The 62,191-nt window shown below is 40.6% G+C and overlaps 1 protein-coding gene across 1 annotated transcript; it reads right to left on the minus strand.

The window, feature by feature from the left end:
* Positions 1-8,040: 8,040 nt before the first annotated feature.
* On the minus strand, positions 8,041-55,370 carry LOC131920852 (ATP-binding cassette sub-family G member 3-like). The gene is made up of 15 exons (XM_059275313.1): positions 55,168-55,370; positions 52,618-52,677; positions 51,297-51,411; positions 50,204-50,356; positions 45,666-45,802; positions 41,545-41,696; positions 40,205-40,306; positions 38,722-38,972; positions 36,016-36,098; positions 30,962-31,051; positions 29,401-29,525; positions 17,793-17,947; positions 11,259-11,348; positions 10,363-10,448; positions 8,041-8,194 (listed from the first exon to the last, which is right to left on the minus strand). Exons 1-15 carry the CDS (start codon positions 55,368-55,370, stop codon positions 8,041-8,043), a joined length of 1,956 nt encoding a protein of 651 aa, XP_059131296.1.
* Between the last annotated feature and the right edge of the window lie 6,821 nt (positions 55,371-62,191).

Here is a 62,191-nt window from a genome sequence, read left to right on the forward strand (position 1 = left end):
TGGACTGTTGGGCATTTTTTTGTCTACTTTCTTGAGTTCTTTATATATTCTGGATATCAGCCCTCTGTCAGATGTGGGGTTGGTGAAGATCTTTTTCCATTCTGTAGGCTGTCGCTTTGCCTTGTTGACTGCATCCTTTGCTCTACAAAAGCTTCTCAGTTTCAAGAGGTCCCATTGATTGATTGTTTCTCTCAGTGTCTGTGCTACTGGTGTTATATATAGGAAGTGATCGCCTATGCCAATGCATTCAAGACTACTTCCTACTTTCTCTTCTATCAGGTTCAGAGTAACTGGATTTATGTTGAGGTCTTTGATCCACTTGGACTTAAGTTTTGTGCACAGTGACAGATATGGATCTATTTGCAGCTTTCTACATGTTGATATCCAGTTATGCCAGCACCATTTGTTGAAGATGCTTTCTTTTTTCCATTGTACAGTTTTGGCTTCTTTGTCAAAAATTATATGTTCATAGGTGTGCGGATTAATGTCAGGGTCTTCAATTCGATTCCATTGGTCCACATATCAGTTTTTATGCCAGTACCAAGCTGTTTTTATTACTGTAGCTCTACAGCAGAGCTTGAAATCAGGGATCGTGATGCCTCCAGAGGTTGTTTTATTGTACAGCATTCTTTTGGCTATCCTAGGTTTTTTGTTTTTCCATATGAAGTTGAGTATTATTCTTTCCAGGTCTGTGAAGAATTGTGTTGGTATTTTGATGGGGATTGCATTGAATCTGTAGATTGCTTTTGGTAAGATTGCCATTTTTACTCTGTTAATCTTGCCTATCCATGAGCACGGGAGATCTTTCCATTTTCTGACATCTTCTTCAATTTCTTTTTTTAGGGACTTAAACTTCTTGTCATATAGATCCTTCACTTGCTTTGTTAGTGTTACCCCAAGGTATTTTATATCATTTGTGGTTATTGTAAAGATGTATCTCTGATTTTCTTCTCAGCCTGCTTGTCAATTGTATATAGAAGGGCTACTGATTTTTTTGAGTTGATATTGTATCCTGCTATGTTGCTGAAGGTGTTTATAAGCTGTATCAGTTCCTTGGTTGAATCTTTGGGGTCACTCAAGTATGCTATCATGTCATCTGCAAATAGGGAAAGCTTGACTTCTTCCTTTCCAATTTGTGTCCCCTTAATCTCCTTATGTTGTCTTATTCTCTGGCTAGAACTTCAAGTACTATATTGAATAAGTATGAGGGGAGTGGACAGCCTTGCCTCATTCCTGATTTTAGTGGAATCGCTTTGAGTTTCTCTCCATTTAATTTGATGTTGGCTGTTGGCTTGCTGTAAATTGCCTTTAATATGTTTGGGTATGTTCCCTGTATTCCTGATCGCTCCAAGACCTTTATCATGAAGGAGTGTTGGATTTTGTCAAATGCCTTTTCTGCATCTAGTGAGATGTTCACGTGGTTTTTTCTTTGAGTTTGTTTATATGGTGTATTACATTGATGGACTTTTGTATGTTGAATTACCCTTGCATCCCTGGGATGAAGCCTACTTCATCATCTATGTCATCAGAAGTCACTGTATGCTACGTTTCTTTGGACAAATAATAATAGCAGGTTTTCCCCTAAGCCCAGGACCTGTCTAGTCTCAGGTTCTTGTCCACTTCACAGTGTCAGAGATAAGCTTCATCTCATGTAGTGACCTTCAACCTGTTTTTAAGGTGGTTGGTTACAACCATCACATCTGTACCATTATTGTACTGTCTATCTTGCAGGCATGTTTCTGCTGGAAGTCACAGAGTTTGTAGCTGGTAACACTGGTTACTCTTCTCCTCTAGAGCATGCAAAGTGCCTTCAGGTACCATGGATGTTAGCAGTTGGGGTGTGGATTCTAACTGGGTACCTGCTTGATTTCTCTGTGTTCAATGACATAGGCAAGTGGGATTTTCAGCAGCAGGGTCCTACTATCGGGTTATGGATAGCAACCAACAGCCTGTAAAATAATCTGTGATGTTTGAGGAGATCTATAGGAATTCTTTTGACCAATGACTCACCATGATGTCATCCATTCCTGGCACTCAAGGTGACATGTTACTTGGTGACATAAAATGTCTTGTTGGGGCATTGTCTCCCTCATTATATTGTGACTCCATTTAAATTCCTCTCATGTGGGTATATATTTTAGGGTGCTTCCATGGTAGTAAGTTTGTGTATGGCTTTTCAAAAGGCCTTTAGTACTAGGTGTCCCTCCCCCTTATTTCCTCCCTTACCTTGTCCTCCCATTCCCCTCCACATTAAATTCTCCCACTCTAGTTTTCCATTTACCTTTTTAGAACACTATACTCTTATTTCTCCTTCCTTGAAAGGTCCTCTCATCACCTCTGGTCCCTTACTAACTGCCTAATGTCTGTTGTTGTTCAGATTGAGTACTCATGACTAAAGCTTAAAGCCAACCTCCCCATGTAGAAGAAAGCATGCACCGTCTTTTGTTGTTTGGGTTAACTCAGTCAGAATAATTGCTTCTACATGCGTTCATTTACCTGAAAATTTATTTTTTTTCTTAACAGCTGAATAATGTTCCATTGTAAATGTAACAAAGTTCCAGTATCTCTTTACCAGATGATGGTCATAGAGGCTGTTTTCAATTTCTGGTGTTATGAACAGAGAAGCAGTGAACGTGGGTCACCAAGTGTCTCTGTAGTAATATGTAGAGCTCTTTGGGTCTATAACCAAGAGCATTCTAGCTGGATCTTATAGTAGATAAATTTTCAGAGTTTTGATATGGTGCTGGATTCTGACAGAGGCAAAATGTCTTAGTTGGTCATGTTCTCATTTTCTGCACTGGGATAAGGCACATGGAATAATGATATCTGAAAAGTTTCCTGGTGTAAATATGTGGTCTTGTCTTCATTGAGTGGGTGTTCTGTTTTGTTGTTGTTGTTTGTTTGTTTGATTTTGGCTGCTGTTGCCAACTCTGATCCTAGCCACTTGTGGCTGATGTGTGGGCCCTGAGTTCCAGCCTATTGTGAGAGCTGTTCTGAAGGTCAGCAGATACTCACACAGGAACAGAGGTTGGCTAGAAGGAAATACTGACAGTGTGGTAGAAAGTTCTGAGTTCTCAGGGTCATTAACAAAAAACGGAGTCCCTATGGGGTGGAGATAGGCTTGGTGAGTGGGGTGGCACATGTGACAGGCTGCAGCAGGACTGAGGGTAAGTCTAGAGAGACCAGAATGGAGGACAGGAAGGAAGATGAAGGTCCCCTACCTGAGTACTAGCCTAGTGTGTCAACTGTGGTGCTGAGGACAATTTTAAGAGCCATGCCATAATGCCGGCCTGAGTTAAGTTTCTGTTGTCCAGTATTGAGCCACTCACCAGAAACTTTTGACATGCCTGGACAAGTCCTAAGTTATTAGAAAATAACTTAACATTTCCTTATCTTTCTGCTACACTGACCATTAGTAACAATGTTTTGTGGTTAGGTTGCTTGGTTGGGTTGCTTGGCAGTTCAACAGTCCCCTGATCTTTTCCCAAAGAAAGTTTCCTGGTCTGCTTACTATAAAAACCACCTGAGAAAAATAAAATTTTGCAGCTTGATCAGAATACTGTCTTGCTGTCAATTCTTTGTGTCTCTTGTCCCTTTGATTCACCATTCCCCCTTCTAGGGTCTCTGCTGAAGATCCCACTGGTTGGGACACTGTGGGTCCCTGCTAGAGAGAGTCTGGGGGTCATCAGAGTCCCAAAGGAATGAAGATGGGTTAGAATGAACCATGGAAAAGGCCAACAGGTAGAACTAGGGGCACACTGAGTCTGTATCAAGAACCAAACTGGATTTTTTGTTACATTATGCATTACTTTGTAAGATGTTTAAAAACAACCATATTGCTGATGAGTACTATCCTGTTATGAAATAAGACTAAATGAAGAACTTATGAATATAAATTATAGAAACACAATGGGAATAAAGACCTGTGATAGTGCAGATACAGCAACTACTAAACACAGCCTATTATCTCTAGGGCTGTAAAGGATCTTGGAACCTAGCTGATTAGGAATAGGCAAGTATTCCAAGAGGCAGTTTTTATAGATACTGGTGCACAAGGCTGAGCCCCAACATCTGTATCTCAGCAGTGTTCCTAAGGACAGCCTCTTGCTAAATTCTATGCTATTGAGTTAACCCATAGCTTAAGTGACTTTTCAGATCAGAGTCCCCCTGAAATGTTACAAAAGTCATTTCATATTACAAGAACCCTGTTGTTTTACTGCAGTTATATCCAATCCCCGCCCTCACCCCAGTCAAGATTCCTGAGCCATTACATCACCATACAGAAGTATCCACCTGTCCTGGATGGTTTTATGACAAGTTGACACAAGCAAGAGTCATCAGACAAGAAAGAGCCTCAGTTGAGGAAATCCCTTCATAAGATCCAGCTGTAAGGCATTTTCTTAGTTAGTGATCAATGTGAGAGAGCCCAGGAACTATGAGTGGGACTAAGCCTGGGCTGATGATCCTGGCTTCTATAAGAAAGAGTCTGAGTAAGCTATGATGAGCAAGTCAATAAACAGTACCCCTCCATGGCCTCTGCATCAGATCATGCCTCCAGGCTCCTGCCCTGTTTGAGTTCCTGTTCTAACTTCCTTCAGTGATCAACAGTGATGTAGAAGTACAAGCCAATTAAACACTTTCCTCCCCAACTTGCTTGTTGGTCATGGTGTTTCTTCATAGTAACAGACACCAAAAGACACTATCCATAAATCTTATTTAATGAGCTCATCAAAGATGTTTTTGTGGTCATTCATTATGTGTAGTTTTTTTGTTCATTCATTTTTCTTTTGTTTTGAGGTAGTCTTTGTAGCCCAGGGTAACCTCAAACATACTATCTACCTGATGATGACCTTGAACTACTGATGTTTCCACCTCTCAAGAGATGACACTGTAAACATGCACCACCACAACAAGTTCATTGATTTGTTTTAACCTTAGAAGTAACAAAGATTTTTATAACATATTTTAGAACCATGCTTTTTAAATTAGAATCAGTACTTATCTTATGTACCAGATTTGGCCAATGATGGATTCATTTGGTGGATGATAAGTTATGTTGTCAATGTAAATATGAAGATGTAAAAACATAAAGAATACAAGGTTTTCTAAGACAAATTCTCCTTTTTAGGTAAAAGGAATTTGATTAATTGCCTCTCATAATTATTATCGATGAGATGAACTAAGATGCAGTACTTAATAACATTACCTTGGAGCTTAGACCCTTTTACTTACAATTTGGTTTGTTGCTATGTTGTGGACTTCAAAAGAAAATTAACCATTGCTTATTTACAGCAAAACAGAAACCAAATAGAAAAAAAGTCTTCATTAGATACTGTACACAAGAAGTTCCTTTCTTATATTTGTAATTTTATTTTAAAAATGTGACAATTCTATATATGTATACAATGCATTTCAATCATTCTCCCTCCTTCCCACCTTTCTGTTTTCCCTTCCAACCCCTTCAAATGCCCCTCTTTACAAGTCCCTTTCTCACATTCATATCTTTGCATTTTGTCTTGTGACCCAAAGAGTTTAACAAGAGCTGTCTGTGTGACACTGGGTTTTAGTATATCCTCTGGAGTCTAGCTGGCTCTCCTGTGAGTATATATGTGAAATCAATGACTGCCTCTCTCTCATAATCTCCCAGTAGCAATAGTTCAGCAGAATTGAGTATGGTCCTGTTGAGTCCCTCTCTGAACCTTGCTGTGCTGATGAGGGACCCAGTCTTGTGCAGGCAGCTGTAGATGTTGTGAGACAGACAAGGGTAGCAATGACTGTGTGTGTCCTGCTGTAAATATAGCATTTACAGCACTTCTTCTCATCTTCCGTCTCCTGTTCTCTTTCCACACTGTCCTAAGCTTCAGAGGAGATGGTATACGTGTCCTGTTTAGGGTTAAGTGCTCAAGTGTCACTTACTCTGGTACCTTGAATAGCCGTGAGTCTCTGTATTCACCACAGTTCATTACAGTGGGAATCTTTTCTGGGTAAAGATGGCTGTAGCATTTGTCCATGAATATAAATATAAATACTTAGAAGACAGTTTGTAATCACATATCTTTAAACAACTGTAGAATATTTCCACCATAGAAACTAAAACTCTAGTTGCTGGGTTTTTGACTGGATTTACAGGGAAAAAAAAATTTTTGATGCTATAGAAACCAGCCTTTAGCATGAGAGGAATTGAAAGCGAGCCACGGAGTAGGAGGACTAATCACCCCATTGACTTTTCTGTCTGGAGGAGTAGAAGTTAACACACACACACACACACACACACACACACACACACACACACACGCATACACACACACATCTCCAACATGTCAGGTTCTCACCAAGGATGTTGATGGGTGGCAAGTCTTCAGCAGGACAGAGAAACTGAAGAGGAGATGCAGAGCAGGTGAATACTGGACAGACAAACAGACACATTAGGACTTTTCTGAGGGTCAAAGCTTAGTTCTTCATTTTATTATTGTTTCCATTGCTTGTTCTACTCTATCCTTTTTCTGTTCTGTTCTTCTACCCTGACGTTTCTCTTCTTTCTTTTTCCTGATGACTTCCTTCTCACTCCTTCCTGATGACTTCCTTCTCACTCCTTCCTGATGACTTCCTTCTCACTCCTTCCTGATGACTTCCTTCTCACTCCTTCCTGATGACTTCCTTCTCACTCCTTCCTGATGACTTCCTTCTCACTCCTTCCTGATGACTTCCTTCTCACTCCTTCCTGATGACTTCCTTCTCACTACTTCCTGATGACTTCCTTCTCACTCCTTCCTGATGACTTCCTCCTCACTCCTTCCTGATGACTTCCTCCTCACTCCTTCCTGATGACTTCCTTCTCACTGCTTCCTGATGACTTCCTTCTCACTACTTCCTGATGACTTCCTCCTCACTACTTCCTGATGTCTTCCTTCTAACTTCATTATTTCTTTCCTTACAGCTTATACACCCCAGAAGAATCTTTCAAGCAATATAAAAATTAAGATGTGGTTACATTCTATGTTTTAAGTGAATAATTACAATGAATACAAGTAAAAAAAAAAAAAAGCATGTTTCCCATTTCCCTTACATGAATAAACATTTTATGTATTATGACTGAAAAGCAAATTATCCCCAAGCACCCACATACAGTTAAACATTTATCTTCTAGAATTCTCATAGATCAGGGGCCTTTCAGCCATCACTGTTAACAGAGACAGTAGTTTTTCTAATTGCCAGAAAAACAGATAACTAGTTTCACTTTTCACATTTTAGAGTTTGCAGAATCATCTTAACTAACCATAAAATTCTTTGTTTTCTATTTACATGAAGTATTATTTAAAGCTTTGTTTTAGCTATGATGCACACCAAAATCCATAAACACATTTCCCAATATTGAAAAGATCTTGAGCTAATTCCTCCAACTCGATTGTTTTCCTTAATCATTAATTAACCTAAATGACAGTCTATAGGCTCCTCAAGAGAAACTCATAAGTCCCAGCTGATGACACTTCCTTGTCCTATTTTCTATCCTATGCAGCCCCTGCTTTATCAGGGGCGGGGACAACACTATATCCTTGTTTACCTATATTAATTTTCCCACTAAAATAACCTCTATCATAACCCCTTACTACATGTGTTAAAAACTCTTAATCATCAAAATTCTATTTAAACTACCATTATTGTTGCATAAAATCATTACTTCAGTTAAACAGTACAGCTTAATTAGAAATCAACTTCATAATAATCCACATTTGAAATGCCCAGTAGAACAGGATGTTTCGAAGAGATAATCACATTACATTAAAGGCAGTGGGGATCCCGCACCCCCATTCACATCATGCCAGATACAAGAGTAAGATGCAAAGGCACAGCAATAGCAAGATCCATGCTGGAGCCCAAGTTCTGGGGCCTTGTCTATCTAAGATGCACCCATAATTGCCTTATATTCTGGTGGGCCAAATCCTGAATTCAATTGCTCCCTGATGCTCCATTGACATGGCCACCAGAAAAGTTTTGACTTTTTTAAATGTCAGATTAATTCAAAGAAAGTGGAAGAGAGATTTAAAAATGCCTCTTTTTCTTAAGAATTAATAACCGCACATAGGTAATTGATAAGAAGATAATCATTATACAAGCTAAGGCCACATGATTCTTCCAGAAGCCCCATGATGAGCGATCGATGCCCTGGATCATCAAGAATTCTTCACCAGTACATCTGTAATTCAACACACACAAAAATAATGTCAAAGTTTATTCAGTACATTCACTGTTGCTTCCTTTTAAAACCTCATAGTTTCAACACATCATTAAAAATTTCTTCTTTATATTTAATTGGTAGTACTAATGATGTACTTACAATTTTGTTATATATTATGTCAATCTAACTTACTTGTATCAGGTCACTTTGTTAATTTCAAAAAATCATACAAAGAAGCATAGCTATCACATCTTTTTAAAAGCATAGAGGAAGTAGGCTCAGTAAACTAGGCCCAGTTTAGAGAGTCACACTAAGATCCAACTTTGTAGTCTTCACTATGTCATCCATTTCTAAATCTACAATGCTGCCCTCTCCTCAAAGGGCAAAGGCGTGGATAAAGGACTTCTTTCTCCTGAAGTGGAAAACCTCAGCTTTCTAATGACACACAGACACTCTAAGAGATCAAAGCTTTGTGCAGTTCTGCTGACTCAGTAGACAGTCATGCAAAAAACACAGCATCGAATTCTAGACCGAGGACCAGAGGAGACTAAGGGTTTCTGACAGGAGTCAGCCAATTCCTGTCAGCTCTTCTACTAAGGGAGCATGACAACCAAGGATGCTCAGCTATGGAACATCCACAGCAGCCCATGGCTACAGACACCCTGGGTAGCAGTTGGAGACAGCAGGGTCCTTGACACAAGTTAGAAAAGCAGCTGCTGCTAAAAGTTCTGAATACACGATAATTACCACCTGTGTATCTCCATCCCTAAGTTTCTCCATCCCTGTGTGTCTCCATCTCTGTGTGTCTCCATCCCTGTGTCTCCATCCCTGTGTGTCTCCATCCCTGTGTCTCCATCTCTGTGTGTCGCCATCTCTGTGTGTCTCCATATTTGTGTGTCTCCATCCCTGTGTCTCCATCTCTGTGTGTCTCCATCTCTGTGTGTCTCCATCTCTGTTTCTCCATCCCTGTGTGTCTCCATCCCTGTGTATCTCTATCCCTGTGTGTCTCCATCTCTGTGTGTCTCCATCCCTGTGTATCTCTATCCCTGTGTGTCTCCATCTCTGTGTGTCTCCATCCCTGTGTGTCTCCATCCCTGTGTGTCTCCATCCCTGTGTGTCTCCATCTCTGTGTGTCTCCATCCCTGTGTCTCTATCCCTGTGTCTGCATCCCAGTGTATATCCGTTTTCTTGTATCTCTTAGGATGTAACAGGGGCATATTTCTTCTTCCTCTTTTTGTGAAGACAATCCTTTTGTGAGTATGAGGTCCGTTTTTGGCCTGTCCCTGGTTTCATTTACCTATCCCCATCCTTCTGACAAGAAACTGCTAAGGAATTTTTTTAGAAGGATGACACACTACACCAGGAGAGAGGAGATATCAGAAATGGGATATCCCCCCATAGTTGTTTTCTTATCAGTAATTCAAACATAATTTCGGTTACTACTATTCATTATCATTTTGTACATCCATGGGAGATTTAACACATCAGCATGTTCCTATCTCATTTATAGATCAAAATCAGATCAATGAGAGCAATCGTAGAAAGGGAAGATATTGTAACTTTAAAATAACACACTTTAATTTTATTAAAAATTTTTTGTTTCTATTTTAATGGTATTAAACAAAAATGACATTTCCTTCTCAATATACTGAAATATGTGTTTTTTTCATTGTAGGACATATCCTCTGGTAGGACATTTTACACACACACACACACACACACACACACACACACACACACACACACACACCTTTGATTTCTTGAAGTCCTCTAGAGTGTGAGGCATAGGGAAGACCCTGCATGCTGGCAGGCAAAGCTCAATTTTTTTGGTCCTTGCTGCCCTGATGTTCTCGGGTTCTGCTCACAGGTACCATAGTCTATACATATAGAAACTATATGCCCTTGTTAACTATCAGAGCAGCCTAGGTCAAACTCAAATGTTCTGAAACAAGGAACTCAAATCCACAATCAAGACACCAAAACCATTTTTAAAAGTCCCAAAGAACCCTTTCTGCACATTCTAAACCATAGAGCAGTAGGATCAAAACACATCCATGTGTGCATTGATTACAATGATTCTCTCTGGGGAACCAGGAGAGGACAGAGTGCTAATCCTGAAAGTATGGGTTTTCCTTCTAAGTGTAGCAGCATCTCTGTTCCCATTCTGACACTGAACTCAAGCTTACATTACATAGTTCTGACATCTACTGACTTCTGCTGTATTATGTTCTGTACAGAAGTTTTGTCCCAGGAATTCATTGTGCAGCAAAGCCTGTAACACAAACAGGAACAGAGAAAGGCAAATAGTTTAAAATTCCCAAAAGTTTCCAAAAAAATAAATACAACTATAAATTGAAATTCAATCTTGACTGTAATTTGCAAAAAAAAAAAATTAAATGAACAAACTCTTATCAAGTTCAGTCTGCCCAGCAAAGCAGTGCCCCTCCCTCACACTCAGGAGGCTTAGGATTGAAATGATGGTGCTTCCCAACTACTAAGAGGTGGACTCTCTAACTAGATTACTTCAGGCACCTCCTTCTCTGCCCAGTCCATAACCATATATACACTGTAATTGAAACAATACTATTGATTTATAGTAACAATATTTCTTGCTTCTTTTCATCAAAACCGGTTGAGATTATGGAGGTAAGAAAGTCTGTTAAGATACAATTTACTGCAGAGGAAGCTGGACAAAGCCAATATGGCTATGGGTATCACATGGCTTCTATTTCTTTTAATTTCCTGATATAAATTATATATCTTTATCCCTGATCCTTCATTATTTTCTTATTGAGTAGAATCACAACTGTATGCTTTTCATCATACCATCTATCTTTCCTCTTTACTCTGGGATTTTTCTCACTCTTTATTTCCCTTAAATAACATGTGACTGGGGAAAACCCCAGATGACTCACTGACCTTTGGCTAGAATTAACAGGAAAGTTCTCATCTTTTGCTCCTGGAAGGAAAATCCTGGGCAGCCGCTGGTTAGAGATTACAGCTGGGGAAAGGACTTGGCTGGGATTCATTTCAGTTGCTACAGCTGGAGACCCCAAGTACAGTGACAGACAGGACAACTTACTGTAAATCCATAATGAGGAATGTTGAGGTACTGAATCCACGAAAGTTCAGGTAGTGAGATTCCTGAATATAGTGACATACCTGAGAAAAACTATGAAGAACAAAACCATGAATTAGAACCAGTCTATTGACTAAGAATTCTAGATAAGATCCTCACTCTTCAAGACCCCTTCATCCTTCTGACCATTTCTCATCAGACTAGCTCTTTGAAACATTCTTTCAGTAAACTCTAAGCATAATTCTTCATTTTTTTTTCCAATCCAAGGCTCTTCATGGTTTTTAAAAGAAGGGCCTGCCACCCAACTCTGCAGGAGCCAGACCCTACAGATATTAAATTATCTTTAAAATGGCATACAACCTATGAACATAACTTCAAATACAGCCATACTACATATTTAAAATCCTCTTTCGATTCCTTATAATATCTAATTTAGGTAGCAATATAGTTTATACTGTATAATTCATGGGATGGCGACATTCAGAGCACAAGAATCATTTGTTTCATATATTTTCAATATATGATTGGTTGAATCTTTGACAATATAACAGGCCAACTGTAGTGACTATTCTAATAAAACTGCTGCCATCTAAGAACACATGCTAGAAGAACACTGTCTTGGCTCATTTATATCAACTTGACACAAGCTAAATTCACTGGATAGTGGGGAACCTCAAGAATCAAGAAATGTCTCTAGGGAGGAGCTTGGCCCTACCTCAACTTGATATGCCATGCTTTCTTCAAGCCCGTGGGAGAAGTGGATGGGGAGGGGGTAGATGGGAGTCAGGGGAAGGGGACACTCATCAAATTGAACTTTTAACAGAAAAACTGTTTTAGTTACATTAACAAGTTTTTATTATTATTAAAAAATAATAAATGAGACTTTCAAATCTTAATTTTAATGATTTTCCTTGTGCTGAGCTTGTCCATTTCCCCTGGGCAATGATGTCAGCAGCCTTTCTCTTGGGTGTAAAGTGTCCCACCTCTTCAACCTTCTGGACTGTGGTCTCAGTTAATGTCACAGGAAGGGGCCTCCCAGGTCTCTTTCAATTTGCTTTCTGTTTTGTTTTGTTTTTCAGATTTTTAGCAGCATGTGGTCTCCAAGCAGGAAACCATGGGCTGGAAAATTTGGCAGAGGAGTCTGGTGAAAACTTTGTAACCTAAGAGAAAGTAAAGTGGAGGAGAGATCCTCAACACAATTGATGAGAAACTGATTTTAGTTTCCCTGGTTGGAATGCCTGTGGACTCCCTAAGACAGGAGACACATGTAACATTCATGTGGAGAGAGGCCCCCAGCCCTTTCTGAAAGCTATTTTAATCTTAAATAAATCTCTTTAGTTCTGAGTTACTCTAAGATAGTCTTCATTATACCAGCAGCAGCATGGGGAAGGGAGGAGGCCTTTATATGTCTGAGGAGGTATGTATTCCTGCCAGTGTATATTAAAGTTTTCTTTTATTTGTTTACTTGTTTCTCTGGTATTTGTGGAATTTCATCTGGATTCCTAACCCAACAAAGGCCATCTATTTCACAGAATGTAGGGAGACTTCCAGGAGACAGTTTATCATGATAATATCTCATGCACTCCCTTTGAAATTTCCAGCTTTATACTCTCTAGGATAAACTTACTGTGTTGTGAATGTATATTCTCCCCCTTAAATATATAATCACAGGTGAGAAGGGAAAAGAGTAAGAGTCACACAGGCTTTGTCCACCTTATTTATACATACACATTCAATCCTCTTTAACCCTCCACCCAATGCACTGGAGTCACTGTAAACTGCATTTCATTTTCTAAAATCTTCTAAAACAATGCTCAGGTAATTCTGGGCTCTGGAAGGTGACTAGACTTCCCTTCTACCCCCTGAGCTAGAAGAACCAGAACCAACAATGGGCAGAACTCCTTGACATGGTTCCTTGGCCTTGTTCTTTCCGCTGTGCTGTGGGATCCTTGTTCTGGGATGGCAACAGAGCCAATCTCCTACAGAATGACTCGTCCACAAGTGCCACGACTGTCTACTGGTCCATGCCCTCAGAGTCCAGCACCCCAGCAATGAGGGAAGTGGAAATACCACCATACCCCAACAGGAGCACCCAAGAATGTTACAGGTTTTTAGGTCTAAAAACCAGATTGCTACTCAGGATAATTTCGAGATGACTAGCTGAGATGATCCAGCCTGACAGACTACTTGAACAAGGACTTGAAACAAGCCCTACACTTTCTCATTTTGCAGCGATTGGACAGGATAAATGATACAAGACTTGACAATTAACCCAAATATTTTCTTTTCAGGATTCCCTAAAGATGTCTTCACCCCCAGAAAGCAGGAAGTAATTTTAAGAAAAAGACACCCACATTCCCAAGAGGTGGGGTGGGTAGTTTTTGGTCGTTTAATGAGTTATGGATATTGTCATTGTTTACAATGGTTGGTTACAAGTTGTTGATTGTTAATGGTCAAGAAAAAAGATGAACAAGGAGATTAGATTCAGAGGTTTTGTTTAAAAAAAAAAGAAAGAAAGAAAAAGAAAAAAGAGAATATAGGTATGAAGTAGATCGAATCTACTCTGAGAAAAAAGATAAAGAAATAATAGGATAAATGGGTATATCACTGAATCTACACTAAAAAGAAAAAGAGGAAGATATAAAAATGACAAAAGGTAGAGTACTGAATCTATTATGAGAAGAAAAATACTTTTAAAAAGGAATTACTTGTTTTAAATAGGATAAGTAAGGAAAAATTTTTTGTCTGAGTTTATCAAATGTTACTGGACTGGACATTCTTAATATATATAATGGAGTTTTTTGTCTGAATCTGTCAAATGTTAATGGACTAGACATCATTAATGTAATCTTGACTGTGTATATTGTATATACTTATAGGATATAATTTTTCTTGTATCAGTTATAAGCTTTTTTTAAATTTTAGACAAAAAAGAGGAAATGTGGTGGTATTGTGTTCCCCAAAATATTGTGTACCCTAATAAACCTATCTGGGGTCAGAGAACAGGAACAGCCACTAGATACAAAGGCTAGAAAATGGTGGCACTCACACCTTTAATCCTAACATTCCAGAGGCAGAAGTCCATCTGGGCTCTCTGTGAGTTCAAGGCCACATTGGAAACAGCCAGGCATGGTGACATATGCCTTTAATCCCAAGAAGTGAGCCTTTAATCTCTTTAATCTGGCAGATAGCAGAAAGATATATAAGGCATGAAGACCAGGAACTAGAAGCATTTGGCTAGTTAAGCATTTGGCCTGGTTAAGCATTCAGGCTTTTGAGCAGCAGTTCATCTGAGACTCATTCTGGATGAGGACTCAGAGGCCTCCAGTCTGAGGAAACAAGACCAGCTGGGGATCTGGCGAGGTGAGGTAGCTGTGGCTTGTTCTGGTTCTCTGATCTTCCAGTTCACCCCAATACCTGGCTCAGGTTTGATTTTACTAATAAGAACTTTTAAGATTCCTGCTACACCAGGCCAGCAAACCATGTGGAGGACTGAGTCCAATCCTGAATATGATGGGGCAGAACTCCCATCAGTTTTTCTTTGTCTCCTGTCTGTGGTGACTTATATCTTGATTGGGTGTTGTCACTATGGGCAGTGAGCTAGAAATGCTGAAATATGGAGGAGGGTTCCAGGAGACATGGGCTGAAGTTACAAGTGTGCTCAAGGACAGTGACCACACCACCTGGCTCTTTTTTGCTTTTCTTTCCTTGGGGGAAGGAAGTACACAGGGGACACTGGACAGAAAACTACAATGGCAGTGACCGACCATTCATTTCTGATGGTATTTATGGCCTGCTCTATGAGATGGAAATATGTCTGACACTGTGTCTAGTGGGGTCCCAGGGCCCAGAGAAGAATCTACTGTTGTTCTTCTGAATGGATGTGGTATTAAACTGACTTCTAATGAGTTGTGACACCTATAGATTAGTACATCTCAGACCTTTATCAAAGAAGCTTCCTTTTGTAGGAGACGGTGATTAACACAGACCCACCACAGGTCAACATACAGAGAAGAGAGACTACAGAGGATCCAGCCCTGAATGGGACATCTGTGTATCACACCCCTCCTCCCAAGGATCAAGGATCAGGATGTAAGAGGGTAGAGGGATGGTAAGAGCCAGAGGTTGTGGACAACTACAACAAAACAGGGTTCTCCTGTCACTATTGGACAGTGACACATAGGAATGCAGTGCAGTGTGACAACATGGGAACACCTGTACAAGATCAAGTCAGAGAAGATCCCTGCATGGAGGGGAGAGGCGGACATGACCTCTGACACCCACCTGAGGAGCTACTGGCAGTTGATGGCTGCTGGAAGGGGGAACTGGTTTTCTTTAAGGATGTGGCCCCTGAGAGCCTACCCATGCTGCAGTAGATGGCCCTATACACCAGCACACATGGGCAGTGCTAAGTAGACTCAGTGGTTTACAGAAAGCAGAACAAAGAATGAGTCAGGGAAGGGAGAATGGAGAGAGTGACAGGAAATGCAGCTGTTACTTTCCTGTTGCTGTGACACAACACCATGATCAGGGAACTTGTAGAAGAGAGAGTTCCTTTGGCCTAAGTTTTCCAGAGTGACAAGAGGCCATCTTGGCAGGCAGGCATGGCAGCAGGCAGCGGGCTAGGAAGTGGGAGAGGAAGCTGAATGCTCACACCTTCATGTGACAGTGCAAAGGAGAGAAGGAAGAGGAAGGGGACAGGACTATAAACACCCAAGCCCCTCCCTCTTCCAAGGACAGACTTTCTCCATCAAATCTCTACCTCCCAATGGTTCCAGAACCTCTCCAACAGCACCACCAACTGAGAACCAAGTGTTCAAGTCCCTGAGTCTTAGGGAATATTTCTTATTCAAAAGTCCATAGGGAAGGATTTTGGAGGGAGAAAGTGGCATGGCCTTCATCAAAACACTTTATGTGTATTGAAGAATCTCTCAAACAAAAGTTAATTATAACATATTTATTGAAGATTTACATTACTGGATGGCATACATATATGGCCACATATATAGGAAAAGAAAACAAAACAGTACTTTCTCAATGACATACATCTGCCATTGCCAAGCTACAGTATGCTCTTGCACTAGCAGAAACGGTATGAATATTAACACACTAAATCAATTATTCTTCTTGCTTGATATGCTTTTTGGGGAAATGTGGGATCTGGCTCCATTTATCAGTTGAGTTATTCCACATTAAGCGTATAATTTATGAGTATGAAAGACTAAGTCTTGGTAACCAGTTACGGATAGAGAGTATAAGTATTCTAATTCAGGAGACTGATTAGTACTTAGGAGTCCAGAATCTTCCACTATCTCCAACACTTTTCAGAATATAAGTGAGTCCTGAGATAGACTCCTCATGCTAAACTCTTATATTGATCATTGTGTTAGAATATTACTTTGTTTGGGTTTTTTGTTTTGTTTTGTTTTTTTGTTTTTTTGAGACAGGGTCTCTTTTGTCTCTCTTCATAGCTTTGCACCTTTCCTGGATCTTGTTCTGTAGACCAGGCTGGCCTCGAACTCACAAAGATCTGCCTGCCTCTGCCTCCCCAGTTCTGGGATTAAAGGCATGCGCCACCCCCGCCCAGCTTAGAATATTATTTTAAGATGTATTACATTTGTTTATGTTGTGGAATATTTGTCTAATGATGCAAAGATGTGTTGCATTCTTCTATAATGCATTTATTCAACTCCGTGAAGCTATGATACTTTGCTTGTCTGAAACACCTGATTGGTCTAATTAAGAGCTTAATGACCAGTAGCCTACCAGGAAAGGATATGCAGGATTGGTAGGCGGAGAGCATAAATGAGAGGAGAAATCTGAGAGGATGGAGCTGCAAGAAAAGGAGAAGAGGTGGACACTAGGGGCCAGCTATCCAGCCACACAGCCACACAGCCAACCATGCAGTAAGAGTGAAAATAAGATACACAGAACTAAGAAAAGTAAGAAGCTCAGAGGCAACAGGTAGATAGGATAATTTAAGTGAAGAAAAGCTGGCTAGAAATGAGCCAAGAAAGGCTGGGCATTTATAAGTAATAATTAGATTCAGTGTGATTTATATGGGAGCTGGGTTATGGGTGCCCAAAAGAGCAAAGAGTAAAGAGTAAAATACAACCAACTATAGATCACGCCCTATGCTTTCCCATTAGAGACTACTGAATAAATCAAATTAAAACAGCAGGCAAGTCTCTCGCAACAGCATGAAAGGAAGGCTGCAATCTGTCTTGTTGTGGGGGAATCAGCCAATCATACCACTTTCTTAAAGTTTCAATTTCTTATGGTTTTATAATATGATCCCAATAAATGTCTGGTAAGAGCTCACTAGAAAGGGCATGTTAATTACATCATAGTATTGACATCAGAGTAGTAGCTGCAAAGCCTTGGAGAAAAGCAGGATCCTTCGCCTTTTCTCCTACAGACCATAATAAGCTTTAGTGTAAGACCTCATGTCCCAAGTACTGATGTGTCAAGCATGTACATGTTTAAGAAGGAACACAAGGAAAATTTTCCTCTTAGGGAAACACAATTGACACTCACCAGCATGAACATAAAGTAGATGATCACAAGTACTGTTGATACATCTGCTGCAATCTCCCCTGCCCCTATTGACAGTGACAGGGAACTGGCAGAATAAGCCAACATCATGATGGTAGATAACATAGTGAAGAAACCCTTCACATCTGTTTTCACTCCTTAGAAAGAAAAGAGTAGGGTCAGTTGATCTGCTAAGTCAAGAGAACTGTACATATTTCAAATAATACTTTAATAACAATTGAGACTAGTAACAGTTTCAAAACCACCCACTTCTCTGGGTCTCCAACTGCTACCTGATCATGTGGGTGCTGGGAAACAAATTTGGAGACTTTGAAGGAGAAGCAAGTGCTCTTAACAAATGAGCCTCTCTCTAACTCCATCATGTGGCTTGTTTTTTATACTTGCTACAAAAATAACTTTCCATATAATACCTATTCTCCTCTATACATAATTATGGGCAATTTATGGGATCCTGACATAGAGAGCCACAGGCAACACAAATGGCCAAAATTTTACTGCATTCTCTCACAGGAGAATCATCAACAGAACACGTTCATGTCCACATTTCCCTGTGTTTATTACAATTGCATTAGTAATGAAATTGGAATTAGGACTATGCCGGTTAGTTTTTTTGTAAATTTAACGTAAGTGATGGTCATATGGGAAGTGGTAACCTCAACTTAGAAAATACTTCCATTAGATTGGTGTGGTGGTAATGTGTTCCCCAAAATATTGTGCACCCTAATAAATTTATCTGGGATCAGAGACAGAACAGCCACTAGATACAAAGGCTAGAAAATGGTGGCACTCACACCTTTAATCCTAACATTCCAGAGGCAGAAATCCATCTGGGATCTCTGTGAGTTCAAGGCCACATTGGAAACAGCCAGGCATGGTGACTCACGCCTTTAATCCCAGAAAGTGAGCCTTTAATCCCAGGGAGTGGTGGTAGAAAGCAGAGAGGTATATAAGGCATGAGGACCAGAAACTAGAAGCATTTGGCTGGTTAAGCTTTTGGCTGATTAAGCTTTTAGGCTTCGAGAGGCAGTTCAGCTGAGATTCATTTTGGATGAGGACTCAGAGGCTTCCAGTCTGAGGAAACAAGATCAGCTGAGAAGTTGGCCAGGTGAGGTTAGCTGTGGCTTGTTTGGTCTCTCTGATCTTCTAGCATTCACCCCAATAACTGGCTTCAGGTTTGATTTTATTAATAAGAACTTTTAAAATTCATGCTACAGATTGGCCTGTAGACAAGCCTGTGGGGGCATTTTCTTGATGAGTGATTTATGTAAGAGGTCTTAGACAAATGTAGATCCCTAGGCAGATGGTCTTAGGTTCTACAAGAAAGCAGGCTGAGGAAGCCATTAGGAGCAAAGCAGTAAGCAGCACTCCTCCATAGCCTCTGCTTTACTTCCTGCCTCCATGTTCCTGCCCTGACTTCCTGCCAGTGGCCATGTCAGAGGAGCAGCAGGTAGCAATCAAAGTCCAAGGTGTCAGTCACCAGGAGGCAACTCCTTGGTGGGTGAATCTCAGATAGTCAAGTCCCCAAGACCACAGACTCCAGAATGCTGTGGGATGTATGGCAAATGTGTTGCTAATTAATCAATAAAACACTGATTGGCCGTTGGCTAGGCAGGAAGTATAGGCGGGGCAAGGAGGAGAATAAAGCTGGGAAGTGGAAGGCTGAGTCAGAGAGACACTGCCAGCCACCACGATGAGGAACAGCTTGTGAAGATGCCGGTAAGCCACGAGCCATGTGGCAAGGCATAGATTAATGGAAATGGATTAATTTAAGCTATAGGAACAGTTAGCAAGAAGCCTGCCACGGCCATACAGTTTGAAAGCAACATAAGTCTCTGTGTTTACTTGGTCGGGTCTGAGAGGCTGTGGGACTGGCAGGTGAAAGAGATTTGCCCTGACTGTGGTGTGGGCCAGGCAGGAAAACTCAAGCTACAAATGGCGTCCAACGTGGTGGCAAGAGTTTCCACCTAAAACCTGAAAAAAGATTCTAAAACGGAGCTAAAAACAGCTTCCTAATTGTCTCTCTCAAATGAGCGGCAGCTGCTGGTTTGAGCTATTGGCGGGTTCCTAGTGCGCGTGCTTGATCTGCAGTAGGGCGGAAATGAGGCCTCTGCAAGTGGCACATTAAGCTGCATGGTGGATTTAGACATTGCTAGTATAAAACAAAAAAAGAAGTTTCTGGACTACATGCTGCTTGGATAAAAGCATAGACCCATGATAGCTCCCAGAGCTGGTGGTAAACGTAGCCATGTTGAGAAGCTGTGGGCAGAGCCAGCAGCCACAGCTGCTGCAGTTTAAAGCAAGAGATTCACAATAAGACAGATTCAGATGTAATAGTTTACAATGTGTGTAAAATATACGTAGGCTTGAAAGAGACAAAAAAGGTGATATATACAGTTATAGAAACAAATACATAGTTTTAAAAAATAAAGTCTTTAAAGAGACAGTAAAATTAATATAGAAAATAAGCCACGTAAAGATGAATATTACACAGAGAATCTGCATTGTGTTGTCTTTGGGATTCTTAACTTCAGAGAGATATTTGATTGTAAAGGAAGTTGAGTTAAACCAATATGCATATTTTAAAGATATCTTGACTTCAAAATTTAGATGTAAGAATATGTTACTTTGGAAAAGAGTCTCTGTTTTTGTTCCCACAGAATGCCAGAGGCTATGGATTTGTTTAAGATTAAGATACATCAGGTTTGACCAGCCAAGACCCCCTGAAAGGTCTCCGATGACACCATGGCCCAGATGATTCAACATCCAGAATGGTTTCAAGGCAACTGGCTCAGATGATACAGCCTCATGGACTACTCCATGATCCTAAAATTTTCTTTGTATCCCCATAAGATACAGCGCCCCCTCCAGCAGGAAGTAGTAAGAGAAGCTACGCCCAAATTCCCAAATTATATGTAATTTTACTTTGTTAAGGTTAAAACCTTCCTTTTTGAAAAAAAAAAAGGGGGAAGTGCTGTGGGATGTATGGCAAATGTGTTGCTAATTAATCAATAAAACACTGATTGGCCATTGGCTAGGCAGGAAGTATAGGCGGGGCAAGGAGGAGAATAAAGCTGGGAAGTGGAAGGCTGAGTCAGAGAGACACTGCCAGCCAACACGATGAGAAACAGCACGTGAAGATGCCAGTAAGCCACGAGCCATGTGGCAAGGTATAGATTAATGGAAATGGATTAATTTAAGCTATAAGAACAGTTAGCAAGAAGCCTGCCACGGCCATACAGTTTGAAAGCAATATAAGTCTCTGTGTTTACTTGGTCAGGTCTGAGTGGCTGTGGGACTGGCAGGTGAAAGAGATTTGTCCTGACTGTGGGCCGGGCAGAAAAACTCTAGCTACACCAGAATGTCTTTTCTTCTGCTGTGCCTTTACATGTTTGCTGCTGCTATCTTTCTCTGGTATCTGGCATGGTCGGAATGGGTGTGGGGAGATCCCCACTGCCTGTAATGTAGTGTGTTTATCTCATGGAAACATCCTATTCTACTGGCCATTTTTACCTGTTGATTATTATGAAGATGATTTCTTCCCAATCTGTACTGTCTAATTGATAGTAATAATGTTAGTGTATACAGAGTTTTGATGAATAAAAATAAATACAAGAAAATATAACATTGCTAGGGCCTAAAAGTTTCACCTAAGGAGCTGCATAGATCACAGTTCAGGTTAATGATTAAGAAAACCTATTGAGTCCCCAGAAGCCAGGCTGGCTCTAATTCTCTTAAGGCTGAACAATGAAGTCACAGGTTTGGGTATGCATCATTAGCTGAAACAAAGCCTTAAAATAACCTCAGGTTAGATCCAGATATTTTGATAATAGCTTTGAGATGAAAAAACCAGAAAACAATCTAAAGTTTAGAAGGACACTTAGCTGAGTTATAGATTCACTGGCTTAGGGTCAAAAATACAAAGCAGACTGATTGTTGCTAGATGATGTATTTTCCTTGCTAGGTTTGGTTGTATGAGTGAGAATTGTTAAGACCAAGGTTGGAAAAAGCACAGGGACAAATAGCCAAACAAGTGGAAACACATGAACTATGAACCAATGGCTGAGGAGCCCCCAACTGGATCAGGCCCTCTGGATAAGTGAGATAGTTGATTAGCTTGATCTGTTTGGGAGACATCCAGGCAGTGGGACCAGGACCTGTCCTCAGTGCATGAGCTGGCTGTTTGGAACCTGGGGCTTATGCAGGGACACTTGGCTCAGCCTGGGAGGAGGGAACTGGACCTGCTTGGACTGAATCTACCAAGCTGAACTCAATCCTCAGGGGAGTCTTTGCCCTTGAGGAGATGGGAATGGGGCATGGTTGGGGGGAAGGCGGAGGGGGGAGGGGGAGGGGGGAGAACAAGGGAATCCATGGCTGATATGTAAAATTAAATTATAAAATAAAATAAAAAAGGAACTATTGATGAGTGGGAATGCAACCCAAAGTTTTAAAGTAGAGCTAGCTGACTGATTCTTTTTCTTATATAAAAGTTTAGGTTTGTGATTCCTTTAAGATTCCTTATAAGATTACCTTTTATGATAAGTAATAGAGTAATTGGTCCTTTCTTTGTAACTGCAAAACTCAGCCTGTCAGTAAAAGACCTGGCTGAGAAAAATATCTTGCTTACCTATATGGTTAATCTATAACAAGTTGCTTGAGTATGAATATACATGGATTCTTGGGATAACTTGTTTTTTCACCTATAATACATAAAATGTTTAACTATGTAAGGGATATGGAAAACATGCTGTTTTTTACTACTTTGTATTCATTGTAATCATGCACTTGAAAAAATAGAATGTAACCACATTGTAACTTTTATAATGCCTGAGAGATTTTACTGGGGTATATAAGCTGTAAGAAAAAGAATAAAAATAGAGTTAAATGGGCTAAAAGGAAAACATCAAGAATGAGAGAGTTGATTTTTTCCAAATTTTTGTCTTTTCCTCCATTTCTTTCTGGGAATTTATCATTTTTTCTTTAAGGGCCTCTATCATCTTCAAAAAGTTATTTTCAAGATCATTTTCTTCTGCTTCTTCTGTGTTGGGATGTTCAGCTCTTGCTCTTGTAGAACCACTGGGATCTGGTGGTGCCATATTGCTCTTTATGTTGTTGAATGTATTCTTACACTGCCATCTACCCATCTTGCTTTGGGGTAATTATAGATATATGTTGATTTTTCCACCAATTAGTGCAGGTGGAGCCTGTGCCACCAGGGGGGCCTCTGATGCCTCTGAAACTGGTGGTGGAGTGGCCTGGCTGCAGTAGTCTTGTCTGATGACTGACTATTGAGGTTTTTCCTCCAACCAGTGCAACAATTGAGGACAAGACAAGCAAAAAATTGGAAGAAATCAATAAATCCCTTAAAGAAAGCTAAGAAAGCCAAGAAAAAAACCAATCAAACAGGTAAAGGAAACAGCTCAAGACTTCAAAACTGAAATAGAGGCAATAAAAAAACACAAACTAAGGGAATTCTGGAAATAGAAAATCTGGGTAAACCAACAGAAACCACAAATGCAAGCATAATCAACAAAATACAAGAGATGGAAGAGAGAATCTCAGATGTTAAAGATAGGATAGATAGAGGAAATAGATTCATTGGTCAAAGAAAATGGCAAATCCAACAAAATCTTAAAACAAAATATCCAGGAAATCTGGGACACCATGAAAAGGCCAAACCTAAGAATAATAGGGAGAGAAGAAGGGGAAGAACTCCAGCTCAAAGGCAGAGAAAATATATTCAACAAAATCACAGAGGAAAACTTTCCAAACCTAAAGAAGGACATGCCTATGAAGGTACAAGAAGCTTACAGAACACCAAATAGACTGGACCAAAAGAAAAGAAAAAAGTCCCCTTGCCACATAATAATCAAAACACTAAACATATATGCTGTGGGATGTTCTGTATGGCAAATGTTGCTAATTAGTTAATAAATAAAATGCTGATTGGCCATTGGCTAGGCAAGAAGTGTAGGCGGGACAAGGAGGAGAATAAAGCTGGGAAGTGGAAGGCTGAGTCAGAGAGACACTGCCAGCCGCCACGATGACAAACAGCATGTGAAGATACCAGTAAGCCACGAGCCACGTGGCAAGGTATAGATTTATAGAAATGGATTAATTTAAGCTGTAAGAACAGTCAGCAAGAAGCCTGACAAGGCCACACAGTTTGTAACCAATATAAGTCTCTGTGTTTACTTGGTTGGGTCTGAGCGGCTGTGGGACTGGCAGGTGAGAGAGATTTGTGCTGACTGTGGGCCAGGCAGGAAAACTCAAGCTACACATATAGAATAAAAAAAGAATATTAAGAGATGCAAAAGAAAAAAGCCAGATAAACATACAAAGGCAGACCTGTCAAAATTATACCTGACCTCTCAATGGAAACTCGGAAAGCCAGAAGGTCCCAGACATATGTTTTGCAGACACTAAGAGACCATAGATGCCAGCCCAGACTACTATACCCAGCAAAGCTTTCAATCACCATAGACAGAGAAAACAAGATATTCCATGACAAAACCAGATTTAAACAATTCCTAACCACAAATCCTGCCCTACAGAAAGTACTAGAAGGAAAACTCCAACACAAGGAAGTTTGCTACATCCACAAAAACACAGGCAATAGATAATCTCACACCAGCAAATCCCACACAAACACACTGCTAACATAAAAAAAAAAAATAACCAACACATTACTACCATCAACAAAATATAATAGTAATTAACAATCACTGATCATTAATACCCCTTAATATCAATGGACTCAACTTGCCCATAAAAAGACACAGGCTAACAGAATGGATACAAAAACAGGACCTGTCCTTCTGCTGCATACAAGAAATATACCTCAACTTCAAAGACAGACATTTCCTCAGAGCAAAGGGTTGGGAAAGATTTTGTAATCAAATAGACCTAAAAAACAGGCTGGTATAGCTATCCTAATATCTAACAAAAATAGGCTTCAAACTAAAATTAATCAAAAGAGCTGGAGGACATTTCATGTTCATCACAGGAAAAATCCATCAAGATGAAGTCTCAATTTTGAATATTTATGCCCCAAATACAAAGGTACCCACATATGTAAAAGAAACATTACTAAAGCTTAAATCACACATTCAAACTCCACACACTAATAGTGGGAGACTTCAACACCCCACTCTCACTAACGGACAGATTTGCCAGACAGAAAATTAACAGAGATATAAGGGAACTAACAGATGTTATAACTCAAATGGACTTAATAGATATCTATAGAATATTTCACTCAAACACAAAAGAATGTACCTTCTTCTCAGCACCTCATGGAACCTTATCTAAATTGACTACATTCTTGGTCACAAAGCAAATCTCAACAGATACAATAACCCCCTGTATCTTATCAGACCACCATGGGTTAAAGCTAGATTTCAACAACAACACAAACTACGGAAAGTCTAGAAACTCATGCAAACTGATCAATGCCCTACTGAATCACCACTGGGTCAAGGAAGAAATAAAGAAAGAAATTAAAGATTTCCTACAATTCAGTGAAAATGAATGTACAACATACCCAAACTTATGGACACTATGAAAGCAGTGCTAAGAAGAAAGTTCATAGCTCTAAATGCCCACATAAAGAAGTTGGAGAAATCTCATACTAGTGACTTAACAGCACAACTGAAAGCTCTAGAACAAAAAGAAACAAACTCACCCAGAAGAAACAGATGCCAGGAAATAATCAAATTGAGAGCCGAAATCAATAAAATAGAAACAAAGAGAATAGAATAGTACAAAGAATCAACGAAACACAGAGTTGGTTCTTTGAGAAAATCAACAAGATAGACAAACCCTTATCCAAACTAACCAAAAGGCAGAGAGAGAATATCCAAACTAACAAAATCAGAAATGAAAAAAGGGGCATAACAAGAGACACTGAGGAAATCCAGAGAATCATTAGGTCATACTTCAAACACCTGTACTCCACAAAACTGGAAAACCTAAAAGAAATCCACAGTTAAGCACTGGACCGAGCTCCTGGAGTCCAGTTGAAGGGAGGGGGCAGGGATTATATGAGCAAAAGGGTAAAGATCACGATGGGGAAACCCACAGAGAAAGTTGACCCTAGCTAGTGGGAGATCATTTATTCTGTACTGACAGCTGGGGAACCTGCATAGGGCAGAACTAGGCCCTCTGAATGTATGTGTGACAGTTGTGTGGCTTGGGCAGTTTGTGGGGCCACTGGCAGAGGGACCAGTATTATCCCTAGTGTATGAACTGGCTTTTTGGAGTCCATTCCCTATGGAGGGATACCTTGCTGAGGCTTGCTACAGGGGGGAGGGGCTTGGTCCTGCCTCAATTGATATGCCAGACTTGTTGATTCCCCATGGTAGGCCTAACCCTCTGTGAGGAGTTGGGGTGGGAGGGAGGTGGAGTGGAGCAGAAGGAGGGGGGTGGGAACTGTGGTTGGTATATAAAATGAAAAAAATACTTTTAAATAAAAAAATAATGAAAAAGAAAGGAGAGAGAGAGAGAGAGAGAGATTTTCAAATACATGGTTTAGTGTGACCCCAACTGCACATCTCAAGCCTTGACCTTCTCTGAAAAGCAACTCAGTCCCTTTCCCACTATGTTTCTCTTGACTAACCTCACAGTTTCTCGTTTACTGTGTCCAAAGTTGAATCCTCAAGCTCAGCTTAATGGTACAGATCTGAGATGCCAGCCAGAGCTACATGGCAAGAGACAGTCTACAAACAAACAAAGAAACAAACAAAACAAGACAAAACAAAAGAATTAGAGAGTTAGCAGTAAGTACTCACTCCTAAGCAGATACTAGATGAAAAGCAAAGGATAACCAGACTACAAACCACAGATCCAGAGAAGCTAGGAAACAAGGAGTACCCTAAGAGGGACGCATGGATTGCACTGAGAAGGTACAATAGATGAGATCTCCATGAGTAAACTGGGGGGGGGGTAATAAAGGGTAGGGGATTGGAGATGAGAACATAAGAGAATAGGATGGTCGAGCTGGAACAGGGAAGGAGTGGGAGAGCAATGAAAGAGAAACCATGAGAGAGGGAGACATCTTGGGGATAGGGAGAAACTGGGTGCTAGGGAAGTTCCCAGAATCCACAAGGACGACTCCTCCTTAGACTACTAGCAATAGTGGAGAGGGTGTCTGAACTAGTCTACCCAAGTAATCAGATTAGTGAATACCCTGTCATCATAGAGCCTTCATCTAGTAACTGACGGAAGCAGATGCAGAGACCCACAGCCTGGCACCAGGCCGAGCTCCAGGAGTCCAGTCGAAGCGAGATAAGAGGGACTCTATGAGCAAGAGGCATCAAGATCATGATGGAGAAACTTACAGAGACAACCAAACCAAACCAGTGGGAACTCATGAACTGTGGACCGATAGCTGTGTAGCTTCCATGGGACTGGACTAGGCCGTCTGCATAGGCAAGACAGTTGTGAAGTTTGATCTACTTAAGGGGCCTCCTAGAAGTAGGATCAGAACCCATCCCTGGTGCATGATTAGGTTCTTTGGAGCCCACTGCCTATGGTGGGACACCTTACACAGCCTTGGTGCAGGGGGAGGGGCTTAGTCCTGCCTCAACTGAGTGTATCAGGTTCTTCTGACTCCCATGGGAGGTGTTGCCTTGGAGGGGGTGGAAATAGGGGGTAGGGGTGGGGAAGAAGGCTGGGGGCTGGGAGGAGGGAGAGAGGGGGGATCTATGGTTGGTATGTAAAATGAATAAAAAAATTTCTTAATAATTAAAATAAGAAAAAAAGAATGATAGAAGGAAAACATCAAGAATAAGAGAGTTAGAAGGAACTAGAAGGAAGCATCAAGAATAAAGATAGAGTTAGAAGGAAAATATCAAGAATGAGAGAAGGAAATCTCCAGGAAAATGAAGAATAGAAAACGCCAAAGTAGAACAAATAAAAGGTCTGAAGGAAACCAGCAAGAGACTGTGTGAGTGTCTTTTTCCCTAACCCCCTCAGAGAAAAAAGTCTAGTATGCCCTAACTCTGGATTTCCCTTTGAGCCCTGTTCTGATGGAGGCTGGCACCACAGGCAGAGGAACTTCCCTTCTTGAAGTACATTGAACTGTAAGATGAAATAAACCCTTTCCTCCCCAAGTTGGTTCTTGTCATGGTGTTTGTCACAGCATTAGAAACCTAAGGCAAGGATTAAACAGCCAGGCAGTTGTTTTAATATCTAGAGGATGGGAGGGTTCCTCCAACTTTAGTGTCCCCTAGGAAATCACCATGTAACTGCTATGCAGGAAGGTGATGGGTTCTACAAGCTAATGTTCATAATTACATGTTCTACATGTAATTATGGAGCTAATGCTATGAGTCATGCACAGTCCTGTGTTATGACAGTCACAATGGCACAGTTACATCCTGGGGGAGCTGACTTCCATGCCTAACCTTTTTTAATGTTATTGTTATGATTATCATGGTATGTATAATGCATGTATAGATATGGGTGTGCATGTATCATGGTATACATGTGCCATGATGTGCAATTGCCATGGTGTGCATGTATCATAAAGGGCATGTGCGATGGTGTACATGTGGATTTGAAGGAAAAATTTCTCCAGTGATTCTCTCTTCCACTGTGGATCCCAAGGATCAAATTCAGGTTGTCAGTCCTGCAGGAGAAGTACATTTCCCATAACCATCCCATGGCCTAATGACTGGTTCTGAATGAGAATTGTCTTATAAAACAAAGTCTAAGCTTTATCAGTGCTTATCTTGTGTGTGTGTGTGTGTGTGTGTGTGTGTGTGTGTGTGTGTGTGTGTGTGTTTGAGAACTATGGGAATTCTGAACAATTAATCTAGGGTGAAGCATAAGCAAAATTTACAAATGAATCTGTGCGCATATTTCAAATAACTATTTATATTATATAATTTCAACAAACATCAAACTCAGTATCTTCTCTCTTTGTCAGATTAGGTAGCATAAGACACTGTATACATTTAAGTTCTTTTACACACATACATATGTGTGAGATATTATCTACTTTTCTATATTTTATTTACATATAGAGGCACTTATACAGAAACACAGAAAAATATACAGCTGGGCTGGAGAAATGGCTCACTGATTAAAAGCATGTGCTGTTATTGCAGAAGCCCTGGATTCCATTCCCAGCACCCACATGGTGGCTCACATCCTGTAACTCCAGTTCATGGGGATCTGATATCCTCTTCTGGCCTCCCCAGGCACTGCATTCACTTAGTTCACACACACACACACACACACACACACACACACACACACACACACACACGTAAACCCACAAAGGAAAAATACAACGTTTACAATATGTATTAATAGATATCTAATAATTGATCTTACTCCATTGACACTGTCCCAAATGGGTACATTATGTCTACATTCATTACAATACACAGAATCTCTAGTAAAAAGTTTCATAAACAGCTCTTGTAGTATTTTGTGAACAAGTCTTGGAGACTTTCCTCACACTGAACACCTGTTTTAGATGGCACACAGTGGAGACGTGCTTTTCTACTTAAGACTTGCCTCAGTTGTACAAAGCAAAACACGTTCCTCCAAGAGTAAAGACACACTCTCTTGCTTTGTCACTTACCTGCTATGCTGAATAATACAACAGTAAATATAATACTTGGTAATAACCTCCTGGGTACCAGCTCAGCCAGCAATTTCCCAAGGAAATATGGTGACACTCTGTAGTATCCACTGGTATGCTCATGTCTGCAGAGACAAAGATCATGTTAAACATCCTTAGATTAGTCCAGAAGACACAGGTGAGATGCTAGCTAAGCTGACTTCTGCCACCACAGGGAGCCTAACAGGACAGTGTCTTCTATGCTCCAGGCTGACTCCCATGCACATCCTCATCTTAGGGACCAGCATCCCTAGGCCAGCATCCTGATGACATTCTCACTAGGATTCTCCCCATCAGAAACTCTACCTTGTTTTGTCCACTCTGGTCACACAACAGCCCCTCCAGGGAAGCAGCCCAATGTGCCTCTCCTCAGAGTCTCTGCCCTCTGAAGCTGGTTCCCTGAGGAGCAGCTCATTCCTACCTCACCTCAGACAGTGGTCATGGAGACTTCTCTCCTTCCAGTTCTCATGAAGAGGTGACACTGTCACTCTGAGGTCACAGTGCAGCCTCAGGACACTACATCCTTCTCTCCAGCTACTCTCACTTTAGGACAGATGTACTCCTCAGTAATCTCTCTGTACAACTGTGAATCTTTACCAGATACCAAACCTGATCCTTTCCCTTCCAGCCCTTCCAGATCCTAAGTTCTTCCCCTCCCAGTGTCTTCTTTTCATCTCTGGTTTTTGTTTTGTTTTGTTTTGTTTTTTTGAGACAGACTCACCTGTACAGGCTGGCCTTAAATTCCATATACAGCCAAGAATGACCATCCTCCTGCCTCTCTACCCTGGCCCCAAGTGCTGGGATTACAGGAATACAGCCATGCTCAGGGTTTGTGGTACTGGGAATCTAACACAGGGTTTCAGGCACACAACGTACTCTAACTACTGAGTGAGGCCCTCAGCTCCTCTCTCCTGGGCCTGTACTTGGAGAAAATCTTGGCCATCTTTGAGAGCAGTGAATCCTAAGCATAAGCCACCAGGAAAAGTTTCTTCCATGTTTGAAAAGCACAGGAGATAAACAGCCCTTTTCTACACAGCTGCTGTCTGGCTCTCTCCAGCCCTCCATCAAGAGGAGACTCTCATTCTTGTGCAGCTGTACCTCTCCAACTCCAATGTGCTGCTGAACCCTGTACACTTAAGCTCTGTGGAACCCTTGACATCCTTATTTGGCGGAGAGTTAATGAATTTCCTGTTATTTTCAGCCCCCTACAACTGTGTGGTCTGCAGCACTGAGATCTGACGATCTCACCCCAATTTTGAAACTTTCTCTAAGCAGCAGACACCTGTGCTCTTGATTTCTCATCCATTTTCAGTTAATATTAATAATCTCTTTACCTACTTCAAAAATCATGATACCACATGATAAACACAAAATTTTGTAATTTATTTATTTTCAACTAAATAAGTAAGAAAAAGGGGAAATTACTGGCAATTTATGAGATAAGATTCTAGGCCTAAGAATGAATGTAGTTCACTTGATCACCAGCCCCTGATGCCTGCTTCTGGAGCAAGGGGTTACTCACAAAAAGCGATTCCTGTCGATCACAAAGAGTTCCCCAGCGGTCACACTTGTGATGCTCTGAAAGCCTATGAGCAAGAAGAGCAGGTTGGCTCTGCAAGGAGAGAATGGAAGCAAAAACAACAATAAATTCAACATTAGGATGGTTGATTTCCAATATACCTTACATTACACGGATCAATTCTTAATTTTTTTTAAAAAAAGCAGTACTGGAGATATGGCTCAGCATTAAAGATTGCTTGTTCTCTTGTAGCAGACTCAGGTTTCGTTGGCAGGACCCACATAGTGGATTACAACCATTTGTCACTTGAGTTCAAGTAGAGGCTGTGCTAGCTAGTTTTATGTCAATTTGACACAAGCTAAAGTTATCTGAAAGGAGGGAACCTCAATTGAGAAAATACTTCCAAAAGATCTAATTGTAAGGCATTTTCTTAATCACTGATGAATGGGGAGGGCCCAGCCCATTGTGGGAATGCATCCCTGAGCTGGCTGTCCTGAGCTCTATAAGAAAGCAGGGTAAGCAAGCCATGGGGAACAAGCCTGTAAACAGCACCCGCCCATGACCTCTGCAGATTCCTGCCTAGTTCGAGTTTCAGTCCTGACTGCCTTCAGTAATGGAATACAATGTGGAAATGTAAGCTGAATAAACCTTTTCCTCCCCAACTTGCCTTTTGGTCATGAGCTTAATCAGAGCAAAACAGGATTCAATGCCTCTTTCTGATAGTCACAGATCTCAGGGAAAACACAGACATACATATAGGCAAACACTCATACACATAAAAATAAATAAGTACTTAGAAAAAGAAATATGGAAAATGTAGAACTGTTCTGGTTAAAAAGATCAGGAAATATGAGTCTCATGAAGATATTTTCCTCTCTGTCTCCACAGTGATATCTATTAATTGAAGTGTATCTTCTAAAATGCAATAATTGGATAAAGACCCTTAAATGTAATGATTCTAGAGTATGCAATTTAGAAGTTAATTTGTTTTAGATGAAATGATGAGAGTTGAGTCCCATAATGTCATCTGTGTCCTCATCATGGGAAGAAACAGCATTGCAGTGTCTGCCAGGAGAGGGCTGAGACAAGGTGACCAGACAGGAAAAGGCTGGGAGAGAATCCTCACCTCAGATTCTCACACTACAGTGTGGAGACACATTTAGTTTTAAATCAACCGAGTCTGTGGTATTCAGTCATGGCAGCCCAAGCCATCACTCCAATTTAACTAACAAAGTTGGTAAGAATCATTCCCAACGTATAAAGAGAGAAACATAAAGATTATAAAACTCCAAGGAGTTTTCATATTCAGTTGGCTGTGTTGATTTACAGAAGTGCTGTGGGATGGTCTGTATATCAAGTGTGTTGCTAATTGGTCAATAAATAAATCACTGATTGGCCAGTGGCCAGGCAGGAAGTATAGGCAGGACAAGGAGGAGAATAAAGCTGGGAAGTGGAAGGCTGAGTCAGAGACACTGCCAGCTGCCACGATGACAAACAGCATGTGAAGATGCCGGTAAGCCACGAGCTACGTGGCAAGGTATAGATTTATGGAAATGGATTAATTTAAGCTGTAAGAACAGTTAGCAAGAAGCCAGCCACGGCCATACAGTTTGTAAGCAATATAAGTCCCTGTGTTTACTTGGTCGGGTCTGAGCGGCTGTGGGACTGGCAGGTGAGAGAGATTTGTCCTGACTGTGGGCCAAGCAGGAAAACTCTAGCTATACAGAAGAGTAAGAATGAAAACATGAAACAGTGGAGGGAATCTCTACTCAACAGCTTACTACAGACGTGGACTGCAGAAACATCTGTAAAGCCTTGATTTGATTATCCTTAAAATAGGCCAACAACTTCCTGCATGGTTTCCAGTGAGCTCGAAAAATAAATTCAGTCATGCTTATTTATGAAGAAATAATATGTTGGTGTGATAGGGGATGGTAAGCAGGAGGAGGGAGAAGAAAAGACCCTCTGTAGTTTTCCTGGACACACATGTCAGGTTCCTCTAGACAGATGCATGATTGTGTCCTAACAGCCAGCTACAAAACACCTTCTCAACTGACAGTCAGAGGTCACTGACTCTCTTTATCTAGGTACGCAGTGGTTGTTAGATGTCCAGATCAGATGAAGGAGACCTTGCTGGAGACTAGGTTTCCTTCTACATTAAAGAAAAACTCCATTTTATAATCTACCAAAGGCCAGATTAAAGAATAAGGAAGGAAAAGAAAAAGACAGCCTAAGAATGAGTAAGACTCTGAGAAGAGCAGGAAGCAAGACCTCCAAACTCCTGGACTTGGGAGACAGAGGCATGAGGACTGCTGCAGACTGAGGCCAGCCTGGGATACATGACAAGTTCTGGGCCTGTCAGGTCACAACTGTATCCCTGCCTCAAAGGTCCAAACATACAGCAGAGGACCTGAGTACCCCATTACCAAACATAGAGCAGAGGACATGGGATTCTCCTCCTCTCCTAATGAGCCAGACCTGCTTTCAAGGCTCATCTGTCTAACTTTACTAAATGTACAACTTTCTCTCTCCACTCTTCTATTCCCACACACAACCATTCTCTGGTGCTCAGGACATTCAAGTTGTCCGCAGGTTCCATCTGTGTTTACTTTCATATGTTTTTTATAAACAAAGCCAAGAACTTAAAAAGGGAACCTAATGGCCCTAGCCATACTTAACCTTATATACCACATCTACTTTCTAATCTGAGTTTTTACTTATTATAATTATTGATTGACAACCTATAGCTACACATTTAAGGTATAAAACTAACATGATTCATGAACAATTTTGTAAAATAATTATATCAACCTAAATTAGGTGATGTCTGTCACTACAAATATACATCATTTGTATATATTTCTAATGCATTAGAAATATATCCTCAGAAACTTTAAAATGTGTATTAATATTTGCTGGATTGAATGTGCTGTACAATCTGTCTCAAAGGAGAAAAATCTTACTTCTTCTACTTAACAGATTTTACACTCTCAGCCCATATGTGTCTCCTCACTCCCCACTGCCCTGGCAAAGTGTACACTATGCTGCCTGGAGGTCAATTGCTTTATAATCCACATGTAAGTGAAACATGTTTGTCTTTCTGGGTTTGGATTATTTTACTTTGCATGATGTTCTGAAAAATCTACAATTCTATTCATATTGTTACAAATTCCTATTTTAAAAATAAGCAGCAAATGAGTAACATTTTTCTTTACTATTTATATGTTGGTAGACCCTTAAATTCCTTAACTTGGTTACTATGCATAATGCTCTAATGAACATCAGATTTCACATGAATTTTCAGTAAATTATTTTAAATATGCATGTAAGTATGCACAGGATAAATGTCTGTATCCAATTGTTTTTTGCAATGCCTTCTCCTTAATGTTTGGCTCCCACCTCAACCCTATAATGCTGTTGAGAAAAAGGAGCTCACATGCCACAAAATTCAAACCTAGTTTTTACTTGGACAATATACAAAGTCTATGATGGATCCAGAAGCATCTCTGGCCTCTTGAATGTTACTGATGAAGTAAATATTAATATTGACCCTGAGATTAATTTAATAGCTTCATTCCATAGATGATCTTGAGGAAGTGTTTCAAACTGTCCTACTTAGGTTTCTGTTGCTATGTGAACACCATGACCAAAAGCAACTTGTGGAGAATGGAATTTATTTGGCTTACATATCCCAGGTCAGAGTTCATCCCCAAGGAAAGTCAGACAGGAATTGAAGGCAGGATCTTGGAGGCAGGGATGAAAGCTGAAGCCACAGAGGCCCGATGCACAATCAAACAAATCAAATATATTCAAGAAAATTGACACTGGAGCAACAAAGGAAGAATAAATAGGTAAACTAAAAACATCTATGCACCAAGGCATTATAAACAGAATAAAGAGGAAATACACAGAAGGGAAGAAATATAAGTGGATTGTGTTCTGGTAGGCAACTCACATATCAGAAACAACTATAACTCAATAGCAAGAAAAAAATTAAGGGCCAAAAGATGGTTCAGCAGGTAAGATGACTGCCGCCATTCTTGATGACCTTGAGGACAATCTCTGAAACCCATGTGGTAGAGGGATCAGCTCTTGTAAATTGTCCTCTGACATCCTCATATATGCCCACACATATAGACAGGCTAAAGAAATAAATATATTGGAGTGAAAAAATCATTCCTATTTAAAATGGGAAATTGCAGATACTTCATAAAAATCCAGTGAATTGTGATTTATTTTTTCTTAAATATCTTATTCAAAACAAGAAAGAACATAAGTTTGGGTGAGGATGTGGAAATACTGGAGCCCTTGGGTTGTGCTGGTGAGGATATAAAATAGTACAGTGGAGTTAGAGACAGGACAGCAGTTCCTCAAACAATTAACCCAATGGCCTATGATTTGGCAACTCAAGCTTTCTACCTTAAAGAGCAAAAGTCCAGGGCTCAAACCGATGTACTTGCACACTCAACAGCACGGTTCATAGTAGCCAAAGATGAGAGCAAACCACATTTCCAGCCACAGATGAATGGGAAGCAACACAGCACACACAAACCATGGACAATTATTCTGCCTTACAGAGCCCAAGAAATCCACACACATGTTACACTTTGATGAGCCTGAGGACATTACACCAATGGAAACAAGCCACCCAAAACAAACAAAAACAAAGCCAAAGAACAACAAAACACAGATACTTGTGTGACTCCAATTCAGAGTTCCCACATTAGTCATATTCAATGACAGAAAGTAGAATGGTTGATGCCAGGAATCGGGAGTGGGTAGTATGTGGAGTCTTCTTTCAGAGCTATCGGATTCTATTCGGGAAGAAGAAGATAAAATCCCCTACATTTAGGTATGAAATGTATACTTTCATATTATCTACACATAAACACATGTGAAAAGTGAGTTGTTCCACTCAGCTTTCAATGTACCAACACACTCTGTCACACGACAAAATGGTTATTCTGTTCTTGTCACAAATTCTAATTCTTAATGGATTTATATAAGCTCTAAAAAAGTGACAGAATTTCTCAAAATCAGGATCCAAGTTTGCTTACCTGGTCTGGACTTCAGTACAATCATTTTGTAGGAAACGGAAAGTGATGCCCATAAGCACAGCCACTATGATTGTGAGAATTGTCTTTCAAAAGGAAAATGTGAAAAAGAAAAGTTTCCATTAGGAGTCTAAAGTATTCAACACATTGTCCATTATTTTAAGATATATGGTTTCCTAATCAGATCTCTCCAGTGAGATAAACACTATACTTTGGCCAGAGTCCATAGAAGAATATGAAACACACATGTTAATAGACTGCTTGTGTGTTAATCTGAAGATTAAGGTCTCTGCAGTCTGAGGCTCTGACAGTACAGACCCTGGAAAAGCTAAGACTTCTCCCAGTGCTCCACCAGGAACGGCCAGTGAAGGGCTCAGTTCAGGTTCTGAAACATGGATGACACAGGGTGGAGAGAATGCAGGCACCTGGGGAGGTTGGGGACGAACCAAAGTAAGTGACAAAAGTGTTCACCTAAACTGAGACCTCAGCTCTGGTACAGCGAACATGTGCAGTTTCTACTTCAAGTGGTTTAAAGAACTCGGGCTTTCTTTACTCTAGTTAGAAACAAGTTCACCCCAGGCCAGGGGACAGCTCAGTGGCAGAGCCCTGCACAACATACACTAGACCTAGCCCTGATCTCCTCAACTGCAGACCAAATAACAAAACTGGAGACGACTCACAACCCAGTTCCTAGCAGTGGGATCTTGTGTGCTAAAAAGGGGGGAGCTGGTCCTCACTGTGTCACCTCTGGGAAGTCTGTGCATGTGTGGGAACGAGCACTATCGCTGTCACCACAGTGTTCAGAAAGCGTCCTCTGGGTCACCTGATGCCCCATTGCCCCTCATCTCTGTCATTGCTGCTCCATCAACCTCAGCCAGAGCGGCCTGTGCTCAAGTCTCATCTAAGCTGCCAACTCCTGCAGACCCTCATCCACCTCCATCCACTCAGTCTGTGCAGACAGTCACAAGGACCTGCACTGCTTTGGTTTGGGGTTAAAATGGCTTTAGAAGATGCTTCACTTAGGAAAGGAGTGAGGCTACATAATGCTTTAACTTATATGAACGAATCTATTCTTTTTCTGATGATGTTTTAAAAGTATAATATTATGATCTAAAACATAGCATCCTCCCACATAACTTGATAAATTATAAACCAAAATCCTAGGGCTTGGAGATAAGGCTCAGCAGTTAAGAGCACTTGTTGCTCTTGCAGAGGACCTGGGATTTAGTTCCCAGCACCCAAACTGACCCTCACAACCTTCTGTAACTCGAGTTCCAGAAGATCTGATGATTTCTTCTGGCTCCATGGGCATGCACATGATGCACAGATATCCACGGAGGCAAAACACCCATACATAAAAAATAAATAATTTTAAAAATTAGTCCTCAAATTTTAGCATTGCTAACACACATGCACAAACACACAGATTCACACACATACACACACACCACACAAACATACCCATACTTCCTACCTTATGATATTGCCTCACTTTTGAATAGTGAGTAGCCCAATTTGATTAATGTAACTCACTTTTTTCTAGAGTAAATAACAATACATTAACAGCAGAACTGACTCTAAGTTCTGGTTGGACAGGGACAGGGAGGTAGGTCCATGGTAGAGTGATTGTCCTCTCATGGCTGAGGCCCCAGGATCAAACACTAACACAACAGAATCCTCAACATCATGAAATAAAAGATAAATAAATAAGTGATGGCCCAGTGAGCTGGAAGAACCACATTTCTGTGTGACATTCATGTTAAAATAATTTTTTTTTTCGAGACAGGGTTTATCTGTGTAGCTTTGCGCCTTTCCTGGAACTCACTTGGTAGCCCAGGCTGGCCTCGAACTCACAGAGATCCCCCTGGCTCTGCCTCCTGAGTGCTGGGATTAAAGGCGTGCGCCACCACCGCCTGGCTAAAATAACAGAAAATCTTAAGGCATGATGATCCTTCTTACTGAGCCGGTTTAAAGAAAAGTGGAACCTCACTTCCTCCCAGTTCCCAGTCAGCTGACAGGGAAGAGCACTGTTCAGTCCAGTCACTATCTGTGTGTGAACTGCACTCTGAGTGGCTTCTGTTCTCACCCTGGACTCCAATAAGGAACAGCACTCTGCACTGGGCTCATCTCTCAGGCAGTGCATGCACAGGCTCCTCAGAGGGGATCAGTGGCCCTGTTTCCTCATCCCATGATTTCAACTACAGATCAACCCCCTTTCCCTCCCCAGTCACCTCCACCCTTCTTACTTAAACTTTCTCCAAAGTCCATTCTTTCATCTGACATGCTACAATTGTATCTGTTTATTCAGTTACCATCCATCCACCCACATGAAAAGTTACAGCAGGACAGAAGCCTTTGACTCCCTTGCTCATTCCTGGACATAAGCTTTTTCAATGCACTGGTGAATTAGACAGGTATGAGGAACTCCCAGGTGTGCTGAAGTTCTTGTTGACTTCCCTGAATTCAATTTCCTACTGGGATTAGTCGTTATAGTTCCTCTAATAAAAAATCACCACTAAAAACATTTTCAGTAAGTAATATTTTCTGTAATGTTTTACTTACTTTATTGAATATTTCTATATGACAAGTAGAGATGACAAATACATGGAATAGAGTAGAAGATAAATGTGACCCCGAAGTAGACTGACTTATAAACAAATTGTTCCCACTTGTTTTCACAATACAATTAAAAATAATTCATCAGATTACCTGACTCATAGTGACATCCGGAAAACCCCAGTAATTTTTGAATAAATGAGAGATATTCCATCTGAGCTGATTCCAGAAAGGGGTGACACAAGTGATCTGCTCCAAGGCTGAGCTCCTCCCTGCCCTCTGTTCCCCCAAGAGTGGATCCAGTTCAGTTCTCATTTCTCTGTATAAGGAGGACTGGGCATACATGTTGGCTAATTTTTCTGTGACTTGGTGTTGTCTCCCAGAAAGCTCTGTATATTTGTGGGCTTTTGGGTAAAAGTGGACAAAGACAAAAAACCATTAGACAATAATTTAACTGATTTTCCTGAGACACTTTTCATGAGTAACATAATGTGTAAGTTTTTCCTTGAGACAGTCTCATATATTTGTGGGAACAGGAAGGCTGAGGCAGAGAGACCCTGCCAGCCGCTGCCATGACAAGCAAGATGTAAGGTACTGGTAAGCCACCAGCCACGTAGCAACTTATAGATTAATAGAAATGGGTTAATTTAAGATATAAGAACTAGATAACAAGAAGCCTGCTGCAGCCATAATTTGTAAACAATGTAAGTCTCTGTGTGTTTACCTAGTTGGGTCTAATTGGCTGTGGGACTGGTGAATGAGAGAGATTTGTCCTGACCGTGAGCCAGGCAGGACTGTAGAAAACTCCAGCAACATATATTCTAGACTGGCATAAAATTTGCTATGAAGCCAAGGGTGACCTTAAAACTTCTCTAGGTCCTTCTGTGTCTATCTCAGGTGCTGTGATGACAGGCATGCACTGCACACACAGCTATGTGCTGCTGGGAACCAAACTCAAGGCTTTGTGCATGCTAGGCAAGAATTCTACCAGTTGACCTTCATCTTCAACCCACCACAGTTTGAGCATAATAAAATTACTCCTGTGTAATTCCTTTACAGATTAGAAAAGTGTCCCTAAGTGACCTGACTACTGTCATTATCCCATGGATACAGCAAACTGAATGACTTCTTCCCATCTGGATCCCCATTCTTAACAAAGTCTTTCTTCTCTTATAGATCTATATTTTGTTACATAAAAGCCTGGTCCCTGCTTTCTGCCTCATGTGAATGTGTATGCAAACGTGTAAACTGACAAGTATCTTGTTTTTAAAATGTTATAAACAAAGTCAGGCATGTTGATAGATCCCTGAATACCTATACTTGAGACATGAAACATAAAGAGCACACATTCAAACCTAGTCTGGCTGTATGAGCAAACTCTATCTAAAACAATAACAAGAACAATATCAGAAACAATAAGTACATTTACTTTTTAACAGAAATTTCCCCTGTGACAATATCATGTAAGTGTTCTTTTGTAAATTAAATAAAAAACACACAACACTAACTTACAATTGTTATTAGCAAATTTTAGGACAGTTGATTAACATAAAAAGTTATATTCTAATGAGACTCATGGTTGTGTTTTAATGAAATCAGTTAGACAAAAACCTGTGACTCTAGAAGATTCACATACCATGATGGCCATCTTCCTCTGTGTCTAATATAGCCGAGAAACCTCCATTAATGATGTCCAGGAAGAAGTCTGCAGGGTTGTTGTGGGAATCATATTTGTAACCTACAAAGAAGGCAGGCCAGGAACACAAACCTGAGGACCCTCTTTCAGAGTGTAGGATTGGGAGGAGAGACAAAATATAAGCACTTCTTTATTTTCTTGTGCTTCCCCACTAATTTATCTTTCCTATTATATATACACTCATAATATTTCAGCAATCTCTGCTTCACATCCTATTGTATACATGTATGTGTTTATGTTGGTTATATATATATATATATATATATATATATATATATATATATATATATATATAAACATATACAATACAGAGACATAGAGTAGACATAGCCTAGACATAGACAAAGACAACTAGACAGATACATAGACCAAACATAGGAATAGACTAGACACAGATAAGGTCATAGACAAATCTAGACATGGACACAGAATAGACCTAGACTAGACATAGACATGACATGGGCATAGGCTATACATAGACACTGACATGAACTAGACATAGGCTGGACACAGACATAGATAAGTGAACTCTTCCTGTGAAAGAATCATTTGAATTTGGCCTAAATTTTTATTGGATTCCATAGACTCACAAATGTTTGCACCTTTTTAAATGGCCAAGATTAATCAAAACAAAGAAAGAATATTGTACAGCAAGTATTAAAACATATATTTATAGTCAAAGAGAATCTTCCATAACTATATTCATATTTCACTAAGATGAAATTGACAGCATGAACCATTACAAAATATGTCATCATCAAATCTGACTCTAAACAAACCGGGTAGATGAAAAACATGAGTCCACAGAAGCCAGACTTAAGCCACTCTATCCCCCAAGCATTGCCTAAACCTGAAATGCAAAGTTACTACTAATTTAAGTAACATCTCCACAGATCCTGAGAGTCAGATCACACTAGGGGAAAACTGAAAACCACCCTCTGTTAAGTGAGCAAGAACAGGATGATGCTGGGCTTTCCAAAGTTTTTCCAATGACAGATAACTGAACTTGAGTACAGCATAATAATTAAGAGAGTCACCATAACTGGGAAGCAGGACAAGAGGCTCAGGAAAAATACTGTAACACAGGCATGACACAGGACAGCAGAAAGAAAAGAGATCTGATCAACAAGCTTTGCTACACAACTAACAGAGTCCTGTAAAATGGAGAAACACACACACACAGTAAGTCTGCATGAGGGTCAAGCAGCATTCCTGAGAAGCCCTGTTTTCTTCCTAGATCCCAAGAATGAAGGAACTCTCACAGCAAAAGCTAGTCATACCTTTGGATATGAAATACTCCAATGACTCGTGTGCAGGGCCGTGATACATGACTTTTCCTGAGGCCACTAAGGTGAGGCTATCAAAAAATCTGAATATGGTGTACTGGGGCTGATTAATGGAGAAGATGATTGTCCGTCCCCTCATAGACATCCTAAGTTCAAAGTAGGAAAAGTCACTGGACAGCAGAACCTTGAGATTCTCAACAAAGTATTTTATTCCTGAAGTTATACTCTTTGTTTCCATTTCAGCTTGAATTTTCCTTAAAAACAATTCATCCCTCTTATATTATGCACCTGATAGAGAAACAAAGCTCGAAACTTTTATTTAAAATATTAGGACTTCCAAAGTATGGGATGTCAGTAGTCCAGGGTCCACTTGAGTGTTACTATGTAGGTCTGTGGGCAGTCTTCTCAGACACTGAATAGGAATATGTGGGAGTCAATGCAAAGAATCCATATCATGAACAGGCTGCCCAGGTGATGGGCAGGTTCACTCAAGCTTGAGACCAATGACAGAGCAAGTATTACAACTATGATTGTATGCACAATTCCCTTCAATCATTTATACTTTCAGTTTCTTCAGGAATAGGTTTTCTTTGTTCTGATAATGCAATTCACATTATAACCACTTGTTCTCCCTGATAAACACTTCAGCAATAACCTCATCTCAATTTTCACAATATTGGCATAAGACAATTCTAATATAATTTCCCCCTTTCTGTTGATAAGACTTTAAATGTCCAGCAACAAGCCAAGGGATCACAGTTAGTGAGGGGCAAAGCTGGGATTTAATCATTGGTTTAATTCCATGATAGGAAAAAATAAGCTGGACTACCATTTCAGGGAGTCATATCTTCTGTTAGGAGAAACAATAACCAAAAACAATGTTTAAAACTCTTTGAAAATACATTTATAAAAGCTGGGTGTGGTGGTACATCTGTCCTGGATGTACATACTACCCAGGTACACATCCAGGGCTTTGAGTTTGCCCAACCCATCATCTACCCCATCTGTGACTTGCTGTAGCACATGTAGGGACTGATCCTGCAGATCCATAGCTGCAGGATCTCCATGACTCAGGGTAGCAGCAAGATATCCCAGAGGAGTTTCACTGAGGGTCCTGCATTGACGGTGTACCAGAAGGCAGTGGCCTTGAACCTCATCAACAACTGGTTATACAAGTAAAGCTGTTTGGACAGAAGGGTCTATTCCATGACGTGCTGCAGCTTCCAATGCCACTAACACAAATGAAGAGGTGATGGATGGGTGGAAAAGATAAGAGTGAAGTGTTTGTTTTTCTTTTGCTCTGTTGTTTTTATTGCTGCTGTCTTACTTTTATATTGTTTTGCTTCTTTATTTTTTAATTAATATTTTAATATCTTTTTAAATTTTCCTTTAGGGGATGCTATGAGGGTAAAGTGTGGATATGGGGGGACAGACTGGGAGGTAGGTGGGATTGGGGTGCACGATGTGAAATTCCCAAAGAATCAACAAAGAATTTTTTTTTAAAGCTGGGTATGGTGGCCTATCTGTAATGTCCCAGCACTTGGGAGGATCAGGAGTTCAAGGCCCACCTAGGTTACATGAGACCCTGTTTTATTAAGACAAACAGAAAGAACAAAAGAAAGACAGTGAGTGAAAGAGTGAGGGAGATAGAAGGGGGAGGAGGAAAGGAGGGAGAGAAAGAAAAAGAGTGAGAGAGCTAGACACAGTATTGCACACCTTGAATTCCAGCAGGACAACTGGTTGGTAGAGACGAGATGGGGCAGACTAATGGCATAATAGCTGACTGTTTTCCCAGACAGACTATTCATAAATCACAGAGGAAAAACTATAATTTCATATAATATAACCAAACCACCAACATGATTAGATAACCAAGATTCAAGCCAGGCAAGCAAGATGTCTCAGACAGTAAGGGCACTTGACGCCAAGTCTAAAGACCTGAGTTCCATCTCCAGAATCCACTTGGTGGAAGGAGAAAAACAAGTCCCTTGAGTTTTCCTAGGACCTCTACATGCATGCTAGACACACACACACACACACACACACACACACACACACACACACGATAGATGATAGATAGATAGATAGATAGATAGATAGATAGATAGATAGATAGATAGATAAAAAAATAGAAAATGATTTAGTCACTAGGATGTACTTTCAGGAGTATTGGATACCAAGGAGAACACAGCATATCAGGGCCTGAGTCTGCTGCAGAACACTGGGAGAAACCACACTTAGGATGGCCCCATGCAATGCACTAAGACTAGCCATGGCATGAGACACAGGGACAGAGAGAAGCGTTCCATACTGAAAATGAACAAGAACTTGATCTTAGAGTGTCCTGAAGCAGACAGGAGAGGGGACAGACAGGGAAGGTGTGACACCTGAGGAGTCTACAGACTAGAAGGTGACAAGGCCCCAGGTGTTGACTCCCTCACCGGGAAGGTACAATGCTGGATGATGTGGTTCTTGGAGGGACAGGCAGGAGTGTTTAGGGTGACAGACCGTGATGTCAGAACAAAACAAAGAACAAGGAGAAGGAAGGACAGACAGAGAGTGCAGTAAAGTTCAACAGCCAGGAGCCCAGGTCATGGGAATTAGACAGTCTTTATATGGTTCTTGGGGTTATTCAGTCAGTTTGAAACTTATTAAGTTTTAAATATAAAAACCTAACCTATGGTGATATTTTATTTGTATGTTAATAAATAAAGTTGCCTGGCGTTCAGAGCTAATAGCAAGCCATAGTAGAAGTCTGGCAGTGGTAGCACATGCGCTTAATCCCGATCACATGACAGGCAGATCTCTGTGTGTTCAAGGACAGCACCAGCATGGAGACACACGCCTTTAATCTCAATACCAACGATAGAAGACCTGGAGTTCTGTATAGACAGGCAGTGATAAGGAGGCCATGTGGTTGGGTTTACAACCAATGAAAAGGCAGAAGAAAAAGTCAGTAAAAAGACAGATACACAGGAAGTAGGTCTCTTTAGGAGGGGAAGAACAGCAGTGGCAGCGAGGTGTAAGAAAGGGTTTTAGTCTCAGCTCTTAGCTACTGCTCTGAACTCTTGGGCTTTTATCTCTACATTTGGCTCTGTGTTTCTTATTTAATAAGACCGTTACATCTACACTAACCCTTATACTTTTTTTCTGTAAATATTGCAGCCTCAGACTTCTTTCTTGAGAGAGGGAAATACCACTTCTTTTATTTCATTTTTCCCCTGGTTCAGGACCCAGACCTTAGGAATCATTCTCTCTGCCACCACATCCAGGGTCAGTTGCAGAGATAATTCTATTTATTCTCTATTGATTTAAGACCTCTCTCCCTTTCATTTGAGCCCGTTCCCTTTAGTGTTCACTGAGGCTTTTACAAGTCACTCCCACCTGAGTCATAAAGAAAGCCTGACAGTCACTGCCTGGTGCATTTCTCGTTGGCCTTTAAGACCCTAAAAGAATTCAAGCCTTGTGACCTCACTTTGGCCAGAGAATTGCTGATTGTATGTGTATATAAACTGAAAACTTTGGAGAACAAAGAGAGAACAGAGAACAAGACAGAAACATGCCTAGAAAGAGTACAGTGCGAGCTGATTCATTCCTTCACCCTGAGATCATTAGAAATTCCTCACTTGTTGTAGCAACTTTTTTGGACCCTGAAAGAGGCCTTTAGGGCTGGCACCTATAGGTCCTCAGCTGGTGTGTCCTAATATAACTGGTGTCCATTTAAGATCAGGGTATAGGGGCATAAAGAGGAAGGAGACACCATCCACAGCCCAGTGAGACAGGCCTCAGCAGACACATTAAACATGCTTTGCCTCAGAACAAATGCATTTCCCCTCTGTACAGCACTCTGTTCAGACCACACCCACTCACACCCAGCTCACTTGTCACATGCTTGAGGGTTATGGGGACATGTATTTAAAGCAGTGCTCCACCTTCACCACAGCCATCTTTCCCTATGCTCTTGTCTCATTGTCTTGATGTGTGTTCCTTGTTAACTGAAGTTTCCCTCTAATAAACAAAGAAGAAATTCTGATGCTTACTTCTGAATCTCCTGCACCAAAAATACACACAAGTGACTGGGTGTTAAGTGAATAAAATGTTCCTTCAGCACTTACCTTCTCAGGACTGAGATGACATCTATTGTAGTCCTCAAGTCCAAGCCAGTGGTGGGATCATCCAAGAACAGAATGGGATGCTCAGCGACCAGCTCCATTGCTATACTGGTCCTTTTCTTGAGCTCTTTAGAGCTAGGCTAGAGCACCAACAACCATCATTACCAAGAAGAACAACCACAGTCATTGTCATTTGGTGAACTAGACTGTTCCAGAAATAAAAGATTTTGTTATGTCTTTATCCTGAGGAGCATAGTATGGGCACCTGGGAGAAGAAGGACATTTCTCTTTTCCAAGTGAATAGAAAGAGGCTCAGGTCAGACTTGACATGAAGCCCATGCTAATGACAGTTACTGTTTGTTCTTTATCAAGTCACATGTTCTAGGGTAATGAGCTATCACACTCCAAGCCTGGCACAGTGAGATCTCTATCGAAGAACGAGGAAGACGGAACAGGAAAAGATGAAGTATCTCTAATAATTTAATAGTCACTTAACACCTTCCCAACACACACCAATGACACAGGCACTCTATACAACATAACCACAACACATCACACACATTCCACTCAACATACACACAAATAAACACATACTACGCAACATACACAGAACACAACATATTGACACAGATGCACACACAAACACACACTACTTTTTATCAAAAATTCCACACTGCCTTATTAGGACATTTTTAACTCCCTTACAACTTTGCAAATTGACATTATTTACACTGTACAGCATCACAGAATTCATGACTCATCATTGTAGGCAAATCAAAGGGTGCTATTATCTAGAGGTCAAACTATCAAGGTCTTGGACAAGTCAATGTCATTGTGTAAGGTGACAGGGAATAGCAAGATTCATGGGGACACAGAAATAGGGAACAATTCTCCCCAAACACTATACCCAAAACCATGATCAAGCCCTACTAACAACATACAACAAAGGATGTCTGGGGAATGTGGGTGAGTGTGGCCATGACAAGGCTGAGGATAAAAAGGAATTATTCATTTTGATAGTTAAGAATAGAGTTTATAGGTAAGCTGTAGCTAGAGTTTTCCTGCCTGGCCCACAGTCAGGACAAATCTCTCTCACCTGCCAGTCCCACAGCCGCTCAGACCCAACCAAGTAAACACAGAGACTTATATTGGTTACAAACTGTATGGCCATGGCAGGCTTCTTGCTAACTGTTCTTACAGCTTAAATTAATCCATTTCCATTAATCTATACCTTGCCACGTGGCTCGTGGCTTACGGGCATCTTCACATGCTGTTTGTCATCATGGTGGCTGGCAGTGTCTCTGACTCAGTCTTCCACTTCCCAGCTTTATTCCCCTCCTTGTCCTGCCTATACTTCCTGCCTGGCCACTGGCCAATCAGTGATTTATTTATTGACCAATCAGCAACACACTTGACAAACAGACCATCCCACAGCACTAATATGGTGGTATTTTATTTGTATTGAAATGTGATTTTTAATTGTATGTTAATAATTAAAGTTGCCCCGGGGGTCAGAGCTATTAGAGCCATAGCAAGAGCATGGCGGTGGTGGCGCACACCTTTAATCTCAGCACTTGGTAGACAGAGCTAGGTATATCTCTGTGTGTAAAAGGATACAGCTAGCATTGCAGACACACACCTTTAATCTCAATCCCAACCATAGAAGACCTGGAAGTCTCTACAGACAGGCAGTGATGAGGCAGTCATGTGTTTGTGTTTACAACCAATGAGAAGGCAGAACCAAAAGTCATTATAAAGACAAACACACAGGAAGTAGATCCCTTTTGGAGAGCTCTCTTGGCTGAAACAGGAAGGGTAAGGCTCTTAGTTCTGACCTCTTGGCTTTCTTCTCTGAATCAGCTCTGTGTTTCTTATTTAATAAGATGATTGGTTACATCTACATTTGGTGCCCAACGTGACAAGCTCGCTTGGCTGAAGCAAAAAGGGTAAGGCTCTTAGCTCTGACCTCTTGTTTTTCTTCTCTGAATTGGCTCTGTGTCTCTTATTTAATAAGACGGTTGGTTACATCTACAGTAAGCAGATGTTATTATTTTTATGGATGAAAAGTAATTAAGTACTCAGGAGGAAGATACTCCCGAATGTTCTTTTAAAATGCTGCAGTGAGAAACAGCTTTAGTGAATATGCTGTTGTCAACACTAAGGAGCCCAAGAGCTGGTATTAGCAAGTATACTCTTGTGCTGACTATGTAACAGTCAAACTTTCACAGTAACCACACATTTCTCAAATAAAAATCTTATAAAAGGCTGAAGAGAAGTCTTTGCAGGGAAAAATCACTTGCCACAGAAGTTTGAAGCCTGGATTCAAAAGTTGTATGTAGTGGCATGCATCTGTATTTTTATCAAGATGTAATTACAGTGTGCTTGGAGGTGGAACAGGAGCATCAGGCATGAGTGTAGGGCATCAGTAGAACAAGACAGACTGACTTACAAACAAGGCAGAAGAGAGAATGGACCATTGACAAAGGTGTCCTATGACCTCCATGTGTGTGCTACAGCATTCGGGCAGACATACACACACACACACACACACACACACACACACACACACACACACACCTTTTTTTGAAAGCTATCATTAAAAATTATATTAAAATTCTTGCAATCTATTACATTTCATGACTTTCAAGAAGTTAATAAATATCTTCCTATGTTGTCCCTAAAAAAACAAGTAAGGAACTTAGGGCAGTAACTAATTATTGTTAAAAACAAAACTAAAATAATGTACCTTATTGTAAACATAAAATATGTAAATAAACAAAGCCAAAGCAAACAAAATTCCATCGCTCAGGAAAAAAGAACACATGGTGAATGTCAGCTTTTCTTCCCAACAAGACCAACAACATCTCATAAACGACTGTGGAGAAGTATCATGGGAATTAACAGCCCAAACTTTCCTATTCCTCACTGCCTCTAAGGAGGAGTCACCACAGGAGTTAGTTCATGAGAATCATATTATGGGGAGCACATTTTCATCAGTACCACCAAATGTCTGCTCAGAAGGCATCTATATATAAACTTCTCAATGAATTAATGTCATTGTGAGAGACAGGATGGTTTGGAGGACACAAGAAAAGGAAAGCAATCTTCATACTATAATCTCTAAGTATATAATAAACACAGTAGTTAGTCAGGTTTTTACAAACAATATAATAATAAAATATATTTGGGAATTTGAATGGTTATTACCTGACAGACTGAGTATATCAAGGTTTATTTTATTTTGATAGTTAAAAATGAAATTATTAAGATAAGCAAATGTTCTTATTTTTCATGGATAAAGAAATAAGTATAAATGGATAGAATACTATATAATATTCTTTTTCATATGTCAGTAAGAAACAAGTGATCTATTTCAATAGTCAGCTGTGAAGTTCACTGCTCATCTATTACCTTTCCTGGTCCTGCACAAGTCTCCGCAGGAGGCATCACTGGTCCACTCATTGTTACACTTGTCCAAGGTCGTGTCTATAAAACCTTACATAGGGTCTAAATATTAACAGAAGATGAGGAAATGGGGAGTGAGGGCAAAGTGTATCCTAGTTTTATGGCCAGTTGCTAAGATAAAAGGTAAATAAGGAACAAAAGGTTTTATTCCAGCACACAGTTCAAAGTACAATCAACCATTGCAGGGAAGTCCAGGCAGGAGGCCGATGCAGCTGGTTACATCCAGTCAAGAGCACAGAGAGGATGAATGCATGCAGGTCTGTCAGTGTTCAACCCACTTTCCCCATTCTCATGACACCCAGGACCCAAACACAAAGAATGGTGCTGCCTGAGTGGGCTGGGTCTTTCCACATCAATTAACTCAAGACAGTCACCTACAGAAATGCCCACAAGCCAACTGACTACAGTTCCTCATTGAGACTCTCTTCTAGATGATTCCAGGTGACTCCAGACTGTGTCAAGGTGACAGTTAACACTACCACAGACAGGATGGGATAAAAACACAGAAAGGCTACAGAAAATAACAAGCACTGAACAAGTCAGAAGTAAATGCTAAACAGACCAGGTACAACCTTGGAGGAAATAAATACAGAGTGAAACACAGAGCCAGAGTCCTCAATCCCATGTCCTATGTCAGTCCAAAAAACATTCTGAAACAACAAAGGGACAAGTCCTCGGGAAAGAGACAATAAACAGAAGAAAGCACTTGCCAGATTCTCCATGAGTCAAGAGTTTAAGGCTGAGGAAGAGGAGGCTCATGTGAGGAAACTTGGAAATGGCCATGTGAGGAATGCTTTTTCCTCCTGGATCACACTCCATTCCCAGGTTTAACCATTGCTAGGAAGGCTTCCCAGTTCAATCTCCACTTTACATCATGTAACCAGTCACTTACTCATTAATACAGAGAGCAGCCGCCTGGACCACACACATTAGAGGAAACTGTGATAATAGAGGGTCATATTATCAACACAGGGATTCTCTCTCTCTCTCTCTCTCTCTCTCTCTCTCTCTCTCTCTCTCTCTCTCTCTCTCTCTCATACTTTTTGACTCTGAGTCAAGATTTTTCTTCACATTACCTGGACATTTGCCACTTTATCCAGATGCAGAAGTTCAAGGACCTCATCAATTCGCCGCCTTCTTTCATCTCTTGTTACCTTCACTGGGAGTCGAAGAGCTGCTGAGAACTCTATATTGTCTCTCACAGTCACTGTGGGCATCACTACATCATTCTGAAGGTTAAATGGAATTTCAAATTTAATTACAAATAGTTATCAGCAAGACCATCATTCTAATATGTTTAACCTAGTCACACATACAGCATACCCAGTGTAATGCTGTACTTAAAAATATTACTACTTTCAAGTACAGAGCCTGATGAAATCATTTCACCCCCCGCCCCTGCTGTGGGATGGTCTGTATGTCAAGTGTGTTGCTGATTGGTCAATAAATAAATCACTGATTGGCCAGTGGTTAGTAGGAAGTATAGGTGGGACAAGGAGGAGAATAAAGCTGGGAAGTGGAAGGCTGAGTCAGAGAGACACTGCCAGCCGCCACGATGACAAACAGCATGTGAAGATGCCAGTAAACCACGAGCCATGTGGCAAGGTATAGATTAATGGAAATGGATTAATTTAAGCTGTAAGAACAGTTAGCAAGAAGCCTGCTACAGCCATACAGTTTGTAACCAATATAAGTCTCTGTGTTTTCTTTGGTCGGGTCTGAGCGGCTGTGGGACTGGCAGGTGAGAGAGATTTGTCCTGACTGTGGGCCACACAAAAAACTCTAGCTACACCCCCTCCTCATTTGCTTTCCAAGTAAAGCACAAGGATTTAGGTGACTGCTACCTGCAATTATTTGCAGAAGGCATCTTCTATGCAGTGGGGAAAAAATGAAGGGATGGCAAAATCGGACAGCAGCAGTCTTTGTAGAATTAAATCCCAGCTTCAGTTACTAATGCTATACCACAGCTGTCAGACTCCAATCCCTCCCCATCTTCCTACTTAATACTGCCAGCCTCAGGGTAATGAGTCATTAGGAAAAGCTGGTGTAGAGAAAGTTAGGCCTATTAATGTGTCGTATAATTATTTAGAAAAACACAAATCTACAAGCTGAGCATCTACCCATACAGAGACAGGGGAAATTTAAAATTACAAACCCACCAACACTTACTTGTGGTACATAACCAGAAGTACATTTGAAATTAGCAGGTCGAGGTTTCCCATTTATCAAAATATCTCCTGATAATCCACGTGGATCTTTCCTTGAAGCTAAGACATCTAGTAACCTACAAAGGGTTATATATGTTATGTAGTTTACTTTCTCCCTTCAGTAAAACTATCATCTTTTAGCTACTCAGAATAAAAATTCTACATATAAAGTAAGACAGAAAATTAAATAGTGAATAAGTCAAAAGTTTAATTGAAATCACACACACACACATAAACACACACACACATAAACACACACACACACACACACACACACACACACACACACACACACACACACACATTCCTGTTCAGTCTGTGCTCTAATACAGCCCAGAATTATGAATGCAAGACACGATCCACATGACCATCCCTCCCTGCAATCTGACCTTGGGACTCAAACTGATAATGTGCTGCTGTATTTTGAGAATTAGCCCTGGTGATGATTTCTTGTCACCAGAAAACTTCTGCTTCATCTTCCCAATTTTAATACTGTCTCCACCACATTAAAAAATATTAATATAACTCGACAACATATGCCAATCACTCTTTTGTTTCCTATCAGTAAAGTGGACCTAGTAAGACTTTCTGTTCTTGGTAGTAATTTCAAATGCATCCCCCTGAACATTATCCACAGCACATGGATCCAGACTCACACTTATATACTCACAGATATCCTCACACAATACTTACAGACTTATACATACATACTCACAGATACACTCACTCAATACTTACAGACTCACACATACATACTCACAGATATACTCACACAATACTTACAGACTCACACATATACACTCACAGATACACTCACACAATACTTACAGACTCACACATAGACACTCACAGATATACTCACACAATACTTACAGACTCACACATATATACTCACAGATATACTCACATAATACTTACAGACACACATATACACTAACAGATACACTCACACATTACTTACAGACTCACACATATATACTCACAGATATATTTACACAATACTTACAGACTCACACATATATACTCACAGATATACTCACACAATACTTACAGACTCACACATACATACTCACACAATACTTACAGACTCACACATATACACTCACAGATATATTTACACAATACTTACAGACTCACACATATATACTCACAGATATACTCACACAATACTTACAGACTCACACATATACACTCACACAATACATAAATAACCCCTGTGGAAGTGATTTTACAGCACAGAAACTGGATACAAAGGGCTCGCATGTGCTTTCCGTTATACTCACCAAGATCTGCTCCCATCTTCAGGTCCCATGATGGCATTGAGGCCAGGTCTCATGATCCCACTGTAAGCACAAAGCCATACTGGTTGATTTTCTATTTTAAAGTTTTATTTACTTAGGGTCTACAGTGAACATGCTGTTGAAGGTGGATGAAATTTTATACAGAATATAAGTAAAAACTCATAAGATTGAAATATTAATAGAAACCTATTATTTACAAAAGATGTCAAATGCTAGTGGGGACTCATCAGATAAATGCCTCATATCACAAAAACCCTTTTATTTATTATTTATAGAATGTGTCTTTTTTGAAACATGGTGCATCTAAGTTCAGTGTTCCTTGAAGCAAGTAGCAGGTTCTCATGAAGAATCCTTTACTGTGGTGGTATTGTGTTCCCCAAAATATTGTGCACTCTAATAAACTTATCTGGGGTCAGAAAACAGACAGCCACTAGATATAGAGGCTAGAAAATGGTGGCACTCACACCTTTAATCCTAGCATTCCAGAGGCAGAAATCCATCTGGATCTCTGTGAGTTCAAGACCACATTGGAAACAGCCAGGCATGGTGACTCATGCCTTTAATCCCAGAAAGCGAGCCTTTAATCCCAGGGAGTGATGGCAGATAGCAGAAAGGTATATAAGGTGTGAAGACCAGGAACTAGAAGCATTTGGATGGTTAAGCATTTGGATGGTTAAGCATTTGGCTGGTTAAGCTTCAGGATTTCGAGCAGCAGTTCAGCTGAGAGCCATTGGGATGAGGACACAGAAGCTTCCAGTCTGAGGAAACAAGACCAGCTGAGAAGTTGGCCAGGTGAGGTGAGCTGTGGCTTGTTGCTGTCTCTCTGATCTTCCAGAGTTCACCCCAATACTTGGCTCCAGGTTTGTTTTATTAATAAAGACCTTTTAAGATTGTGCTACACTTTGTATATACAGCCTTTATGTGTCAATTATAACAGTTTCTTGCTCATGTTTGATGATCAGTATTTTCATATAGCCCTGCTTGCTGCCTTGTATACCTCATCAGAAGAAACCAATGATTCATGGATTATCAGTAGCAGTATCGTTTCTATTAAAATAGGATCAAACCCAAATCAATGTATCTTAAGTAGAAATCAAAAGACTAGAAAGAAGTGCTCCAGAGGACAAGAGAGGATTGCCAAGTTTAACACTCAAACACATCAAAACAAAACCACCTTAATCAAAACAGAAAAGCTAAATACACACACATAAAATGATGACTTCCTTTCCTGATAAAGAGATTAGCATATGCTCAGTTTAGACTTGAGAGACATCCTTCAGGTACAGGACATTCTTCATTGATATATAGGTACAGCACAAATACAAGGTATGTCAGAAAACTGATTGATTCAGAGTAGTGAATATCCAGATTGAAAAAGGCATATTCTTACAGAAAACTTAGCTACGTTCCCATTTCTTATTTCATATCCAGACAATGTGTCAATCCTTTGCCCTGCCCATTCCCCTCTTAGTAAGAAAATGATGGAAGTTCTGGTGGAGGAGCAGAAATGACCAGTGCCCAAGAACAGAGGCCATGGTTGGGGTTGGGAGGAAGAGTCTATACAGACTGAGCAGGGAATCTAACCTCAGAATTTGGTCAGAAGCACACCTGCTCTGTGTTATGGAACAATGTGTGGAATGTTGGTTTTAGCTCTTCTTAGCTCTTAATGAATTTTGAGCAAATACACAAGGACTCAGACTTTCTGCTGTTGGGACTTCCTCATTGCTTCCATCTCATCACTTGTAACTGACCCAGACAGCCTGTTAGAAACTCTCAGTTCAGTTATGAGAGTGCATGTGCATATAGACACATATACAGTTCTTTTATATATTCAAATTTCTAGGTATTAAATTTTCAATATTCCCTCATCATATGTTGATTTTAATAGTATGTTTGATATTATGTTTTCACCCCTAATTTTATTGAATTAAAATCATTTCCCAGGGTTTTTTTGTAATATGTCTAAGTGATTGTCAAGCTTATTCGTATTTTCAAAAACCAACTTTTTGTGCCATTAATCCATTAAGCTGTTACTTTAGTCTCCATCTCATTAATTTCACTGTGATCATGAGTCTATCTGTATGTATGACAAGGTGAGGCTGGGGGATGGTTCATTGGATGAATCAATTGCTGTGTGAGGGGGAGGACCTAAGTTAAACACCCAGAATTCACATGACCTTGGGTGCAGTAGTGGGCACCTGTAACTCCATGCTCTATGGAGAGGTGGAGACAGAGGCAGGAGAATCCCAGGACTCTTGCAGGCTGCTAGCCTGTCGTACCCAGCAGTGAACAGTGAGAGACTCTGTCTGCAACATGGTAGAAGGTGAAGACCAGTGCTCAAGGTTGTCTTGTGACGGCCTTGTGCCATGGGTATGTCATAGTGTCCTCACATCTGCACATGTGAACACGTACTTACACAAAGAGATATATACACTGAACACACACAAACACATACACACACAGCTTATTGATGATGGACAATTTGTTGAAAAAGTTGTTCAATGTTGTGGTCTCTTTAGTTCATGAACATACTTGATATTAGATAGTCTTTCTATTACACGTGTTTTTTTATGAAATGGAAAACCACTCTGTATTGTCTCTCGATAGCTGATGTTATGAAAACTCAACACAGCCTCTCCAGTCAATGTGTCCGGGTCACTGGTGTCCATTCCAGGAAGGTCACTGGGATTTATTTCTATGATTGGGATTGCAACAGGGTCATTATTGGAAGACATCTCCAGAGGTTCTTCCTTCCTGTAGAAGGAACAGCAATAGTGAGTTGATAGTCCACACACACAACATTATTACACAGCACAGCACACTTCAGGATTGTTTTAAACTACACAGTCATAGGCAGATTCCTTCTTGATGTACAGTTCATATGACTGTGATTACCTAAGGACCCAATGAGAAGCAGACGGAATTGAGTACATAGACTCTCCTTAGACACCCAATTCTTAAGAAACAAATGAGCCCTAATGAGTAGAGTATAAATGTTATTCATAATTCATAAAGGAAGAAGGGAACAGATGAGGGGGCAGATTTGTCTTACTTCAAAAGCTCATTGTGAAACAATCTAAGTTCAGAGACAGATACATGACCATCATTACCACATGCCCTGTGTGTACGTGTGTGTGTGTGTGTGTGTGTGTGTGTGTGTGTGTGTGTATGTATCTGTCTGTCTGTCTGTCTGATTATTGGGTGTAACATATTAATAAGTTGGCATTGCACAGCGAGCAGGAGAAATTTCTGGTACTTCCAGACTCAGACTGTGCCTGTGGTCATTAGGCATCTTCAGACGCCAAGAAGATGAACTGCTGACAATGACATCATCATTGCTGGAATTGGAATGTCAAAATTCCAGCAAGACTTAGATTTTAAAATGATTATGATTAGGGACACCAAACCAGTAGCTAAGCAGCTTAGGACTTTCAAGGAAAACAACATAAATGAAATTTAAATGTCTATTTCACAAATTATTAATGTCTGCTTTAAAGTAAGACCTTTGGTGAACTGAGCTTGTCAAACAGTTTAAAATACCATCTTCAACAAAGCTGGTTTTATTTCTAAGAGCTGACATCTTGGTGGGGAGCTCCTGCCTGTGAGGGACCAGGCGCTCAGGCAAGCCTCCTCCAGGAGCAACCTTAAAGCAGACAGGGTGGGGGGCAGCTGTGTGAAGAGCTCTGATGACACCAACCAGAGCAGCCAGGGCTGAGGGACAGCAGCACTGGAGCCAGCCCCGCCCCCTCCTGCCTTCCCTCCTGCCATGGGCACCTAAAACCTCAAAAGTATAGGGCGACTCCAGGAAAGGCAGGAAAACAAAACCTGCTAAACACATCTGCCAGATGCCCTGTTCCTCCTGGGGAAACCGTTAGCAATCTGTCACCAGGCAAACCTGGATCCTCAGAACAATGGCATGCTCTAAACCCTGTGCCTTGAGGTCCAGAGGGCTGAGGCTTTGGAAATTCAGATAAACCAAACTATGGGGCTAAGCCTCCGCCACATCAGTGTGCTTTGCTCAGACATTGCTGAAAGAATGTTAAATCTTTCCTGTTTCAAAAATGTTATCCAAAATTTCAATTGCAAATTTCTAGCATGCCAGTAAACATGATCAAATATTCTTAAAGACTGAGATTAGCAATCATTAATAATAGGGTAATTGATTGCTACATGCAAAGACAGAAAGAAAGGAATTACAGATTTCTTATCACCGGACACAAAACCTATTTTAAAAACCATCATAATTAAGATTTCAGAAATGCATTTAGCAACCACTTAAACACTGATAGATTAAGAAGGAGAACTGGAGAAATACATGACTGATATTGAAATGAAATCCATTCTGAATGAGAATTGCCACATGAAAAAAGAAGCTCCAAGTTAAAAAGACAGAGTGCTACATGATAGTGTAAGAAATCTTCAGGACTTGACAACAGGGTCTGAAGTACCTGAACAAGATCGCCTGTGAGGGGGAACCTGCAGAAGACAACTAGCACATAGAGAATCAATGGCCTGGGCCTGAGAGGACAGGTCAGTGCATGTTCAGTATGTGGGGGCCAGGGCAGCAACTCCAAGGTCAAACAGGCTGCCCTGGTGACAACAGACTATCAGGAGGAACCCATTACTCTCTGGAGCCTTAAATCTAGCTTGGGTATTCCACCTGACACTGTCTCCTCCTGCATGGCAGAGCAGTACTGCGATAAACTCATTGAATCAGTCACCTTCTGTTGCTGGATTATAAGCTTCCCTTGGGGGAGGGGGTGAGAAGGTGTTTTGTCAACGGCACAGACACCAGGTCAGTTGAAGGCAAATAATGAACTCGTTTATTCACTAAAGGGGAAGGCCTTATATACCCTCCTCCCAGCACCCAGTCTGTGTGGTCATCCCTTATTGGCTGGGCATGATCAGGAACTCTGACAGCGACTGTTGCTAGGTCCTCTGGCAGATTCCAAGCTGGCTCATAAGGAGTACATTACATGTATGCCTTCGCAACTGGTTTGAGCCAATTTCTTTGTCCCGATGGGCCTGTGCTATTACAATTGTCATGGGGATGCCATGTGAAAAACATGCATGGATACACTCATGTCATCCACATGTCAGAATTATTGAAGAACAATGCATTCACAAGCTGCAACAACTTTTTTGCTTTTCATTTCTCAATTACCTTCGCTTTTTCTGAGGCTTTGCCTTTTGGCAAGTGTAAACTGGTTCCTTCCAATCCTAATGACTAATATTTTCTCTTGGATCACAGACTGCATTGAACACAGTAATACAAAGTATCAAGAAAGGTTACAGTGGTGCAAGGATTAAAGCAGAGTTGTGGAAGGAAAAACAGAGTTAATACAGTAACAGAGAAAGCTATTCTGGAACAGGGTGGCCAATAAATACTCAGTTGGTTCAAGACACAGTGTCAGTTCAAGTTACAGAGAGGGTTCAAGGACAGATTGCTCCAAAGCACAGCTGACTCCAGGCACAAGGGGTCTGAACAAATGGGAGCTCAAGTGAGCCACTTCCATTAGGGCTGGTCATGGTGAGCAGAAGTACTAAGACAGGGTTGAGAGTCTGTTGCCTTGTATCTAGTGATGCACACATCAGGTGGCCTGATGATGGCTCAGTGTGTATGAATCAAGTGAGGGCAGGACAGCACTCATTGCTCTGGTGTTCTGGACACGCACACAAGCTCGGTTTCTTGTGCAAGGTCTTCAAATATCATGGGTCTCGGTGTTCCTGGCTTAATATGTTTATAGGTAGGGATAATTTATTTGTATTAATAAGTTATTTATCAATCTATGTCTTACTATCTATGCTGGTCATTTGCACATTTAAGGTACAGATTTATTTTGCCTCAGCATTTGTTTTCAAAATGAAGCAAACCACTGCAGTATAAAATGGAGTCACTCGGGGTAAAGTACACTTTGAAAACTACTGTCCTATACAATACAAAGGAACACAGATGGACACAGCTCAAGCTCTACACACTCGGTCTCTCTCAGTGCTAGGACCAGGAGCTTCTGTTCTCTGAGTTTGAGCTGTGGTGGGGATCCAAAACCATCAAGCACATGTCATGGTGCCCTGGGATGCGCTGGGTGTTGGGCAGCCATGAGGGACAGTAGTGCAGGTGGGAGTGACTGGCAGACACACTCCTGGCTCAGGCTGTGGAGGCATGAGGACAGGCAGCCCTGCCTCCTGTACTGGGAATGACGTGGTTCCTGTGGATGACTGCTGAGCCTGAGAGTTTTGAGCAGGTAGCTGGCAGATCTTTTGGTTTGTGAAACTGCCTCATGCTGCAATTTATGTGCAGCAGACAGGGGCTGAGAACTCAGAACCCAATGAAAGAATTACTCACTTTCCACAGCTTCTTCCTTCTTACATGGTGGTTTGCTGCTGGATAGGATCTGAAAATGCTTAGGCACACAGCTCAGCTCCCAGGACTTCTCCCCATTGCAGAACTCTATGCTCTGTATGGGATCCCCACTTTCCCCAAAGTAGCTGGTAGACATGGCTTTGCTTAGACAAACCCATAAACAGAAATGCCTACCTGAACTACAGGTCCAAAAGACCTCTAGGGGTAGCAGTGGCAAAGAATATACAAAGAAGTTCTGTAGTGTGAATGATGCTCTGGTACTATATTGTTTTTAACCTCTTGCTCTTTTCTCTTATTCTATTTTCTTTTTTTCTAATCCTACTTTCTATACCTTTTTGTTGTTGTTGTTGTTGTTGTTTATTTGAGACAGAGTTTCTCTGTGTAGCTCTGGCTGTCCTGGAACTCATTCTGTAGACCAGGCTGGCCTTAAACTTGGAGATCCATCTTCCTCTGCCTTCCAAGTGCTTGGATTAAAGGCATGCACCACCGCCTCCTGTTCTTTATTTCATTGTTCTCCTTATGATTATTGTGGGAAGTTGGCTGTGGTATTGTTACTGTGGTTTATTTTCGCATTCTAACCAGTGCTGGGGATTAAGCCCTCTCTAGAAGGAAGCTTACTATACAAATCCTCACTTCAATGTGTAAAATATATTCACTACCACAGCTGCACAAAAGGAGAATGAAACATAAGAATGTGAGGAAACAATGTGACACAACTTCCTCAAAAGCTCATAACATGACAGCAGCAGAATGGAAACATATTTGATTAGGCAGAATGCTGAGGAAATCATTCAGGAGGTTAACTTCAAAAGGATTGCAACTTCACAAAGAGACAGCTGAAGGAAATAAGCAAACAATATAGGAAATGAGTGATAAATAGAGAATTTTTTAAAATGGAAATTTTGGAAAAGTTTGCAGATAAATTTTTTAAAATTCAGTAGAAACCATCACCAACAGACTAAATTATCTGAAAGATAAAATTTCAGGGCTTCAAAGACAGAATTAAGTGCTGTGGGATGTCTTTCTGTATCCTGTGAATATGTGTTGCTCTGATTGGTTGACAAATAAAGCTGCATTGGCCTATGGCAGGGCAGGATAGGTTAGGCAGTACATTCAAACTGAGGACAAGATGATAAAGCATGGAGTCGGGGGAGATGCCAGCCCACCACCCACGGAGCAACAAGATGCCAGCAGACCAGTAATGCCATGGCCATGTGGCAACATACAGATTACTAGAAATGGGTTGAGTTAAGTTACAAGAGCTAGCTAACAAGAAGCTTGATCCATAGGCCATGTAGTTTGTAAATAACATAAGCCTCTGTGTGTTTACTTGGGACCAAGCAGCTGCAGGACACAAGTGGGAGAGATTCGTCCTGACCACAGGGCTGGGCAGGACCAGAGAAACTTCTGGCTACACCTGGCACCCAAGGGGGTTAATTATAAATTAAAGAAGAAAATGGGATATAGATATGATAGGATGAAAGGGTAGATTGTTGAATCTACTTTTAAAGAGCAACAACTTGTTTGAAATGTTTTACAGTTGGATTTCAGTTTATTGATACAAATTTAAAGTTAATTTTTTATACTGTATGTATATTTCTACTCTTGTTTAAGGTATTATGTTTATACAACTCATTTAAAATTGCAACGTATAATTAAGAAATACAGATTAATAGTCATCTATGATAATCAAACTTATAGTCATGCTAGTTAAGTTTTCTAGGCATACATAGATATATTTCAATTATGTAGATAATCTTTAAACACTTCAAAGACCTACAGAATATGGCATTTAAAATGTTTTAAAAACTTAGATTTTTCTGAACAGTGAGACATGTCTGCTTCTGGCAGCACCAATTTACTTCAAAGAGGAAGTGGGCATCTAAGACACTCCATATGGAGTTTATCTTCTTTTTGGCAAAACTGGCCATTTGGGCAAGAAATTTCTCTTGCCTGGACTGCTTGACAATATGTTATATACAATGGACATACAGAACCCATGGGAAACTGACCACAAAATTCTGCCAAAACAGGTCGAGATGGTCCTTAAGATTCCTGCTTCACCAAGGAGACTGCCAGACATTCTGCAGAACACAGGGAGAAGCAAATGATGAACTTTGCCAATAGGGAGACAATCCTTTAAATTTTCTGCTCCACTAAAATGTCTGCCAGAGACTCTAGGCCTATAGGCTGAAGGTAAATGTACCAACATTACAGAGGAACTTTGGATGACTGTCCAGGCAGCCAGATGTCTCTGTCATTTCTAGAATTATGGAAGTTGCTTGCATAGGTTTATTTAGTTAATATTATATCCATCTGTAGTCTTTGATGTAGTTGAAGACTAGATAGTTATAATTAATTTTCCTTGATTATAATAAAAGAAAAATTAGATATGAAACTTTAGACTCACAAATACAGGATAGGTGATAGAATATTTTCTTTAATTTTGCCAAATACAAATAGACTAGATATTGTAACTGTAATTCTTGCTTGATAACTATTCTATTATATGTAATTTTACTATGTTAAAGTTAAAACCTTGCTTTTTGACTAGACAGAAAAGGGGAAGTGCTATGGATGTCTTTGTGTATGCTGTGAGTATGTGATGCTCTGATTGGTTGACAAATAAAGCTGCATTGGCCTATGGCAGGGCAGGATAAGGTTAGACGGTACATTCAGACTGAAGACAAGATGTAGAAGCAGGGAGTCTGGGGAGACACCAGCCTGCTGCCCAAGGAGCAACAAGATGCCAGCAGATCGGTAACACCACAGCCACATGGCAACATATAGATTAATAAAAATGGGTTAAGTTATAAGAGCTAGCTAACATGAAGCCTGACCCATAGGCCATACAGGTTGCAAGTAACATAAGTCTCTGTGTGTTTACTTGGATCCAAGTGGCTGCAGGACACAGGTGGGAGAGATTCGTTCCAACCACAGGGCTTGACAGGACTGGAAAAACTTCCGGCTACATATAATGAGTTATTGCACTTCTCTTTCTTTAAGAGAAGTAAAGAAGAACTTATGATGACCTCCGGGACATGACTGAGAGACCAAACAAGAACATTTTTATTATTCTAGAATGCTGAAATAGAGACTAAAGCTATGGAAAAATCTGTTCATTGAAGCAACATTGTAAAATATCCTGTATCTATTGAAAGATAAGGACATCCAGGTACAGAAATAACTTAG

This window comes from Peromyscus eremicus, chromosome 10 (genome assembly GCF_949786415.1).
Source record: "Peromyscus eremicus chromosome 10, PerEre_H2_v1, whole genome shotgun sequence".
Classification (NCBI taxonomy): domain Eukaryota; kingdom Metazoa; phylum Chordata; class Mammalia; order Rodentia; family Cricetidae; genus Peromyscus; species Peromyscus eremicus.

Excerpts from the sequence above, each read along its gene's own strand:
- LOC131920852 (XM_059275313.1), bottom strand. The coding sequence starts at position 55,370 with ATGTCTTCCAATAATGACCCTGTTGCAATCCCAATCATAGAAATAAAT. Across the intron at positions 36,099-38,721 it reads CGGATGTCACTATGAGTCAG|ACAATTCTCACAATCATAGT; the intron begins GTAATCTGATGA and ends TCCTTTTGAAAG. Across the intron at positions 31,052-36,015 it reads TGTACTGAAGTCCAGACCAG|AGCCAACCTGCTCTTCTTGC; the intron begins GTAAGCAAACTT and ends CTCTCCTTGCAG.